This window comes from Vitis riparia, chromosome 4 (genome assembly GCF_004353265.1).
Source record: "Vitis riparia cultivar Riparia Gloire de Montpellier isolate 1030 chromosome 4, EGFV_Vit.rip_1.0, whole genome shotgun sequence".
NCBI lineage: Eukaryota > Viridiplantae > Streptophyta > Magnoliopsida > Vitales > Vitaceae > Vitis > Vitis riparia.
Genome location: NC_048434.1, coordinates 19,207,610 through 19,277,334, shown reverse-complemented (window position 1 = coordinate 19,277,334; position 69,725 = coordinate 19,207,610). Strand labels below are relative to the sequence as shown.

The 69,725-nt window shown below is 36.3% G+C and overlaps 9 protein-coding genes across 10 annotated transcripts in view; 2 read left to right on the top strand and 7 right to left on the bottom strand.

Annotated features, from left to right (window-relative positions):
- The window catches only part of LOC117912223 (salicylate carboxymethyltransferase-like), a 2,587-nt gene extending 1,106 nt beyond the window's left edge, over positions 1-1,481 (top strand). Inside the window, exons 3-4 of the mRNA XM_034826735.1 lie at positions 640-912; positions 1,000-1,481. Coding sequence (XP_034682626.1) covers positions 640-912; positions 1,000-1,338 — 612 coding nt within the window. The 3' untranslated portion in view covers positions 1,339-1,481. The remainder of the gene's footprint in view (positions 1-639; positions 913-999) is intronic.
- Positions 1,482-14,315: 12,834 nt separating this feature from the next.
- On the bottom strand, positions 14,316-15,514 carry LOC117913098. The gene has a single exon (XM_034828016.1). It carries the CDS (start codon positions 15,302-15,304, stop codon positions 14,546-14,548), a length of 759 nt encoding a protein of 252 aa, XP_034683907.1. The 5' UTR covers positions 15,305-15,514; the 3' UTR covers positions 14,316-14,545.
- Positions 15,515-20,064: 4,550 nt separating this feature from the next.
- LOC117913601 (lipid phosphate phosphatase epsilon 1, chloroplastic) lies at positions 20,065-24,134 on the top strand. Of its 2 annotated transcripts, none has more exons than XM_034828613.1 (4): positions 20,065-20,504; positions 21,524-21,629; positions 22,631-22,704; positions 23,765-24,134. In XM_034828613.1, the coding sequence occupies exons 1-4, from the start codon at positions 20,178-20,180 to the stop codon at positions 23,987-23,989; spliced, it is 732 nt and encodes a 243-aa protein (XP_034684504.1). In that variant the 5' UTR covers positions 20,065-20,177; the 3' UTR covers positions 23,990-24,134. The 2 variants fall into 2 exon arrangements, with proteins under 2 accessions (XP_034684504.1, XP_034684503.1); XM_034828612.1 differs by having other exon boundaries at positions 20,066-20,504; positions 21,404-21,629.
- Positions 24,085-27,623, bottom strand: LOC117913600 (putative pentatricopeptide repeat-containing protein At3g47840). The gene has a single exon (XM_034828611.1). It carries the CDS (start codon positions 27,523-27,525, stop codon positions 25,384-25,386), a length of 2,142 nt encoding a protein of 713 aa, XP_034684502.1. The 5' UTR covers positions 27,526-27,623; the 3' UTR covers positions 24,085-25,383.
- A 1,377-nt stretch (positions 27,624-29,000) lies between these two features.
- On the bottom strand, positions 29,001-32,075 carry LOC117912598 (mannan endo-1,4-beta-mannosidase 7). Its single transcript, XM_034827251.1, has 5 exons — positions 31,485-32,075; positions 31,191-31,385; positions 30,763-30,885; positions 30,089-30,291; positions 29,001-29,807 (listed from the first exon to the last, which is right to left on the bottom strand). The coding sequence occupies exons 1-5, from the start codon at positions 31,806-31,808 to the stop codon at positions 29,351-29,353; spliced, it is 1,302 nt and encodes a 433-aa protein (XP_034683142.1). The 5' UTR covers positions 31,809-32,075; the 3' UTR covers positions 29,001-29,350.
- Positions 32,076-32,916: 841 nt separating this feature from the next.
- On the bottom strand, positions 32,917-42,309 carry LOC117912597 (GTPase ERA-like, chloroplastic). The gene is made up of 9 exons (XM_034827250.1): positions 41,883-42,309; positions 41,433-41,578; positions 37,702-37,842; positions 37,517-37,630; positions 35,850-35,975; positions 35,127-35,225; positions 34,862-34,963; positions 33,671-33,751; positions 32,917-33,467 (listed from the first exon to the last, which is right to left on the bottom strand). The coding sequence occupies exons 1-9, from the start codon at positions 42,292-42,294 to the stop codon at positions 33,381-33,383; spliced, it is 1,308 nt and encodes a 435-aa protein (XP_034683141.1). The 5' UTR covers positions 42,295-42,309; the 3' UTR covers positions 32,917-33,380.
- A 2,393-nt stretch (positions 42,310-44,702) lies between these two features.
- LOC117912952 lies at positions 44,703-50,447 on the bottom strand. The gene is made up of 4 exons (XM_034827769.1): positions 50,225-50,447; positions 48,660-49,345; positions 47,735-48,169; positions 44,703-45,360 (listed from the first exon to the last, which is right to left on the bottom strand). Exons 2-4 carry the CDS (start codon positions 49,339-49,341, stop codon positions 45,182-45,184), a joined length of 1,296 nt encoding a protein of 431 aa, XP_034683660.1. The 5' UTR covers positions 49,342-49,345; positions 50,225-50,447; the 3' UTR covers positions 44,703-45,181.
- Positions 50,448-51,154: 707 nt separating this feature from the next.
- On the bottom strand, positions 51,155-51,782 carry LOC117913089. The gene has a single exon (XM_034828001.1). The coding sequence runs from the start codon at positions 51,655-51,657 to the stop codon at positions 51,310-51,312; it is 348 nt and encodes a 115-aa protein (XP_034683892.1). The 5' UTR covers positions 51,658-51,782; the 3' UTR covers positions 51,155-51,309.
- Positions 51,783-56,660: 4,878 nt separating this feature from the next.
- LOC117912481 (auxilin-like protein 1) lies at positions 56,661-69,515 on the bottom strand. Its single transcript, XM_034827073.1, has 8 exons — positions 68,980-69,515; positions 60,029-63,494; positions 59,875-59,950; positions 59,638-59,735; positions 59,477-59,542; positions 59,285-59,374; positions 58,136-58,312; positions 56,661-56,908 (listed from the first exon to the last, which is right to left on the bottom strand). Exons 1-8 carry the CDS (start codon positions 69,348-69,350, stop codon positions 56,873-56,875), a joined length of 4,380 nt encoding a protein of 1,459 aa, XP_034682964.1. The 5' UTR covers positions 69,351-69,515; the 3' UTR covers positions 56,661-56,872.
- Positions 69,516-69,725: the final 210 nt, after the last annotated feature.

The window sequence follows — 69,725 nt, the reverse complement described above, 5'->3', positions numbered from 1 at the left end:
AAATGTCTTGATAAGCAGAAAAAATATTTAAAAGAGAGAGAGAGAAGGGCATGAAACCATGCCTCTCTCAACTTTTCCTTATCAATGATAGCAGGCTGAACAAGGCCTTACTCAGCCCCAGATATATACATCTAGCTAAGCTCCCCCGGCCCGTTCCATGTCGGATGAGAATCGACAAGAGTTTGTAGTTTGTACTGGCCAAAATATTATAGGCTGCAAGGCAAAATTATGAAGAACGTTAACAGAAAATACGTTTTGGAGGCGAAATAGATTTAGAGTAGAGTGTGTAACATGACCCATATCATCAACTGAGATGTAGTCGTGACTTAATATTGTCTTCAAAAGTGCAACATCAGTTGAAACCCCCCATATGACCTGGGACTTATAGAGAAGAGTGTTGATATAAGTTTGATCCACTACTACCGTACTATAAAGGCGCTTTCCATGGAACTGTTCCAAAAATCTTCACAAGACAAAATGATCCAGAATCTACTCAACATCCCTTGGATTAATTGGATCATATGCCAAACATCACTGCATGTACCAAAAATCTTCACAAATCATGCATGTGGCAAACAGCTCCCAAAATTTCTTGAGTAGACAACTAACCAGAAATATGTCAACCATCATGTCATGCAGGTTCCTCCGGCTCTTTATGACGAGCAGGGCAGATCAATAAATAAAGGCAATATCTATATTTCAAAATCCAGCCCTCCAAGTGTGTCTGAATTATACTTGAGGCAATTTCAAGAGGACTTCGCACTCTTCCTCCGGTCACGATCTGAAGAGCTGATTGAGGGAGGAAGAATGGTGCTGATCCTATTGGGAAGGAGAGGTCCAGATCATGCTGATAGAGGCAACACGTTCTTCTGGGAGCTCCTCTCTCGATCCTTAGCCATTTTGGTTTCTTGGGTAAACTGCTGCTGAATTCTATATCATGTGTGTTATATAGCATTTATAGCATCTCCAGCAACGCTGACACATAATGGTTGTTTGTAGGGAGAAGTTGAGGAGGAAAAGCTCCACTCTTATGCAGTTAATTTTTATGCGCCAACGAAAGAAGAAATAGAAGAGGAAGTGAGAAGAGAGGGTTCTTTTGAATTGGATCGGGTGGAGATGTTTGAAATAGAAAAAGATGGTGCAGATGATATGAGCTATGGAACCCAAGTTGCAAGGACAGTTAGAGCTATCCAGGAATCAATGATTAGCCTCCACTTTGGAGAAGGAATTGCAGATAGTTTGTTTGAGAACTATGGAAGACTGGTGGATGAAGAAATGGCTAAGGAAGATATCAGGCCCATCACTTTTCTTCTGGTCCTTAGAAAAAGTATGATATGAATCATGAAAAGCAAACTTGGAAAAGATGATATGTATATATTAATGCTTTGCTCTTGCATTTAACTATATAGGGTGACACAAGTGAAAATGGTTTGTGTAGAAAGCAATAAAAGTTGTGAGCTTTGGGTTGGAGAAGACCAAAACGATGCGTTTGATTGGAAGAATGCCAGAAAAACAGCCACCACACATCCTAACTTTTAAGTCGAACAGAAACATAGCAACGGAAAATCTCCATGGGTTTTGTCCCTAATTTCTTTCACTTCATTCAAAATGATCCCCGTTTTTGTCACAGATGCAAGTAAAATGATTAATTCTAATTTTCAGACTTTGCTGTTGGAACATAAATTAATTATCGATGGCTGGTCATCAATTCTATAGATTAATAATTGAAGGCACTTGAACCTAAAAATGTTCAGGCCCACCCCAACCCATGCTGTCTGTCTGGACCAACGAGCAGCAATAGAACTCAACTAGAAGGTGTTAAAAGGCTGGACAGGCCGACTAGGTTCTCCGGCCACATAAGCTGGTATAGCTAACACGGCAACACAAGTTGAGGACAGTACTACAATCTTTAGCCCGTGCATGCCCTCACTCAGAAGACAGAACCAATCGTCATGCAAGGTGAACTACTAAAAACAAACATGCTTTTGAATATTGCTCAAGTTTGTGGAAATTAGATGGGCAGAGTGAAGAGAATTATAAACAACCAAGAGTTGGTAATTTTAATTGTTAGGTACAGAGTCAAAAAGGACATTCAAAAGGCGACTCATTCTCAAGAATAGGTATGGAAAGTCTATTAATGAGGTATACAGCAGTTTCATACAAGGACCAAAGTGATAAGGACAAGGATGCTTCTTTGAATCATACATGATTCAACAATACTTGGATGATGACGTTCAGCGAAACAAACAAATATGTTGTGGTGTATATGGGGGCCAAGTTAGATGTTGAATCCCATTATCTTGGAACATAGATTTTAAACTTTGATATTCTTTTTCACCATAAGAGTAAATAGTATTAATGCATGGAGGATCGAAAGAATTTTTTAAATGAATATTTTGCCAAAAATGATAAGCAAAAATGATGTAATAAGAAAATCAAATAAATGAACGATGAAGGGAGGGTCCCCCACACATCTATATAGACAAGGGAGAATTGTGTTTTTAGCTTGACTAGGCTTGATAATTAAGATAAGGTCCTCCTATCATTTATAATTAAACTCAAAACCCAATGAAAGAGTAGAAATTGAAAGGAAAAATATTGTCTTTAAAAAATTTATAAAATATCTTTAACTATTAAATGAAAAAACTAGATCACCCTACCTTTCTCATTCTCTCTTTTAACTCTTTTATCCTTTTCTCACTTATTTATTAGTAGGATCAAGTTGAATCATTTCCCAATTATTTTTCTCCATTAAATTAAATATGAAAGATAAATGATTACAAATTATTATTGCATTTTTTCAGTAAATAACTTTTAAATACCTAATCAAATTATTTTTTTCAAACTTACATAATATATAATAAATATTTTTTTAATACCTTGAAAACTTACATAATATATAATAAATATTATTCTTTATGTCAACCTTATATATTTCTCATATATTAAAAAATTTTAAACACCTTATAAATATTAGTATTATTTATTTGTTCTAACTTGCAAATTAGACATCATCAATTTTTTTTTCAAACTTATATAATATATATAATAAATGCTTTTTAAATACCTCATAAAATATTATTATTATTTTTTTTAACTTACAAATTAAACACATGGTGTTTATTATTTCGGAAATAATGTAAACACTCACATGCATACATACATATATATATATATATATATATATAGAGTAATGGGCATAATTAAAATCTTCAAAATATTCAAAATTTTTCCATTCCAAAATTACCTAATTGCTTCTCACACTAATCCTAAATATTTTTAAATAAAGATTTAAATATTGAAAAACATTAAAATAAATATTTTCTTATTAAAGCGATTTTTTTAAAGTAATAAGATAAAAATCAAGAAATCTTCAAAACTATAATTACAACAAATATTTTTAATTTAAAAACTAATTTCATAATTTAAATTAATGATTTAAAAAAATAAAAATGCTACGAAAATAATTTTTGTTTATTTTAATTCCATTTAAATATAATTTTTTAATCTCCATTGATAATAATGAAATTATGTTTATAAAGACAAAATAATAAAAAATATACATTCATTTAATTTACTTATAATGAACAATTCAAATAAGATTGATTTTAATTTTATTTCCTATGTATTAATTTTTGTAGGGAAGGTCTTAATGACATAGTTTGGCGGAAAAAAAAAAAAAAAAAAAAAACTATCAGTAATCGTCTTAATGTCAAACTCAAGTTGTTTAAAAATCATACAAAACCTATTAAGAGTCTTGTACACCATTGTATACTTGACACATTTCCATTGTATAGTTAGTGTAATATCTTTGTACAGTGGCCCAAATTTCATATCATTCCTAAGTTATGTGTCCATGTAGGTGTGTTAATCATGTTTTCAATGGTTTGGTTAAAAAAATGGTGGATGACTTAGGGTCAAAAAAATTTCCCCAAATATCATTATTGGGGAAAATATTGGAATTTTCATATAGGAGTTAAATAAAGTGCATGACATAAGTGTATGACCCTTGGGTGACAAGAAAAATAAATAAGTCGTTCAAAATCGATTGAAATCTTTCACAAATGGTAGTCTTATACACTTAGTACATTTTCCTTGTACAGTGGCACAAATTCCATATCTCTTGTAAGTTATGTGTCCACGTATGTGTATTTAATCATATTTCCAATGGTTTAGTTGAGAAAATGGTGGATGACTTAGGATCAAAAAAAATTCCCCAAATATCATTACTAAGGAAAGTATTGGAATTTCCATGTGTGCTTAATCATATTTCCAATGGTTTAGTTGAGAAAATGGTGGATGACTTAGAATAAAAAAAATTTCCTTAAATATCTGTGAAACCAAGGTTTGGTTAATCTTGATTTTGATGATAACAAAACAAGGTTTAAAACTAATGATTATATTTTAAGTGTGTTTAGGCAAGATGATTTCCAAAGTAGTAATCACAAAGACAAATCAAGTCAAGGAAAAATCATGAAGAAGAAGACTACCTCAAAAAGAAGTATTTTCCAAGACTCAAGCTTCATAAGATCTTTTTGTAAGGTTGTTGGTGCACTAGGATTTTCATGCATTACATTCTTTACTTATGCACCAAAATCATCCAAGAGTTATTTTGTTTTAAATATTTTAAAAATTGGATGATTTCATGTTTTCAACTAAAACCTTGTGTTAAAGGTTTTTCAAACTTGTTTTAAAAGGTTTTAAGTTGAAAAAGTTGGTTGTTGAGCCAAAAACGGCTCAACCGGTTGAACCGGTCGACCCCCAATTCAACCGGTCAAGGTCCGGGTTGACCCCCAGCTCAATCGGTCAAGGTCCGGGTCGACCCCCAGTTCAACCGGTCAAGGGTGCAAAAAACTTTCTCTTTCTTCCAGAACGGTTGTTCAACCGGTCAAGGTTGAACCTCAACCAGTCGTGGTCCAACAATCACCCACTAAGCATTAAATGCTAACGGCTAGTCAATCGGTCGACCCCCAACTTGACCAATCGAACCCCCAACGGCTAGTTTGGTTTTTTTCTTTTATAAAAAGGCTTCAATCTTCATTGTTTAAAAAAATTTAACTTTCTCAAACCTTTCTTAAATATATTTGAGCATTGGAAGAGTGTTTTTGAGTGCACCATTGTTCTAAAACTTGCATATCCTTAGTGCACCTTTCAATCCTAGTTTTCTTGTATCATTTGAGCTTAAAGTTTTTGTACTAGGATTTTGTGAGATCATTTATTTGTAAATCTTTGAGATGAAGTTTTTCTAAGTGTAGGATATCACTTGAGGGGTTGTTCAAGAGTGGGATATCTCTTGAGAAGTGTAAAGGGTGCTTGGAACCAAAAGTCCAAGATGGTGAATTGGAACCATAATCCAATTGTATTGCTTGAAGGCTTGGTTTGGAAGCCTTGAATTAGTGGAACCTCAAGTTTGGGATTGAAGTTAGAGGAGATTGGATGTAGGTCGGGTAGCACCGAACCACTATAAAATCTTGTGTTTGCATTCTTTCTTTCCTACTCTTTTAATTTATATGCAATTGTCTTTATATTATATACTTGCATATAATTGTCTCTTACATTCACATAGTTTAAATTTGCAAAAAGAGACAATCACCCTATTCACACCCCTCCCCCCCCCCCCTCCCTTCCTCCCTTTAGGGTGATTACCATAGGTTGAATTAACCTAATTTTTCTAATAATATTATTACTGGGGAAAGTATTGGAATTTTCATGTGTGAATTAAATTAAGTGCATAACATATGTGTTCAATTTGTGGATGATAAGAAAAATAAAGGAATTATTCAAAATCGGTTGAAATCTTTCATAAAGAGTAGTCTTGTATAGTACATTTCCTTTGTACAGTTAGTGTAATATCATTGTACAATAACACAATAAATGAATAAATGAAATTTAATTTTTTTTATTAATTTCATATAAAAAAAAATACTAAACAAGGTTTTCATTTTTTAATTAAACGTATTTTCAAAAAGAGACAATATAGAAAATAAAAATTATTTTTAAAAATAAAAACTAGAAAAATATTTTTAAACCAAACTCAAACATAATCTATATAATTTTTAACTACTTGTTTTCATCTAAAATAAGTAAATATACATTTCTACCCTTTTATATAAAAAAAAATTAATATTTACTATGTATTGATATACACTTTTAAAATTAGCTCATACGAAAACATTTTAATTGGGCATTTTAAATAAAAACTATCCATCCATCCTTTTTCTTTCTTTTTCTTTTTCTTTTTCTTATTTTAATAAATTTTCAGTTAATTCAAATCATTAAAAAAAAAATCATTAGTAAACAAATTTGCAACATTTCATATAACTTATTACTAAAAGTCATGTTCAAAAAATTATTAAAATAAGGAAGTAAGAAGATTTAAAAAAAAAACAAATAAACATTTTTATTTTATAACAGTAAAAAAAACTTTAAAATACTTTTTAGTATAAAAGAAAAGAAAATAGTAAATATATTTATTTTAAATAGTGTTTTAATCATTAAATTATTTACTTCTACAATGTAAAAGATAATTTTTATTTATTCAAATTAATATTTTTTAAAAAAGTATTTTCCAAAATAGTATTTGAATCATTAGTATAATTTTTGTTTATTTATAATTTAAAAATAGAAAATAATATTAATTTTTCAATTATTTATAAAAAGATTTAAAAAATAATAATGAAAAATCAAAAAATGGTTAAATAAAAGAGAATTTGCAAGTAGTGACATGTGAAGAGTATAAAGACAAAAATGAATTAAAGGGGTATTTTTATCCATTATTATCTCATATTCTTGTAATCAATTATGGGTAGTTGAAGGACCTTACCTTAATTATCAAATCCAAGTGGGTTCAAAACATAATTCTCTTGACAAGATTAAGAGGATAAAACTATACAAATTAGGCCTGAACTCGTGACTTTTATCAGACTCACATAAATCGTGAGACAATGATTGAGACAAACTAAGAAAACTAGAAGACTACTCTAAGAAATAACTTGACGAAGAATTTTGGATGACCAATGAATGAGTCTATCATGCTAGTTGCCAGGAGAAGCTTTGACACCCATGCAAACTCTTTTCATCCTTACTGTAGTACCATCTTGGTTAGGTCTTGTTTCATAGATGGAAAACACAAAACATGAGAGAGAGAGGAATGAAATGGGATTGAGAGAGTACTCTTTCCAACATGTGTGATATTCAAACTCCATCACCAATGATAATGTCATCAAGATATTTGCATAATTGACGAAGAGATAGGTTGTCAAGATCACATGCTACTCCGGGGTCCAAGAGCCAAATGATTGAGGATTTTTTGTGGTGATGGCTAGATTTGTAGTAGGTGTCAATGATGAAAAGGACACCTTCTAAATAGTGTAACATTGTCAATCAGTAGCAACAGTTGCAAGTTCTTTGAATTCAAGAACAATGTCATTTATCATGTGAGCGATGAGGTGTTGATTTGGAATCAGTGCTCCAAGCAGATCTAGTTCATCAACAGTGTTGTGAATGATAGCTAGGTAATATTATCAATTTTGCCAATCCCATGGTTCTAGAGGAGCAGGGGTTGGCGTAAAGCTTTACAAGACATGCCCAAGCATCAATAAACATTTTGCATGAGTGACGTCCTATAGGTAAACCTTTGTAAGTCAGAGAGTTGATGATGCTTAGAAGGAGTTTATCTTTTCTTGTCTAGAAGGTATAGTCTATATTTAGGACTCTCTTGCCATCAATTATCATTTTTGAGAATGAACAGAGCTTTGATCCGTGAATATAGCCAAGAAAATCATGCCACAAAAAGAAGTGCATCGCAAACTACATTTTCCATGAATAGTAGTTTGAGAGAGTAAGGTTGAGTGGAAGTTAGCTAATTATGTTTATAACAATGCAATTGTTTTAGCTTATTACTAGATTGATAGTAAGTTGGTTTCGTGATGGTGTTATTAAGCCTTCATTAATAAGCATGGTGAAAGGTAAGGCAGAGGATTTGACAAAAAATAAATAAAAATTGACCAAGGATGAGGACTCGTGAGTTATAAGTGCTTACCATATAAAGGTAAAGAAATGAGATTATTGAGCTTTCATTTAACTACGATAAAGAGTAGGGTTGAGGATTTGACAGGAAACAAACAAAAACCAATGATCAAAATTCATGTGAGCTAGAAGTGCTCTAATACCATATCGAGATAGAGAAATGAATGGTAAAAATTGTAATATTATGTTATCGTACACTCGAGCATTTTATAACATACAACATACTATACATGGAACACACAGATTGCTCCTAAATATTAGAGATGATGGTTGATTGCTTTTGATTTGTGGATGAGATCAAGGTTTGAAATGTGGCCGACATTTTGTATATGCTCACCTGATTTTTGCATAATTTTCCCTCTTTTTTGTCAATATTTTTATATATTTTATCATTTATTAGAAGTTTTTTTTAATGTTTTCATGTATTTTAATCAATTTTTGATATTTTATATTAAAATATCACTAATATTTCCTGATATATCTCAATATATCCGTAAAATCAAGCTACCAATATATAAACCGATATTTTCATCCTGGGGTGAGATTGAGTCTCTTCTAATAAATGTTATACTATATTATTATTTAGTTTGTCAAAATAATAAAATTTGGAATAGAAAACATATTTTATAATAATATTAATTATTTTTCAAATAAAATATACATTGCTTTCCTATGTTTAATGTTTAAAAGAGTACGAAATCTCTTATATTAAGCATCATTTGAAGATCTTTTATAATGTATTTCTCATTAAATAAATTTTATTGTTATTGTTTAATAACATTAATGTTTTATAAATAAACAATGTTACATTTTCAAACCAAAGATTAAATATTTTTAATTAAAACTTTTTGTTTCACAAAGTAACTAACATGAAAAATAAATTTAAAAAAATGGATGAAATAGAAAAGCTTATCATGGGATATGTAAATCTCGCCTTTCCCTAAAATATTTAAATCTCACATATAAATTATATGAGCAAAATAATAGATATGTTTTTCTACGTCTTGTCTTATTTCATGTTCAATCAAATATAAGATATGAAAAAAAAAAAGGTTAAATAACATATTTAATCTCATTATTAATCCAATCTATATATATATATTCTTAATTTTGTTAACTATTTTTAATTTTAATAATATATAAATTACAGATTTATGAGGCAGTCCCGATATCTCGATTGGACAAGTTTGAACCATTGGTTCAATAATAAATTTTCTCCTTTAATGGTATGATTCTCAAAACAATTGTTACAAATTCTATGTGCAACAAAAGAAACATAATGCCTTTTTTAGATACCACTTGCCGGCTATACCAAACCACACATAGGTTTTAGTTGGGTTGCAATCATGTTTTAAAATTTGCTCTGAAGTCATTGAAAGTTGGCTAGTCTTGGGTTCAAGGTTTCTAGACAAGGAACCTGGATCAAATTGAAGTCTGATCCTTAAAAAAGGGGAAAACCTTCTTGTTCTTTAATGTATCAATTTGAACTGGTGCACAGGATACAGTGCATGTAAAGGTAGGTACTAGGAAATTCTAAGAAAAATGTGTGGTTGTATGTGTTTGGGCATGGGCCAAATTTATTAACCAGACAATGGATCATACAAGAAGAAAGTCCAAAAAGAGATCCCATAGATCCAGGGAGCCCAGTTGGTAGTCCTTTGACCCCAACACCATGAGCACACAGCTTATTTAGCAGCTTCATGGGCCACACTACCATCCTGCACCCATCATTATCAAAACTTAAATATTAATTCTTGCATCCATAAAAATAAGCAAATCCTGCACATTTTGGGGAGCTTCCAAACGGTTGAAGGTGATGATGAAGCCCAACTGGAGAAGTTGAATGAATCACGCGAAGTAAAGATTTAATAAAAATTAAAATCAAAATCAATGCTTTTGACCTACTTGCTAAGATGACAAATGAAGGTGGCCTGTCTCATTTGTCATTGTTGTTGATGATCATAAATTTAGGGGGGTTGACTGCTGCCTTGCTTACCTAATCCTTGACAACACGATTAATATATAGATATCTGAAGATGTTGTAATCAAATATTTGTGCTTTGCATTATATTTTGATTAATTACTATAGCTGTACACCACGTGTACATACATCTAAAGACATGCTAAACTAGGTTAGGTGGGGGCAGTGGAAATTCGGACCAATTAAAGAAAGGGCTCTATGAAGTGGAAAAAAATAAGGTTGTGTGCCACCAAAATATCGGTAATTAGATCAGATATTGACATTATCAACAAAAAAATATATGTATCTTTTGTTCTTTTGGGCAGGCAGGTAAAAGGATGATTTCCTTTGCAGAAGATGATATATAAGATTAACTAAGAAAATTTGAGAGAACGCCACATATTTGACACTGATATGAGTATGTCAGTATTGAGCAAGGATTGAATTAGGCAGGTTGATTTGTTCAAGATGTCATGATGTTATTATAACTAATCTATTTGTCATTTGTGTTGATCTTGGTGAAGTAAATGCATCAGCCATTTTTATATATCAAGAAGCTTCTATTGTTTCTAAATACCTGGAAAGGAAAAAAACAAAGGCAGGCAAAGAAAAAGGAGCATGCACATGCACAGGAACCAACATGAAAGGCTTGCGAGCCAGTGGTGATAATAGCTAGGGGCCCCCATGAGTGGGGTGAAGCCAGGGCTTCGAAGTCACAAAAAAAAAGACAGATAAGTTTGTCAATCAGAGAAGCCAACTAAGCTAAAAAAAATAAGCTAGTCTACTGGGTGTGGAAGTCACTTTTGTAGGAACTAGGAAGGTTCCCTGCAACCTCCAAGACAAAACCACCTAAAGTTACCACCATCCCCTTATGAAGTCACTCTCCTTGAATCCTTCCATGTAATGTCCCATTGTGGAGTGAATGGGACAGACAGGGATACCTACTCTTGCAGTCTCTTGTCTTCCTATCTAGTAAATGATCAGTTTCATTATTCAACAATTTACATTCCACGTTGTCCATCAGCTCATACCTGTACTCCCATCAAACAAAATGACAACATTACAGCAATTCTTTGAACATATAGATGAGATATAATGGAGAACCTCCATTCTTCTCTGTTACCCTTTGCCCTCTTGTTCCCAGCTTGGGCCCCTTCAATTGGTCAATGTGTCATAGTTGGTTGTCAGAAACGTGCATGGTAGAGTACTGGTGGCACCATTTGTTTCTGGGTCCTGCACTTGCTTCCTTGTCATTCATAAGAAACACTGGGACTGCCATTCTGTTTGATGTTAAGCCATTTATGCTCCAACATATTCACATAATCTCTATATAGATGATCTGGGATTTTGTTGTCCCACACCCTCATTTATTGGCTCAGAAGAGCACGTGTCCATGGCTGTTGCAAGACAATGGAAGTTAGTGTGGTTCCGACTTAGAAGGATGAATTTATTAGTAAGATTTTTGGTTTGAAGTGTGAGGAAATGTGGGTAACCTGAAAGAGATGATCTGGAGAAGTTTGAATTCAGTATGAGTGATCTTTCAAAGTGAAGTTTTGGGAATTATACTTACTGGCTTCCAACATAGTGTGAAGGTTAGAAGTATCTTCCATGGATGGAAATTATTGGTGTAAGCTAGAAGATGAACTGGCAAAGATGGAAATCATTGACTTTATGTCAATGAGAGATTAATGAACTCTCAAAAGTGAAAGTTACTTGCAAAATTTTACAAGCTACAACAATATAGCCTCTCTTGATGGGAGTTTGGAAAGTCTCAATAAATTATTGGAAATGTCTGCAATTATTGCGACCATCCTGATTTCACAAAGTCCAGTTACTTTACTGGTTTTGAGAGTAATTTCTAGCTCACAATATTGGCAGAAAGCTTGTCAAGCTTGGCAAGCCTAGTAGGCATCCACAAAAGCCACATTTATTGACTGGTTTTTTTCCCTTTACCTAAAGAATTTATACCTATAAAAAATCCCTCCTGTAGTTTTCACCAAAAAGGTTGAAAGTCAGTTTGATCTCTTTTTGGGTTGTGATTGCTAAAGGTGAAAAAATTTAGGTTTTCTCAGAATAACATTGTTTCACATCTCCCCATTTCCCCCAATAGCTTCACCCAGAGCAGAGCCATTCGCCTTTCATTGTTGTAATGAGTGGACTACAGAGCATTACACGACAAAACATTGAATTTTTCCTATAGATTGTAGCATGTTCTCCTTGATATGTAAATTCAAATTCCCAAAAGGTCAAGAATATGTTTACTATTGGGAAATTGGGCATGATGCTCTTTTTTCTTCAGTTTTCTGATTACTGATGATGTTGAGTCAGACAGACTTAATGGAGGGAATAAATAACCTCCTTTACTGCTTCAACTGTCATGAAAACTGAATAAAGGGGTAAAACCAGGTACTTAAAACATATGTTCATGTGACCAAGGAGTCTCTTTCAGAGGGTCTTTTGATTCTTCAAGGGATGCTCATATGCATCCTAGACACTAACCCATCCCATTTTGCATAATGTATGGCTATAATTTATTGCTCTGTTTTTTATTTACATTTTCAGTTTGCAGAAATGACCTAAAGCTATAAGCCTGATCTGTGAGAACCAAAAAAGGTATCATCCCAGTTCATTAATGGTTAAAATACCTCAGTGGTCTGAATGAAGAAAGTACAAGACTACTCCCTTCTTATTCTATTCAAAATAAAATTCCAAAAGATTGTGGGAAAAAAGGGGACCTTGTAGCTATTTGAGCCATTCTTTATGAGCATTAGGGTTCTTTTGAACTGCAAATTTGAAGGTTCTAAAATCCTAGAGAACTGGAAAGAATAATGGCATTAGGTCTTGGAAAACCTCATCCAATTGAGGGGAATGGGACATCTACTTTCTTACCTGTTTTTGTTTTACTTTTCCCTTTTATAATATACCATTAAGCCGATTAAGAGAAACACAATAGATGGATGGATGTGATCCATTTCTGAAATGGAATTCTGTGGCAGTCGGTGTGTAATTAAATTATAAAGTTATTCTGGTCCTGATTCCAACCTGGAATCGTTAGAAAAGTATTTAAAAAAAAGAAAAAAAAAGGGGGGGGATTATGGATTATCTATCCAAGGTTCTCTTTTGGAAAAACTTCTCCAAGAACATTAAAATAGAAGCCCAATTATAAAATATGCATTACTTCATAGAAAAAGTATATTGATTGGCACCCACCACTAAACCCCAGCATTAGAGCATGCCTAATCCTTTCCATGAACCCATTCAAAGAGACTGAAGCACAAAGGGGACACAAAAGAATACCAAGGAAAAGAAAGACAAAGGGCCTTGACATGTCTCTTCAAACAAACATTATTGAGACCAAAAAGTGGTATCTGATTTTGGTAAATATCCCTTCTAGCATTCCATGAGATATCTAAATTGCTAATAAACACCACAATAGTAGTCCATAGTGGAGTTAATCATGACTTCCCCTGTTTTATATGAGAAAAAAAAAAGTTTAAAAGAGCAAGCAAATGCAGACGAGTCTTGATAAAAAGCAAAGGTCTTTTCTGGAGAGATTACCGGGATACTGAAAGCAAAGTGTACTGCAGAATGGAAGTAATTAATCATATAATATATTCTATGATTAGTGGTAATATCCACTAGAAAGCCATATGATTTCTTTGTGTGGGGACAGTCCTCAATGGTACCCTGGAAGCATCTCGGGTGTGACCGATTAGACTATCAATCATGCAATAAGGAACAATCCTGGAACCTTTTTAAGAACAGGTCTTCTTAATAATGACCAAATCTGTAACAGATTAAAGATAAGAAAGAGATGGAATGGAGGCCGAAAAGATGTAAACAACCCCAAATGATGGTTTAACAACCTATGATCATCAGTGTTCCACTTTGACTATAAAAAGTGTAATGAATTACTCATGAGCTTTATAAGAATGGAAGACTGTACATTGTTAGAAGGAAAAAAGAAATTGTTTCTCCAAGAAGATTCAAAGGGAAATCAAGGGAGGGGCCAAATGTCAAAGAAAATTGACATGATGGGAAAAAAAGCAAGCAAAAGAGTTTGGAACTTTGTGGGCTAAAAAGATTTTCTTAGTCCATGGATCAACCATATGTATTCAAGCCTATTCAGTTACATCATTCCTCCCTAAAGGCGTATGGAATACATATTCCTTGGGCTTTCCTTCAGCCACTGGAAAATAATAATAATCAAAATCCATACTTTAGAAATGAATTACGCAAAATCAAATAGGAGGAGAGATGGTAAGATTTGTTTCCTTATCTTTCTTTCTGAGCATGTCATTCTTTCATCAAATAGAGAACCAACTAATTCCACCGTCAGATTGATATCAATTATCATATCAACGATCGAGATTAATTTATCTTCATCTTCCCGCTTCACTTCAATTCAGAAGCTTAATTAACACACACAGATTTGAACCGAGATCAGTCACCTTTTTTCTCCTCCGTGAGAATTTAAGGGCTGTACATAGCATTAAAGAAGAGTAACTGAGAAAAAAAAGATTAAAAATAAAACGAAGCCATAAAATGGTAGAATTTTCAGTTCTGATCTTGTAAAACAATAGCTAAAGACTCCTGTCGACGAAATCTCAGCTCCTTCGCAATGAAAGCCTCTATCGCGCGCTGGAAATCCTCGTTACTCAACTCGTCCTCCGGATACCAAGTTGTTGCCGGATCCTGCCCGGAGATTACAATTTGTTGGCATTTCTCTGTATCCGATCGCTGCAGTATTCTGCGAGATTTCTCCGAACGGTCTCGATTCAACTTCTCCGACTGACTCCGACGATAAACTTTCACGTACGAATCCCTTTTTGAGTCCGTGACTGTTGGAACCACTTTTTCACATGTAGGACGCAGAGTGTTCTCTGCACATATCATCTGTTTGTCCTCATACACAACCACCTCTGGCTCCTGAGACAGAGAAAGATCTTCGGATCGGGAATTAGGACGATTATTTTCACTTTTCTTGACGAACTCTTCGTAGATATCAGTTTCGGCATTGTGAACGTGCAAGTTCCGGTCGGAGAATTGGCTGGATTTGAAGAGTAGAATGACGATGATTGCGTTACAGAATAAGAAAACGAAGAGATGGCTGGCGATAACTGTCGAGATTTTCCGGAAATACTCGCCGGAGATTTGGATGGCGAGTGGAAGGTGAGTGAAAATCCAGAAGAACAAGATCAGAACGAGGAAGAGTTCCGCGAAACGGAACAACTTCGTGACGTTTCGCAGGCGACGGTACTTTAACATGGCGTTGGCCTTCTCTGCTTTAACACTGTCGAAATCGAAACTATCCATTTAGAGAACGAGTATTGATTTCAAGGCATCGTTTACTAAACCCCGTACGAGAAAAGAAGAATTCTGAAGAGGGAGGATTTTCCAGCAAGTTGAAAAGGAAACAGGACGAGAAAATGGAAACGAAAATCAAACGAGAATATCTTGAAACAAAGCAAAAAGTATGCAGCCTACAGTTTAGACACATACAGAGAGACACAGCCCCAATAGAACTGAACCTTCTCCGGTGACAAATCCTGGCCTTTTATAGACAGAGAGAGTACAAAATTTTGGTTAATTAATCAGACAATTATCTTAAGAATGAATTGGACAATTTGTACCCACGCTCAACAAACATGGGTTAGTCATTTCAACTATGGTTAGTACAATGGGACCCTCAAAGCGGCGGAGGACACGTGGCTTTTTATTTTCATATTCCCCTATATTTTATGTTTGAATTTTCGAATTTCCCCTTTTCAGTTATTGTTTTGCGGGCACACTGGCTTTCCATTTCCGTCGTGGAAGGTTGCCGGAGTTATAACGTCTGGGGGAGTACGGAATGTCGTGGCTTTTCACGTGAGCTGTGGATTCCGTATATAACAACTACTACACTCTGGTCCGTTGGCCTCAGACACATAGCCCTCCTGGGTGTGCCTATTCAACCTCGCCATCACTGAATCTTTCCTGTTTTTCTCCACTTTCCTCTCTCCTCTCAGTCCAATTTCCAACCCACCTTCTGTTCTGTTCTTCTCGCTTTCACTTCTTTCCTTATTTACTCACGCCTCTAAAGCCAAGCTTTTATTAGAAAATTAAAATTAAAATTAAAATTCTAAATTGAATTTGACCCATGAAATTAAGCTTCTCCTAGGGTTTTAGCCTAAGGGATGCCCTTTTTGTCAGGGTAGGATAGCCCTACTTTAGGAATACTTCCATTTGTTCCTCGTGAAGTTTTGAGGTACTAATTATATTTGGGCAAGAATTTAGCACAACCCAAATGGACCCATGGCTGCCCATAAGGGTCAGAAGACAATCAACTAAAAGACAATACTATCCATTAAACGCTGCATGATCAAAGCCAACTTTTTCATATGGCCTACAAACAGAATGTAAGGGGTAGTAAAGAATTATCTGGGTAGGATACCATTACTCCTAGTAATGAACTCCTTTGATCTTACTCACCGGATGATCGCAGGAGTATGCATTGGGTCTTCAACAATCACATTCCCTGCCTTCTTATAAGAATCTTTAAACTCTGCTTGACTTAGGCTTCCTTATCTTTATTTTTGAGGTGGGTAGGTCCTTGACTAAGTTAAAAGGCCAAAGTCTTGGTCACCTTTTATATATATGCAAAAGATATTAGATATCACGGATTTTTATTTTTATTTTTCATATTTTCAATCATTTTTCATAATAATTTATAAAAAGATGATTTAAGAATAATTTATTTCAAGAAATAATATCCACAAAATTATTTTTCGTCCAAAATTAATTTTTTTTAATTGGAAAAGTGTTTATTCACTATCCTTACCCTTTTTTGTAGTTTGATTCCTACATGCAAAAAAGCAGGGTGAAAATATTTGGAAGATAGACATCCACATCATATGTGGAGTTTAATGATGGGGTTAGGCGCATCTGTGCAAAAGTTGTACAAGAAAACCACCCCAATCACGAATGTGGCTACCCTAGCCTAAGCATTTGAGGCAGCACCCTTCAAAGAAATTTTCATTCCTATATGCTGGAGTCGGGTATGACTATGAGAAGCTTTTATTTATTAGACTCAACCTATAAGGGGTATATTATTAGTACTTTTTGCCCCACCATGGCCCAATTTCTGCCAAGTTGTCACTGTGCATCAAAATTTTATGCTAATAGAAAACATTCATGATTCAAAGGCCTCCTCTGGTTTTCTGGATGGGTGGCTTGTCCCATTGAGAAGAGAAGGAAACAATACAAAATTGAATTGGCTTGAATCACTAGACAAAAACAGTTATAAGGCAACAACTTAGATGGCTTTGTTTGTAATGTCACACATGGTTTTCTTCTGTTCTACTTCAGTGCAGCCTATTTGAAGTAGAGAACAACCAAGGAGAAATCAGCCATGATAGCTCATGGGGTTCCAGAAATCATGGTAATAGCCAGGGGAAATGGAGGGTTTTCCATTTCTGGGCTGAGGAATCTAGGCATGAATTGGGGGGTTGGGCCAATTCAAGATCAAACAAAGCAGACACACCCACTAAATGTAACCTTCACAGTGAACTCTCCTCCTATTCTCCATACTTTCTTCTACACAAATGTTTAAAGCACAAGGAGGAGTGGAGGACCATCTTGCTGGAAACAACACTTTGATGGTTCTGTTTGGTGCATTATTGTCAAAAACCATAGTGGATGATGGAACATATCGGCTGCTACAATTCAAATCTTAATTAATGATTCACTCTAGTTGGCGAAAAACACAGTAATAATCGGGCCAAATATCGGTAGCAGAGGGTGGAAGGGGATGTGGAAATTTGGGGTAGTCAAGAAGTGAAGGATTGAAGTGCAGAGGAGTGTGTATGTCCGTCAGCCTCACTAATAATGAGGCGTCTCGTTCCGTAAGAAGAGACCCATTGATTTGAGTAGTAGGAGTAGGTGCCTGTGTGTGTCTGTACCTTGAGATGAGGAGTTTGACAGCATGATGGACACCACTAGGCGGTAGCTGCTGTCTCTTCATCCCAAATGCCCTCACTCTCTCCTTACTTCTCCTCTCCACACGTTGCAGACTGGGTCTTCAAATCGGACCCCCACGGCCCACCCCCACCCCCACCATTCACAAGTACCTTCTCCCAAGGCAACCTTATGATTGTAAATAAGGCATGCTCCTTTTTGTTACAGCCCATCTCACAGCCCCTAGACGCCTTGAATCTATTCCCTGCCAGATTTTTCTTACACGTTAAGATGGTTTTGAGTTTTCAGCAGAGATAGATCAAACTGTTAGGTTTTTTCTTTTTTTCTTTAAAATGTATAGTTTGATTTATATCATAAATCAATGGCGGGAAGGAAAAACGAAAAGGTAAAAGGAATGCACTAGTGGTGGAAAATTGCTTTTCCTGGAATCTTCAGTCAAAGAAAGTAGTGCAGTTGAAGCATTCAAGGTCGGACCCTGAAAATTAACATATTAATTTCCAAGGTGATTTGGATTGAAGGCGGACGCTTTGTGCGACTTTCTTGCCTGTAAAGTTAGAAGAATAAATGTAAAGGCAGTTGGAGGTGCTTAGCTTTGTCAAAAACTCCCGTGCTTCAAATTTCTTTCTCCTACAGTGGATTGATATGTGGTCTGAAACCAGTCCTACGCAAAAGATGATGCTGACCTCTTTGCTTCTTCCCTTTCTTTTTTCAATTGGCAGGTGCAAATTTTTGGGTATATTCTGCCTCAGACATTTCTAAATCCACAACGATTAATATAATGCACTCATTTCATTTTATGATATGCTCTTCGGTTGCTTAGAAGCTTTCCCTTATTTGTAAACGCCTGGTCCTTTAAAGTGGTGATGTAAGGGCCCATGTTCTTTGGTTTTTTCTTCCCCTTCCATTTCTTTGGTTTACTGAAAGAATCAGGCATAAATTCTCTGCCACTTTCTTTCTTTCTTTGCATCATTTACTATGTTTCCGTCATGGTTTTCTGCGAGGTCACCAAGTCCCCGTTTTATCACGTAACCAAAATTACAGAACAGGATTGTGTGTGTAGGGTGGACATTCCATAAATCAGCAGCCCAAACCCAAACAATTACCAGCAAGTTTGGTCCGCTATCACGTGGAATCGGGTTTAAGGATTTCTTAAATTGGATTGGGCTTGGGTGACCAAAGGCCCCACCCAACCCACTTAGCGTTTTGTTTGGTGTATTGCTTTATGGGCCAAAGCCAGGGAGATCCTTTCAAATTTCATCTCGGGTCTGTATGATAAAGACTTCCCACAAAAAGGGCGAGGCCTTGAACACCAAAAATGGGCCGGACAGGATCAGAAAGAACATGGTCTGGGAGATTCAAATTGTCACAACGCTTTGATGTTGATGGGTGTTTGGATACAGAACACACAGCCTTCAAGCCAAAGAAACCTAGTTGAATTTACCTTGAAGGTGTTAATAAGGAATCAACAAACATTCCCACACATACTACTGAAAAATTCACACAATCGATCAATGTATTGAAATTGAAATAGTTTTATCCTATCACGAACATAGGATTCATGGCAAGATCAAAACACAAACATCACCAGTCAAGCATGTGTACAGGTCTCATTGTTAGACTAAGGTTTAATCTCATTGTTATCTTCTCCTCTAAGTCAACAGGTGCGGGGAAGAAGGATGCACTGTGTTACGTATCCATATTGAAAATGATACCACCTTATTTTGGCTCACCAAGTCACCATCTATTATGGCTTCCAAGTTCCACCAGCCAACCCGCACACGTGCAACAGACTTTCGAACTTTTGTTTTGTTCAATGAACCGAGAGTTTCATACATGATAAGAAAAATAAAAACCCTCTACAAAATAATTTGAATTTTTTGGTTATCAAACGGTTGATTTTGTATTTTAATATCATTTATTTTTATTTTTTTTAATATTAGTGAAAACTTTTCGTATCTTGATCTTATTATTTGTACCTTATTCGGGTTGGGTACGATGTAGAAGGTAACGATGATGGAGATGCAAAATTGGGTAAGTAACAAAATTGGTAATTTGGTTTTTTCTCATTAAAAGACGGGGAAGAGTAGGGTTGATGACTCAACCGAAGAATAGGGTTGTGGAGCGGATGTCTTACTTGGACTTTTCGCAGCCAACCAACATGTGAGCCGAATTGTTTGAGGCTGTGTTAAAAACTGCAAAATGGCTCCTGTTTGTTTCCAGTTTGCTTCACACAATGTCAGGTGCGACCACTCTCTTGCATCGCTCCCCTTTTCCCTTCTCTCCCAAACCTCATAGGTCTCTCAAACCCATCTCTATTCCCGCATTTTCCACCTCAAATTTGGCTTTCTCTGGTGGATTTTCCTCCGAGAAATTTGTGTTCCGGAAAAACAGAGTCGGAGGTCCACTTACCATGACTGAGTTGGTTAGAACTTCTGCCTTCAGGGACGGTAATGACGATGAAGGTGCTACGATGATTGAAGAAGAGGCTTTCATCACTGGGTCATCAGAGTTTCCCGCGGATATTGTGGCTGGTGGGCTTGAAGCCACTCTCAATCGTCTGGTTAGTACAACCGCTATTCCTGTCAGCGTTTTGACCTTTTCTTCCCTTTTTGATTTTCTATGTTTGGTGAGGAATTGAAGATGTGAAACTTGTGTATAGAGTTATGGATTCTTGTTGATTTGGTCTGATTTTGTAGCAATCGCGTCTAATTATATATCTTCCAAATGATTTGTCTGAAAAAACTGTAACTTTATGTCTATGAATCCCTGTAATTTATTGGAAAAGTGTGGGATTTCCCTCCAGTTTGAAGAATACTTCTCAATTCACTAGGATTAAATTTGGGTTATGTGAACTTTGAGTTCTTCAATTTTCGCCCAAGGATACTGAAATAATTCTAGTGATGAATGACATTGTCTCTTGAAGTGCTTCCAGAAGCACCTCATGAGAAGTATTCTCCTACAAAAGCTATGGTTGTTTTCTTCCGCTTGTTCCTTCTCCTCTGGAAAACCTTTTCTATGAAAATGATGCAGAGGGTGGTTACAGGTTGGCATGCTTTTGATACATAAATCCCTTTTTTATTGTAATTCTGGTTCCTTTAAACTGGATTTATATTCCAGTGGATTTTGAATTGAAATTGAAATTGAATTCCTTGGAGCCCATATCCACTAAAACAATTCCATTTTCAAAGCAGAAATTTGGAATTTTGCATAGTTGGAATTCTGCACAATCAAATGCAGCTTCAGTATTTCTTGTGCACAGAATCTGCCCAATATGTTAATACTGTGTTTTTACATGTACTTTTAAGTGGGATGATTTGCTCATTTTCAAAGAATATCAAGTTTTGGAAGTATCCCTCTGTTGTCCATCATTATCTATATTGCAAGTAGCTATTTCATTTTGGCATGTGGATAGCATGTTTTCCATTATGATGCCAATGTGTTCACTGATTTGGTTCACAGAGCAAGTGGCTCGTTGCTGCTCTTTTTGGTATTGTCATTCTTTGGAGGCATGATGCGGAGTCCTTGTGGGCTGCTATGGGTTCTGTCTTAAATACTGTGCTCTCTGTTACACTAAAACAGATACTAAATCAGGAGCGACCCGTTTCTGCTTTAAGATCTGGTCCAGGGATGCCGTCTTCACATGCGCAATCCATCTTCTTCACTGTTGTGTTTACCATTCTATCTGGTAAAATCTCTTTCAACTCTATACTTTGAGACCTTTTAAGTGGGCAATGATGTAATATTTATGAAAATTTCTTCATGAACTAGACAATTTTAGGTTGATGGGTACTTGTTTTGGGCTACTTGCTTTATGATAACATGGTTGTTTAAATGCAAAACCAATTAAGTGATTATGTTTAATTCATTCCATGTTCCAGGATTTCTTGGAGAAAGAAACATTACACCTCAACATATTATAGTTCTGAATGGAGTTGAGCCTTTTTATTTTTGCATGGGGTTGGGTATGGGATTGGGAGAACATACTTGAGTTTACAAATCCAAGTTGGCTCATTTTGTGTCAGGAACCTTATGCCAAAATGTTTGAATAAGATGCTTACTGATTTTATTTTCTTAGTTTGCTTTCTGATTCCATTATCACAAGATGATTGTTTTGTAGCAAGGCACTTCTTGATATAATTAATACAAACAGGTCATCAAGCTTCGTGTGCCCATATCCTATATTTCCTATCTCCAAGTTTCAAATAAGTCAATATGCCTAGGACCAGTTGGAATACTGATTAATCCATCTGTACTTTCATAGCATGAGAACTAATTCTCTGCATGTTACATGTATAAGATCACTTTTTCTTAGAGTACTAATTAATCCGTTCGTACTTTCATAGCATGTGAAATAATTCTGTGCATGTTACATGTGTAGGATCACTTTTTTACTATAGAATGCTTTTTCATTTTTTTTGTTCTTTCCTCATTTTTTCTGTTGATGGATCCGTATGCTGTATGACTCGATTTTAGAAACTTTCAAAACCATGTAAAGCAAAACGGATTTTCTCTATCTCAATTGAACACCCATACACACCTTAAATTCATGTTATTCAATATTTTACTGCCCTGACATGTATATTTGTGTTAACATAGACTGGTAATTAGTTTTCTTGAAATACCAAATTTGCTAGCTATAGAATATTTCTAGATTCGTAATGGTTGCTCTGATGCATGCTGTGGCAGTGGTGGAATGGCTGGGGATAAATGGACTAACGTTGACAATCAGTGGGCTTGCCCTGGCACTTGGATCATATCTTGTAAGTATCATAAATTGTGCTTGGATTTCAAGTTTCCAAGTTCAGCATTCTTTTATGCTTTTAACTGACATACCATCTTTTAGTCTTGATATTCTTTAGACTTAGTTGTGGGTTCTTCACTGATTTAGTGCCTTAATTTCCAGTCTTATATAATCAGTTAACAACCCTGAAACAATTGAGCCAGTAAGTTAGGGCTGACATTTCATTCTGACATATTTGGATCCACTTTTAACTTACGAAAGACAGTTGAGAGGATGAATTTATGTACATAATTATTTAGAGCGAGTCCTAGTGTCAAAAGCTTTTTGCTTCAATCCACTCTGAGAATTTTATGTAGTGGAATCTATAAATTTAATAAGTATCATTTGAGATCTAATTTGATTCCATGGATTTCAATCATTTCTGAATTATTCATGAGTGCTATGCATTATACCACAATTACATGAATCATGAAATCTCAAACAATTTCTGAATTCCAATAATGGTAGAATTTGCTTCCTTTCTTTTCTAATCATGGGTAACTTTTCCTTAAATTAATAACTTGTTTTTCTTAATTTTTGTCCAGAGCTAGTCATTAGCATTAGGTTCTTCTTTACTTATAATTTTCAGAAAATAAAAAATGTGTACTGGAGGTGGGATTAGTAGAAAGTGTCATAAATGTAACAAAAGGTAGAAAGAAAGATTTCTTTCCCATATATGTAGGTACTCCAGGATATACGCCAAATTGTACTATGTGTTTAAGACTGCCAATGTGTAAATCAGTAACTCATTGTGAAACTTCTCACCCATATTTGCTTCTTGCAAAAAAACCAAAGATGAATAGTCTGCTGCAAGATTTCCAATGAGAAGATCAAAACTTTAAGTAATACTGATGCACTGAAAGAGATGAACTGTTGAGAAAATTTTGTGATTCAAAACCTTGCTAGTGTGTTGTAATTCCCACTTGGTTCAGACTCATGTTAAACTAAAAGGCCTTAAAACCGAGGCCAGATGTAAGAAACGTAGAAGAAAATTGACATGGAAAGGTTGCTGACATTGGATTTTGTCATCTGTTTTGCAGTCATGGCTACGAGTTTCACAACAATTTCACACAATTAGCCAAGTGCTCGTGGGTTCTGCAGTGGGTTCCGTTTTCTGCATTTTATGGCTTTGGTCATGGGAAGCTTTTGTTCTGAACGCATATACCTCCTATTTGTGGGTTCGAGTTCTTGTTATTGTTGGAGCCGTGGGATTTTGTCTGGGATTTGTTTTACATGTGATTAAGCATTGGCTTCTAGAGGAATGATGATCCAAAATATGTTAAAAAGATTGTAAGCTGACATGTGATTCTTTTGTTCTATAGACCACAGAATCCCAATGTCTATAAGAGATGGACAAAAATTTTATGGCATGAAATGGAATAATCATGGAAAATCTTCATTTTTTGTAAATTTATTTATTTATTTTAAATTTGCCACGGATACGATACATGGTGGAAGCAGAAATGGGACTCCAGGCAACAACAGGAAATGGGAATCGTCGACTGGATGGTGATTTTTTGACGGCTTGCAGATCCCATCAATACTGATTTGGAGCACTTTGAGCACCAAGGTCAAGAGGGCAAGCTCTCTCCTAGGCAGACCACACTATTTCCATGCAGGTTCTTCTCATCTTCCAGCATATGAACTTAATCTCCCATGGACTTCCAGTGGTAATCCGGTAATCACCAGACCATGATGCCTCCTTAAAAGGATAAGAAAAAAAATGTCAAACAAATTACATTTGAATTTATAACAGTAGAGCTCCCTAACTTCTATTTTTCCATAGCTGAATGGATTTAGATATAAAAATACAAAAGCAAAAAAGAGGATAACATAACTTTTATTTAATCCATTTCCTCGTGCCACCTTTCAGCAGGGCTTATATTCCAATAATTTGAAAAGAAAACCCCACCGGATTTGAGTATAGGAAGCCCCATTTTCTTGGAGTGCTCTCCAAAATTAGCAGCAGGAAGAACTTGTCGACCTGGTTGGGTTGGCACCTCACTGCAGAAGGCCCTTGCCTCCTCAGAACCCTGAATGGATATGTTTCTTCCTGAAAGTCGTCACCACTGCCACTGCAGCGCAGCAAGTTCCTGGCTAGTAGGTTTATTCACTTAGTAGACTCCTCTGTGTAAACATCTTGGGTCCAGTATAAAACTACAACTCAAAATAAAGGAACCTAGATTCTCCGCAGTTGAACTGCTGAACCATTGTTCTGATATTCACAGATCCCGAATCACATAAAGCCTACAAAATGGAACTCGCCCATATGATGGAACACAGCATTTTCCTCTTTGGTATAAGTGTCCTGTTTGAATCAATGGCACCCTCTAATCAGTTTTCCATTCATAGAAGTTAATTGCAGAAAGCCAAATTTGTAAATTCTTGCATACGAACACCAACTCCTGAGACTTCATATATCAGTGCCGACTTCAATGAATCGCTTTGCCAGATCTCGTCACTAAAGATGACATCTGAACATTTTCTGAGACAATTCCATAACTCATTTGTATTCTTGTCCATAATCATGTATAAAGAATTAATTTGATCCAGAAACCAACATCTTACAGTTGTTTGCAGGCTGTAGTTCTCCAGGCAAGTACTATACCAACAAAGAGACTCGATGCACAACAGGATAATAAACCAACTAAACCATCTTCTAATATTCAAGATCATATGGAAGGAAGCCTGTTTCTTGGACACAATCAGCCAACTCTGTCCTTGAAGCTAGTAAATCCAACATGTTATATATGTCTTCACCCTGTGGATGAGATCGATCACCAGCAACAAATGCAAAGACCAGATCCTTAACCTTAATCCAAGACCATCCAGGCTCCTTTATCACCCCCTTTGATTTCATTAGCTTCCTAATATCTGCTGCTTCCCGCCACTTTCCTTTTGAAGCATAAATATTAGCCAAGGTAATATGGGTTCCTGCACAGTTGGGTTCCAACTGAAGAATCCTTTCTGCAGTTCGCCTTCCACGTTCAACATCACCGTGGACCCTACATGCTCTCAGCAAAGTTGACCAAACAACATCATCACGGTGAAATGGCATAGCTTCAATCATATGCTCTGCATCACTTAATCTTCCAGCTCGGCAGAGTAGATCGATCATGCAGCCATAGTGTTCTTTTGAAGGACTAATCTGGTACTTCTTACTCATTGCATTAAAGTAGTGAAAACCGAGATCAACAAGTCCAGCATGACTACAGGCACTAAGAACACCAATAAAGGTCACTGAGTCTGGCCTCAAACCAACTCTGGGGATCTTTTCAAACAAATCAATTACTTCACAGCTGTACCCATGTTCAGCATATCCATTAATCATGGCTGTCCAAGACACAATATCATCATTTTCAGCTGCATCAAAGATCCTTGACGCTTCTTCTATACTCCCACATTTACAATACATATTGATTAAAGCACTCAATACCATAGCTGTATGTTCTAAACCGATGGACAGCACATAAGCATGGAGTTGCTTTCCATGCTCAAGAATTGCCATATTCCCACATGCACTCAGCACACTAGCAAGAGCAAACTCAGTGGGTTTTGGCCCTTCCATTCTCATCCATGATAGAAGCTCAAAAGCTTCACTGACATGGCCTCCTTGTGAATACCCTGCAATTATGGTGCTCCATGAAACAATGTCTCTTCTAGTCATCTCATGGAATATCACTGAAGATGAAGTTAACTGCCCACATTTTGCATACATGGTCATGATTGAATTTTCCACTGATAAAGAAGCAGCGAGACCTAGATGTAAGATGAGTGCATGCAGTTGTTCTCCCCATTCAATTCTTGCAAGATTGGCACAACCAGAGATAACAGCTGCAAAAGTGTATTCATTAGGACTTACATCTGATTCTCTCATTCGTATGAATGCTTGAACTGCACACTCTTCTTGGCCCATTTGGACAAGTGTTGTTATAATCGTTGTCCACGAAACCACATCTCTCATACTCATTTTTTCAAACAAGGTCAAACCATACTCTAATTTCCCACATTTGTTGTACATAGTAGCAAGAGTATTAGCCACAAAGGAGCTGACATCAAAGCCTTTCTTCATTGCCTGAGCATGAATTTCCCTCCCATAATTCAAAGCACCCGAATCTGCACAAGCCTTCAATGCAATAGCAAACGTGTATGAATCATACTCCACACGGGATCTCCACATTTCCGAAAAGTATACCAGCGCCTCCTTATTATAACCAGCACGAACAAGCCCAGTTATAATAGCAGTCCATGAAACAACATTTCTCATTGGCATCTCATGGAAAACTCTACGACCTTCAAAAATTTTTCCATTTTTTGTATACATATCCAGAAGTGCACTTCCTACAAAAACCGAGTTCACCAAACCCGTTTTTACGGCATACCCATGTAGCAGTTCCCCATAATTGACGTCGGAATTGAGTCCACAGGCCTTGTGTGCAAGACTAAGAATGAAGGGGTCAATTCGGAGCCCAGACTCAACCCGCATGTTTTTGAACAAAAGCAATGCTTCAGAGGAATCATTGGCATTTACATATCCAGAAATGAGAGTGGTCCATGAGATTTCATCTTTTTGACTCATTTTATCAAACATTCGGCGAGCATTGCCCAAGTGACCAGTTTTGACCAGTTCCTTCAATTGCTTGTTGCTTTCGGGCAAATCTGTTTGGCTAATGAAATGGATATTTTGGGATAAGTTGTCGTTACTTCTCTCCAATACCTGAAGGTCGATGCATTCCGTAGAAGCAACTGCCGGTGCTGTGAAGAGTCTCCTCCCAAGAGCTCTAATCGATAAAGCGGCCATGCAAAGCCACCCGCCGCTGGACAGTGGACACCCCCAAATGTTTGTTCAAAGTTGGACATGCCTAAGCTAAGTTGAAGGCCCAAGATGCTTCCATGAACCGAGGGACTTGGCCCACGTTGCCCAATTTGGGCTTAAGCCCAAGATGCTTTTATCAACATGCGTATCTAGTCCATCTGCTGGCCAATCCTAGCATGCTACGTCATGGCACAGAGAGACTATCTGGTTATTTACGCTGAAATCGCATGCCGATTGGAGTAGGGTTATTTTGTATAATATCATTCATTTTTATCCGATATGGAGTCATTTGGTATCCCAAATATGTTTATGGAGTTATTTTGTATACCAGAAATGTTTACACCTCATCCCGTTGGTGCACGGGTAACAATTCTTGTATCTGGCTGGTCTCCTCTATATAAATGACGGATGCCCCTACAACAAGGAGTGTCTAGATGGTTTTTTAGACACACGCCCCTCATGCTAGACGGATGCGAGCATCCCACACATCCCATCCCATTATAATTTGGTTTTATTTATTTGTTAGTTCAAATTCGAAATTTGGCGGATACTGATTCGATGCCTTCATGCTTTTCTTAGTTTTATAACACTACTCATTATTAACTAGGCGGCAATCAGCAGGTAAAGGTAGCAAGAACCAAGAAGGGTTCGGAGCTTTTAAGACACTAGTAAGGAGATAACTTAGAAAGAAGGCCCTTTGCCGAGAGTTTTTAGTAAACAAATGCCTTTCAACCAGTCCATTGCACATTATATCCACACATACCGAGAGACAAAAGACCATTGTGTTATACGTCTATCTTCATCTTTCAATTTAATTTTGTTAACCAAACTTTTATAAACTTTATATGGAAATAATTATTTTAAAAAACAATTTTGCATGCATAAAACAAAATAAATATAAATACTAAAATAATAATCATATTCTTACCTTAATCCATAATACCAATAACATTTTTGAAGTGAGATTGAGTCAACTTGTGAATTGTATTGTCAAAGTCTTCAACTCATTATTGTCATATAGTGTATAAGTCACTTGCGTAATGTATGTTGTTAAAAATAAAACAATAAAAGGACATAAGAATAAGAGTGTGACTTGGGACCTTAATTTTAAAAGTTGCACATCTCTTAATCTTCTTATCAAAGACCATATGAGAGTTATACTCATTATTTACAACCATTATGTACAAATTAATGGATAATGGTGGGTTATAAACTTGAATACATCTATATAATTGCATAGGTTATACTTTTCCATTTTCCTTCATTACTCATAAACATAATGTATAAATTAAATTTCATAATAATGGAGTTAACTACATTCATATAAATTAAATTTTCTAACTCCCCATTTATAATTGAGTCTTCCATACATTAGACTTTTGGATGCTCAATCATTTGATTTACCTACTTATCAATTGATACCCTTAAATAATATTTACATTATATATGGTTACACATTATAGGAAAAAAGCTAACAAATCTCATTTATGAAATATAGAGCAACACAGATGGTAGGCATTAATTTCATCAGCAGCCACCAGCCACCCGCCACCAGCCAAGGACTAGTATGAAGGGCAAAAACTGAGTTGTGGCTTTTCACATTCTCTCTTCTTCACTAACATACTTCTCCTTAAACAACACACTTCACAAAGTATATATCTAGAAAAATTACATACTCTATCAATCTTATGCAGCTGCTCCCCTGGACGAACATCATTCATCACAAAGAGAACCCACCTCCCAAAACCTGTCGTAACTAACATTTTGCAAAGTTTTGCACACTCCAATTTCGTATAAGAACTGCATCTGCTCAGTTTCCAATACGTTTGCTCCTGTTTTTAGCCAACCATTCAGCTCGTCTACTGGCCCTCGCACTCTTCCACTTCGTCATATTTCTCATTCTTGCAAATATTTTCCGAATTTGATCGATCTTGCGTGACTGCTGAACTATGACATTTGCAGTTGAAGGGCTCTCGCTTAGAACTATGTCATACCCATCCCGGAAGGAGTCCATGCCTTCTGTTAGAAGTTGCCAGAAGAGGCCACCAGCAGCTGCACCTCCACGTCTAGCTGATGAGTATATCTGGTTGTACACAGCGTTGAACAGCTGGTCCCTCTGGTAGGTGCTGAAACCAGGATCTTTCCATGATTTTCCAAACTCTGTGAGGAGTACTGGCTTTCGGAGAATGTTTTGGGCATCTCGGATGTGGGCACCCAGCCAATTGTTCAGGAAAGAAAGTTGAGATTGTTCATTCGAGCCTGAGAGCCTGCTCACACAACAACAGGAACCAAAATCCAAATCAGGGAACTGACACAAATCTCTTATAGAAAATTGCAGCTTGATCAGTAGTAAATTTCATGAAAGCTTAAAAAAATTTTAACCCACCACATCAATAAGCCTGTTTTTAGCTGCATACAGACGAAATATGGATGATCAAGAACCTATCTTATGCTTGTTTATTTTCTTGGACTGACCAACAAATGAAATCTAAATATCATGTATCTTCATGAAACTTGCTATATTCTTTATTTTTAGATTGATAGTTACCATTGATCAGGATATGAATGAACTGTAGCAAAGTCAATTCCATGGATCCGATTATTTGCAATGAAGTCTGTTCCTATATTATATCCAGGATTGAGTCTCGTCCTCCAAGGTGTTGTTTGTCCATAGAAGCCTTCTAAACCAGCTTCCAGCAAGTGATTCCTGTCTATTGACTTCACAAAAGAAGCCATCTCCATTATCCAAGCCTGTCCCACAACCACCAGTAAACTGAATTTAACATAATTCCAAGCAAAAGCAAGCAAATTGAACATGAGTGAGAATTTCTCCCGACAAGTAGTTTTCAGAAGCCATCAACTACTTGAAATCTATAGTATTCATTTGAGTGGATGACCCTCATGTGACTGGGGCTGGTTGGTAGGTGGAATTATGTAAACCACTCAATGGCTGGCCGAGTACCAATTGAGTTGGCCCCTCTGTTTGTCCTATGACATACTGCAGTCTCTAATTATAGTAGTGGGCATGTAGAGGTTTAAATCAAAAGGCAAAATTTGATGCCAGGAAACTTAGAGGGCAGATGGAAGATTAAATCAAACTACCAACCAAAAGGAATTTGGAGAAGAAATTAAATTGGACAATGAAGAAGGTAGTGTGTAGTCAAAAGTTAAGACCTAAAATTGTAAGAATAAAAGAAACAGAGAGAAAGTTATCAAAACAACCTGAATGGTCCTTCCTGATGGATCTGATGTGCATCTAGGCTCATTCATAAGCTCCCAGGCCATAATAGTTGGATCATTCTTGTAAATAACTCCAGTAAAGCTGTTGTATCTGTTAAGCAGAGTCTACAAGAAGATACAGATAACTCAGAATAGACATCATAATTCCACATCCCACTTCAAACCCACCCTGGAAAAAATAAACAAGCTTCTCACACAAAGGAAAAGCTAAGAGATTAGTCACTATGAAACACTACACCTACTGTGGAAAGGACATAAGATAAAATGAAATCATGGTTTCAAAAAGGAAAAGAACATCCATATTATGCGTCAACTAAGCAATTTCTTTAATTCCGGGTTTGTTTTAAATTGATGGATGTAAGAAGGAAAGGCAGTTGAAGTGTGAGAGAGAAGACCCACAAATTACTTACTTTAACATGGCTCTTGTAGTATCCTTTAACAACAGGGTTTCTAAAGAAATCATCTTCAGATGAGAGGTGCTGTCCTCGACTTCTAGCCCAGTTCACATACTGTTTTTTACCACCAAAGCTTTCATAGTTATTCACCAAGCTCAGTATAAGCTTGATTCCGTACCTTCTGGCCTCAGCAACAACGAAATCTAATCCCTTCAAAAGCGAGAACAAAAATAAAATCGACAACATGGAGACTTGAGAATCAGAAGGAGAGATGATAATAAAAAGGATGAGTATGAAAGAGAGTTAGACCTTGAACATTTGCTGATTGTAAAAGCCAGGAGAGTACTGAAGAGGCCTGTACCCACCATCACTGAAAGCCCAGGTTCTTGCCACAGTGAGGCCATGGCTTGAAGCTTCACGGAAAGCAGCTGAGACTTTGGCACGCTGAGATGGGTCAGAAGCCAAATACATCAGCCAGTAGGCATTGAAGCCATTTGCATAGTAAGGGCTACCATTCATCACAAAATGCACTCCTCTTGTTCTGATGAATCCATCTCCCGCTTCAACTTGGACCTGAAAACCTTGCTGTTGGATCAAAAGAAGTAAACAGAGAACCCAACCCAGATGCCTCATCTCTCTCACTCAGTGTCAATGCTGAAAAGAATGAAGGGGTTGTTTTAAAGCAGAAGGACTCTGTTTTAGAAAAAGAGAGAGGTCAAAAGCACGGTTGAATATGAAACCCTTCTTTTCATGATAGTGAAAATGGCGCATTCTAATTCACTTTAGGACTGGATTGTTTTCCCCTCTCAGGATAAATCAAAAGGGTGTCTGTCATGTTTAAGTCATTTCCCCTTCAACATCTGCTTTTAATCATATGCCACTCTTTTTTTCTTTCACGGTCTCTTTTTCTACTGGTAATTTAGGTCCATAGGGTACAATCTTTCACTTTTATTCTTTTTTTTTTTAAAAAAAAAAAAAAAAGAGATTGGGCGTGGGCACCCTTATTATTCTTGGCAGGCTCTGAAAATCCATGGTAGGTTGATTCGTTTGATTACAAGCCGTAGCAGGCCTTTGTGTTATGGTTTTGAAGGTTAAAACAGCTGGGCGTATTACAATCATGGAATCCCCACTCTCCAGCGTGATGGATAAAAACAAAAGTGAAGAATTTGGGAATTTGAACTCTAGCAAGGGTCTTGCCTGCGTCGGACGCACCACGCGCCCTAATCATGTATGTTGGGTAGTGGCACCCATGTGAGGAGGATCCTCAGATGTCCGGTACTGCCCCTACCCGGGTCCCACCATATTTAAAGATGGTTGTGGTGGAGCGCAATATGGCCCACCCCCACGGTCCCCTTTAAAAATGTGGGGCCTTTCAGATATCTACTTTTCCGTGATTTGTTATCCCAGTTAAGATGAAGGCGCTGCCTTGCCTCTCCCTGTTTGATGGTGTTGATTATTTACGAGTCTATGACCATGCCGATGGCGACATGGGCTCTCCACGCCATGTTCAGTGGTGTAAAGACTGAATGGTCGGCATCCAATTTACTTTCAACTCTTTTACCCGGTAAGTGATATGCTTATTGGCGCGATTTGCGGATCCACTTCTTTTTTACCCGTGGAAATGGGGCGTTCCTCCACTACAGGCCAAGCTTCAACCAATCCCATATTGATAGCCTACGATGACCGATTGAGTGCCCTTGCCTGCCCTACTCACCTAACGATCGAACGTGCGCACATCGGACACCCTAAAGTTTACTGCCCACTTAGTTTGACAAATGTCTTCAATTTTAATACAAAATTACACGCTCTAAGTCTACCAAAAATTCATATTACAGGAACTGTTCCCATGATAGAAAACCTCAAATCATATTCAAGGAGGACTACAGCCCCCTAGTTTCTGTGGACATCAAGAAATACCCTTGACAAAGCATATTGCTTCAAATCCAGCTCTGGGACCTTTGGGTCCATGTTTAGCAGTACAGTCATGAAGAACACCGGAAAGGGCCTTGCCGTCGTAATCACTTCCCTTGCCATGAGAGAGACGGTCCAGTTGAAGATTGCAACAGCACCAGACTCCAGCCATAAAGAATGTTGATTAGAGGCTCCAAATGATCAAAGTAAATAACACATGGTCATGATTTTAGCACAGCACTACCATCTCCACTCACATTAAGAAATGCAATAATTAGCTGATGATATTTGACCTTATAGCGCTTGAATTTGGCCTCCATAACCGTAGTACTTAAGAAGCCCTTCATCTTGCCGCCAGTTCTCTTTTACTTTCACTTCCACCTGTTCAAACAGTTAGTTGCCCCAACGTCAATGTTTTTCAATAACAATCCTGAGTGATAGCTGAAGTTTTTCTGCATTACGGCACCAGTCTATTTACTGATGACGGTGCAGTGAGATACTATATATGTGGAAAAATTGTTTGTGAGAAATTATAGCATAAATTGATATAGTAGCTATTGCAGTGTGAAGAAGGAAGCCAGCACCTCAAGAAACACCTTCTTTTGCAAGAAATCTTCAATGTCAAGCCGAGCTGCTGTTGCAAGTAGTTTCAGAGCCTTCCCTTCCTGCAGCAATTCTGATTACATGAGAACTCATGAACAATTCTGATGGTTAATGTTTGTCTATGCGCATGCACTCACCAAATAAACTGAAAGCAACAATGATCAAACTTTAAATTTCGACAAAATGTTAACATTTTTAGATAGTTGTTCTATTTTGAGAGATTTTGGAGTTGCAAAACATTCCAAAATTTTATTTAAGATTTCAATTTTCTGTATAAATTAACATTTTCAGCATCTCCCCTCTATTTCCAAGGAGATCAATATTTGATGCTTCAGTCCAAATACAGTGTTTAACAAACAAAATCTCTAGTAGAGGAGAGAAACTAACATGGACCAAACCTCTAGCAGCCAGTACATCACATATCAGCAAATAAGACAAATTTTTATAAGAGGCAGGTGGCCAATCATTAGTGGAAGAGATGTGACAAAACTAAAAAAGAAAGAGAAAGAAAGGAAACAAAAGAAATGCTGAAGCTCAAAAATATAAGCTAAGTACAAATGATGAGTTCTTCATATTTTAAAAGTTCTTACACAGCATGGCAAACCCTTAATGGTAAGTTTTTAAAATTCTACACCCAGTTAATTGATTTTAAAATGATGTACCAGAAATTGAAATTTCTAAAACATGCAACCACACAAAATAATATTGACGAGATATTTAGAACATATGATGAGCAGAATAACATGTAAATGGGCTGATCACATTCCACACTCGGGTTAATTACAGCTTGCCGGATAGCTTGCAAGGAACTAAAATGTGACATGAATAGCCACTTTTGTGATTGATATCTTTGCAACCCATGTGATTTTGTTTTGGGCCCCTGGTTTAGCTGCAGAAGCTTGCCTGAAGCAGACTGGAACATATTTCAAATCCACCAGACTAGGCAATATTGACCTCATTCCTAGGAACAGAATCCTAGACTTTGTTTGGGCCACCACACTGGGCCATGAGAACTCCCTCTCTCATGGTATACTGCCTCCTCCCTCTTGAGCAATTCTACTTCCTATTCACACCAAACAACCTGTCTATCCCACCATTGTCTGGAGGGTCCCACAAGCAATCATGCATCAAACATATTGTCAAGAAAAACCTACCAAAACAAGTCTACTTACCTTTCCAATGAGGATGATTTTCTGTGAGTTCTTCTCGACAACAATCTCGACTTGAATAAAATCTTTAGCAGCTGGTCTAGTTTTGTAACTCACTACATTGACCTGCAGGATTCAAAAATCAAGGGATGACACTCCTCCATTAGATGTTACTTTCTAGGAAATCAAAAGGCACAATAAGCAACCAAGGAATAAAATACAACCAAAAAATGGAAAGGATAACCATGTCTCACAAATCACAAGAAGGTAGAGATAATCAAGCATGTACCTGACATGCATAAGGAACTTCATTACGATATTGCATGAAGATCTTTTCTCTAACAATCTCACCTACAAAGAATCTTTCCGGGTGTTCACTAACAATGTCCTAAGGAAACAAGTGAAACAACAGTGTGATTGTTAGTTATACGCAACAAGCAATAGTTTTCAGACATGAAACCATTAAAAAAAAATATGTTTCTTTGTTCTTATTTTGAGATATAATTTGAGGCAATCTGGATTCATGTAAGAAATAAAGTCTTACACCATTATCAATCTGATGAAAACCTCCTCTAATATGTAAACTTGGCAATGGCACAAAAGAATGGAATTAATACTTTGTATTTCTTAAAGGTCTAGCAATAATTTCATATAAAGCTAGACTACAGCAAAGAGAACTAAAGACACGCCTAGAGTCAAAGGGATAAGTTTAATATGTCGTGTACTTGCTTCTTCTGGGTGCAAAGCATGGTCAAACCAACACAAGAACATTTTAACTTGACTACGATTTAAACTTCTCTTTCTGCAGGTGATTTCAGAAAGCAATATCTGCTTGCATATCATGGATTCAAAGCATTCAAGATGCTGGTTGCTTTATATAGATGACTTCAAATAGTTGGGATAAGGTTAAAATAATAAGGATGCAACCAAAAATTATCAATGCCCATTCTTGAAGGGAAAGGGATGCACAAACACACACACATAAAGAAGCAAAAATCTTGAATTAATATACCTTTGGATAATAAGCTGGCCCAAGAGGAAGTTTTGACAATATCCAATCCTTGACATCATCTACTCCTTGACCATACTTGGCACTCACTGGTATGACCTCATCAACATCTGTGAATTTCTCATACCACTGAAAGGAAAATGATACTCATTCAGAATAAACAGTTCAAAGTAAGAATTTTAGCACACCTTGATTAAGAAGCATAGTAATGATCTAATAACATATGCGTGAGTACAGAAAATGGACCAAAGAAGTTTGACATCATCCACATCTACCTCCTTAGAGGAGATTAGATAAATCAAAGGACAAAAACAAGAAAATAAGAAATCAAAATAGAACAAGACAGCAATCATAAAAGGTTCTCTATATAAAATCATGGGTAAAACCCAATAAACCTATGAATCCATTTTGAACCATTTTCGCACTTCACTTCTTGATCAAACTCTCCCAAATGGGCAACTCCTAATATTTTCCTCCTTATTTCCTCATCAATGGTAGTGGTGAGGTCCACAAAACCACCATGCTAAATAGAAAAGCCTTGATTTTATTTGTAGGCTTATTTTTCTCGTCCCTATCTTCAATAGCCCATAACCTTGATGCCCAATTCCCCAAACCCATTACTCACTCTGAGAAAGAGATTAAAAGGTGACAAGAGTAAGGGAAGAGGGGCTATTTAGCCCTTCGTTTCACCAACAAAGAAGTCATCCTTGAAGATTTCCCATTCATTCCCTGCTGAGCCACTTCTATTCACCATTTGAAGTACTACCTCCGCCTTCCCTTTGAACAAACGCTCATTTGATCTTGATCCTTGTGGATCAAAAACCAGACTATACTGGATCTGCATGAACCCCCAAAACCTGCTTGCTTAGAGAATCAAACTGTTCCTGTCTGCTTTTTCATTTTTTATTTTAGGGCTTATAGAAATTGTTTTTTAAGAAAAGAGCAGTGTGTGTCCAGTTAAGATATGTGGGGAAGAAGCTCCAAGCAGATCTCAGAATGACTTTCCTTTGTATTTGTATTCCCCGAACTGTGGTCAAGCTAAATATAAAATCTTTGTTTTGACTAGAGAGAACTGGGGAAAGAGGGTAAATTAAAGAGGAAATGAGATTTTTTTTATTTTTCATTTTTTGATAGGTTAAAGAGGAAATGAAAATAAGAGGGCATAAAACACAACTTGAGGACAGTAGTGAAAAATGGTAAATCAGGAGAAAAGAATTGGGTCTGCAGGAAAAGCAAGAATCACTTTGTTTGTCTCTGTTTACATCTTCATCAAATGTTATCCTGATAAAAACCAAGCAACAGTACAAAGGAAGATCAAACTACCAACAACTCTGTCTTCCTCTATAGCTAATAATAAATAACTAGGTCAAACTTAGTAGAAAAGAAGAGCATATTGGCCTTTTTCAGAACAAAAAATAGTGTAAGAGTGAAACTAAATTTAAAAGGAAAAAAATGAAAATAAAAAATCAGCAGTTTCAATTGCTGAGCATTTACAACTGTTCATGATGGGGTTTGTGCAAGCATCAGGTAAATCATAGATAGAGACATATTTGCAAGTCTCAGGAGAGGTAATAGTAATTTGCCCTTTATTTTCTATACTACATAATTAGCCACATCAACAAATTACATGTCTTTCTTAAAAGTAATAATATCAATTAACAGGTTCTGACCTCGAGTTTCTTTGCAATTTCACCAGGTTTGATCAGATCTTTCTTATTCAAAACCAGCAAAGTGGGTAGTTTATCTTTGAGGTTTCCCACACCTTCTTCCAACACTTCATCAATCTAGGGAAAAGAAAATAAATTTAGCAGAAGTAAGAAAGCCCGAAAAATGTTTCCCAAACAAAGAACCATACCTTTTGGGGTTCCTTACATGCATCAACAAGAACCACTACACAGTCCGCATTAATGGTAGCACTGCGGACATTCTTCATCATCATGGAGTCCAACTTGTGCATTTTCTTCTCAATAACACCAGGTGTGTCATAAAGTATCATCTACAAGCAAAACATAAGTTCATGCGTTTTTAAGAGCTTAATAGCATATTACTTTTATATGTGAGTGTGAAGGCATGAGCTTGTGTATGTTTATGTATTTATGGAACCATGTTGGTTCTTCACTCAATGATATTTTTTAAAAAATTTAATAAATAGTGACTTATGGTCCTATAAAAAATAGAATGAAGAAAAAAGCAACGACAAAAACAAAAAACAGCTATTACACTGATACAAGGTAAGTGAGAACAAGGCCAAATTAAGTAGTTCAAAAGAACCACACACACACAAAACAGAAAAAATAAAATGAATAAAATAAATAAATAAAATAAAATAAAAAATAACTGAATAAAATGTTCCACGTAAAAAGAAACCAAATTTTGCAACAACTGACAGTACACAAAGTTTTGGAAATTAACTCTATTTGACAAATGGCACTCACACATATCCCTAGGATAAAAAATGTTAACATGATCTCATAGAAAACCAACTCATGAATTACAATGGGGATTACAGGAATTAAATAATAGTATGTCAGATTATATTGTACTCTTCCAAAAATTTGAAAAGAAAAACATTATGAAAATTGGTTTTGAGGAGAAGAAACAAAGAGGAAAAAGTGCATTAATTTTACTTTTTTGATTATATGCATGAGTCACTAGTTGTCCTTTATAAAGAACAGTTAAGTGAAATCAAATTAATGGTATTCCTAAATCAAAAGGGTAATATGACTCTCCTTCCTAGATCCAATTCTCAGATACAAAAAATTATTTTGATTCTATGTTTGTGTTTATAGTAGGTGAAAATTGAAGATCTTAATCATGGAACTACCTAGAGGTGGGTGAATAGGTAGTTTCTTCTCTAATTAGCCTAAAGGCTACAAATTTTTATCTTTTAAGAATTCTTCAATTAATTAAACAGTTAATCAATATATCAAGAATTTCAAACCCATAATAAGAGACACAATTTACATGGAAACCACCCATAAAGTCTCCTAGAGACTTTGCATATATAAAAATCATGGGATTAAAGATTGCAAAGCTATAATCCACTAATTTTGAAATATTAGGTACACAGATTTACCTAATGATTACTATTCCCTAAGACTTATACCCTAATACCTACACCTAACCTCATGTCTATGACATACCACCACCGAGCTTCTTAGTGGACTTCCCAACGCCTTGAGAGGATGCAATTCTCTCTCATGAATCCAAGAATGAAAGAAAACACCTTTGAAAGTTTCAAGAAACGGAAAATCTACTGACTTTTAGGCTATTTGCACATCAAGGAGAAAATGAAAATTATACGAGAAATATATATAGGAGAAACCCAAGTAGACTTGGCCTAATTCCGAAATCGTAATTTTCCAAAATGTGTTTGCCAATATGGGGAAAAAAATAGAAACATTGCAAACTGTGAAACCTGGGCATCCAGGCTTCAAACACTCAAGCTTTGGTTAAGTGGGTTTGTGCGCTTCCAACACTTGAGCACCTATAGGCAATGCATGAGCACCTCTGGGCAGTGCCTGAGCATTTTAAGCGCTTGAGAACCTAATTAGAATGCTTAAGCACTCAATTTAAAATCCCATTTTCATCTAAATAAAAAAACATTCAGTTTCTTAATTCCCTAAAGTCCACTTTATGTCGCATGTAAAAATCATTACCCTTTTAATAACTCTCCATACTGACCTGTATTATCATTGGCTGATTCTCCAACAACCTTGAATCTTCAACTAAGTGTAAATCACAAGAAAATATAAAGTCCTACACCAAGATGAACGGAACGGAATTGCCAACGGAGTATAATCACTAATGTAGTAACAATAAGTTTTTTGTTGGAAGAGATTATTCACTTCAATGGTGAATCCTATCAACTTGTGGGGAACATGGAAAAATGAGAGATGGGGGGATTCAAGAGTTTAACAATAGACTTGGAAGGGGCCTCACAAGTGGAGGTACTTTGAGAACCTAAGAGGAACCCTAGGGCTCAAAAGTTATGAGTGGCATAACATATTCCAATGTGGCCCATTCAGCCTTTATACAAGGGTCCTGGGAGAAGCTGGCTAACAAGCCCAAAGCCAATGGTGAGCCTAACCTTGAACAAAGCCTAGAACTATGGTGCTTAGACTTGGACTTGGACTTGGACTTGGACTTGGTTATCAGGTGCAGGTACATATCTATGAGTTAGATTCTTTTAACTCAAAAATCTAGGATATGAGGAACCAACTAAAAATGATCCAAAAATTAGATATAGATAGCAGGATATGACATAAAAATGGAAAAAGGAAAAACCAATTAGAAATCAATTAAAAGTAAAGATATCTTTGATAAGAACTTCCTATATTTTTCCTTCTATTTTTATCTTTTCTTCCTTATCTCTACATATACATGAATTTCCTCTTTTTTCAATGTAACAACCTACTAAGGAAGTTGAAAATAAAAATAATAATAAATTAATCAAAATCAAACAACCATATCCAAAACAAAATAGGAGTATAGACCAAGGATGCCACACTCACATCCATGTTGTGTCATGTCGACAAGGGTACGCTAAGTAAAATTGGAGAGTGCCAGTATTATAGGCCTATAAAAGGATGCTGAGCCAAATATGGCTTTTGCAGCAACCAGTGTCAAGGGTGACCTCAAAGAGGTTCTTAAGTCTATAAGTGAGGGAACATGGTGGATTGGGAAAGTAAGCTTATAGGTGAATTGACCAAGGTGTCAGCCAGGCATTCCCATCAATACCTAGGGAATGGCTAGGGTATTAGCTAGCCATCCCCCTCAGTGAATGATGCACTTCTGGTGACACCTACTAAGGATAGTGATGAATACCCCATCCTTCCCAACTTGGTTGAGACAAGCTTCTTGCCTCAATCAACCTTCAGCTCCAACCATCAAATCAAGACTTTCAAACCATCTTATGTACTCAATGGTGGGAAGCATCAAGCTTACTTCATGCTCACTAAACCCTATCCCCACTTGGGCAAACATCAAGCATTTGAATGTTGAGCCATACAAGCTACTCCATAGAATCCATAGGAGAAGAGTTGGCAGTTCAGCACCAATGGGAAGTACTAGGAGGGAACTGCTCTCCAGACAATATTAGTTAGACAACTAAACTACACTTTTCAAATGAATAAAAGGCAAGCAAGCAGATTTGTTCAGTATGGTTTTATGAAAATAGTATATCTATATGCAAAAAAAAAAAAAAAAAAAAACAGGAGCTTAAAAAAATCAGCTACTGCCAACCACCATAAAATTAGTTTTGGAGGTTCCTGGCACATAAGATGGACTACCCCTGACCAATACCCATTTATTGTCTGGGTAGATGGATCTGTGACTAATATAACTTATAAGCATCTGACTTCAGAAAGGACTTCATAGGGGGGCAATTGAATGTCAAAAAGATTATAGGAACATCTCGTTAACCCAATCTAGGAGCAGAATCCTGCTAGGGATTCAGCTATGTACCTGTGTCTAGATTTTTTGCTTTCAGCATTGTTGCATAACAGTTAAGTGAAAGTCAAATGAAAATATAAAGAGGCAACTAACATCAAGCATGATAATCTATTATATACAAAATGTTCAAACCTGATACTCTGGACCAGAACATATACCAAGGATTCGATGCCTTGTGGTTTGAGGTTTATCAGTAACAATTGACAACTTTTGGCCTATCATTTGGTTTGCAAGGGTACTCTTTCCAACATTGGGCTTGCCAAGCACAGCCACATATCCTGCATTTGACTTATAAAATTCAGAACTACTAAGAGGAGATAGCCCTAAGGTTTCTCAGACAACATAGAAAAGTAAAAAGCATGAATCATGGATAATAATCTGGGGAAGGCTAATTTCTGTCTGTGAATAAAGCTACATTCTCTATCATTCAAAACAATTAGACAGCTTCTATTCATGCACGAAACAATAGATTGGAAATGCTGCATTTGCTTTTCTTTTTCTTGGGTTTTCTCAACAATCAAAGAGAGGGCAAATAATTTTACAGAAAAAAGGAAAAGGAAGAAGAAAGAAAAGAGTATGTACCACTGCGATGGTTAGGGTTGGAGGCAAAGTCAAGTTCCTCCAACTCATAGTCATCGAGGAGGGCCATGTTCCTATCAGGCTTCTCGCTCAAAGATAGGAAAGTTGAGGCTGATGACTCCTCGTCCTCGGAGGAGCTCATCGTACTCGCCGCTGCTGGGTTGTCGATAACATCAAATTCTTCTTCGACTCGTTCAGTGGCATTAACCCGTCGAATGATGGAGAGGTTAGTTCGAGGAGAGACGAGCTCTCGACTTCTGCTCCTAGCTCGAAATTGGAAGGAACAACCATGGAGAAAAGATTTCTTATCTAGAGTGGTGAACTGAAAGCGATGGAGATAATGACTTCTCCATGTTTCTCTATAAAGAGATATGGATGTATGCAGACCCACAACCTCCATTTGAGGCAGCGCCATTTCTCAGCACCTCACCTCTTCATATCCTTTCAATCAAAAATTGCATTTCCACATCAAATCCCCTGTTAAACGACGTCGTATTCGAGTGTTTTTTTTTATTTTATTTTTATTGACAAAGTAATGATTTTAAAAATAAAAAATAAAAAATATTACACAAGTTTTTTTATTTTTCTTTTTCTTTGTTATTAACTGCAGCTAGCATTGATTATTTTTAGAAAGAGGCATAGAGGGAAAGAATTGCTTAAGTTATTTGCATTTTTTGAATAATTGAGGATTATTCTTGGTTTTGTGATGTGGTTGTTGTGCTCATAGGTTGTGGATTTATTTTAGTTCTATTTTTAGTTTTGATTTTTTTTTTTTTTTTTTTTTGGGTTTTTGGTGAAAAGTATGAATATGATGATTTGTCAAGATTTATGTGCATTCTTGAAGTGAAAAAGAAGAATGTGAAGTTTAATCGTGGATGGATTTTTATCGTATCAAAATAAAATTTATAACTTAATGCGATGGTAACTCTTACTCAATCAAAAATGGTTTTTAGTAAAAGTTATGATAGTATAATGATTTTAAATGTCATCCACTATGATTGATTATTTTTTGTAATTAAGGTTTGAATGAAAAAAATAGATTAATATGATCAAATGAAATTGGATTGATAATTTATGATGAAAAATCAAAATAACAATGATTTCAATTGAAAAGAATAATAAAATGTAAAATAAGAGAAAATTAATAAGGAAAAAAAACAATCTCTATGGTAAATAGGTGTTGAGACTTATTTTTCATTAAATTGAATTGAAAATCTAAACCAAATTTTGATTTAATTTTAGGTCTAGATCTAATTTCTCTTCAAATTAAGTGATTTAATCCAAAAGATCGACTTAAACTATATATTCAATTCATCTTAAGTCATTTTCCAATTATTCATACAATGTAACTATTCAATTTTACTAAATTTAGTTTTAAAAATTTAATAAATTTACCTAGTTTGCACTGTAATAGTTATTCAATATAAGACATGTTTAGAGATTTGGTCTCATAAGACATATTTGACTACAAAGAAAGTGAAGGAAAATAGAAAATTTTATTAAGAGAGTTTTTAGAAAAATCAAAAGTGTCAAAAACTTTTTTTTTTTTTAAATAAAAAATAAAGTTTCAATTTATAAATCAAGGTAAAGTGGACACGTAATAACTTCTCATTGGTTTCTTAAAACTTTTTGGTTTAAAAAATCTGAAGTTTGGCATCAAAATCACTATTTCACGTGAGGATTATCATTTTTTAGCGTAAGCAACAACACTGGGTAGCTTTCTCGATTGTTTTACAGCTTCATGGGAAAATTTATCCACTTTTTTTACAACAAATTCCTCTTTCCGATGGCAATATGTGCAAAATTTACCATTGTGATCTCAGCATCCTTGCAAAAGATTATGAAATGAAATTTGCTATTACATAACCTTGGATTATAGCAAGAACCTAATGCTTCCAAGAAAAATAATCCGCATCATCCACGTTCACAATCAAAGAGTTTGAGCAATTAGAGATCACTTTTTTGTTGTAGATAGAGGAGTAGGGGGTGTCTGGGAAGAGATTTTTTCCATGTCTAAGCTTTGAAGTTTTGATACGAATCAAAGTTTTAGCCGTAAAAGAAGTAAGAAAACATACAAATATATATATATATATATATATTCCAAAAACTATTTTTGATAAAGAAACTATTAAACTTAAATGATGTTTATTTTTTAAAACGTAAATACTAAATCAATTAACTTTTTAGATTAAAGAAAAAAATTATATATTTTACTTTCTTCTATTCAATAAAAAAACATTGACGAATAAGTTAAAAGTTAAAGAAAAGAATTAAAAAACAATTTACTGAAATCTGAAACCAATTACATTTGACATTAAATAAGGAAAAACAAACAAACATCACCTAGTTTTGAACTTAGAAAATCATTTTCCATTCTAAAAAACAAAAAATCATTTTTTAGAACATCTCCCTTACAAGCACTAGATTTTCTTTCAATTCCTTTCTCCCCAGCACTCTCCATGACTTCCAGATGAGAATGGATCAGCTTGATCGGTCATACAAACTCTACCAATGTAATTAAAAAAGCGTCAAATTTGTTTTTAGAATAATTTTTTGATTTAAAAAAATATTTTCAATAAAAATTTATGAGATAAAAAATAAAAAACCATTTTCTAGAACATTTGTGCAATAGATTTTCTTTGTTCCCTTCCATCTCTCTCTCTCTCTCTCTCTCCCGGTCTCCCCAGCATTCACCATTATCAAAACAGGCCAAAAGCCGCATAAGCACCGGCTTGCAACAACTTTGAAACTAAATGGGCAACATTTGGATTAAACCTATATACTAAGGTTGATACAAGAATAATAAATTCAAGGCTGAGCTCATTACCGCACTTAATATAATTTAATTTTTTAAAGGAAGATGTTTCAACAGTACCACAGAAATGGTAAAATGAATGGAACCTGTAGCCTGTTTGTATGGTACAGAAGATCATAAACACCGACCAAATCGAGGAGTTCATATGCCTGTAAACCAAACAACAGGATAAAAAACCAAAGAATTTCCCCCATGGCCTGGAGACTAACCTAAGCCAACACAACACTTGTTAAGTCTTGGAAAATCTAGAGAACAAGATTTTCAGATTCTGACTCATCCAATTTTTGTTTCACCCCTCTCTATCAGTTTGTCAGCGAAAGGCACACCCTGAAGTATGTATTTTGGTGGGACTACATATCCTCTATTAGCAGAAAAAGCAACTGACAAAACAAAGTGATTGTTATTCACAAGGTGGCATTATGCGACTTTTATTCTCTCTATCTCCTATGATATTGCGTCATAGTAACCAGTTAACCAGGAAAACTCATTACTTGGTTTCATGATCATGTTCAGAAGCCTCAAAGTGGTCTTCGCCAGATGATCCTTGTCCAGTTGGGAGATAAGACCATGCTAGGGCTGCAGTTCCAACTGTAATGACAGCAGCAATTGAACCCCAAACCCATCTCTGCCTTCTCTTCCTTCTTTGCCGCTCTCGTCGTGCCAACTCTGAGGAAAACAAGGCATGGCAAATATTAGGGCACAGATGACAAGTAGCAGAAATACTGGGGCCAAAATGGAACTTGGTAAGAAGAGCATTCATACAGGTGGGGACACAAACATATTCTTCATTAGTGTGTTTGTATGTGCATTTACTTCTAGCTCATGCAGCTGAATGCATGCATACTCTCTGTCTACCTGTACAAGGGTTTACTATTACCTTCCTTTTTTTCTTCTTTCCTAATGTTTTGCTGGTGGGTAAAGACTTCAGATATGTAACTTTAAGTGTTAGAATAGGTTAAGTCATAACTGGTGAAAGGAAGTTGAACCACAGCATTCCGAATCTAGATCACATAGGGACTCAAACTCAGACCTCAAGAAATGCCAATAAGCTTTCCAGCAAAGCGGCTGACATCTATGTTACATGCTTACACCATACTTTCTGGAAAATGATAGTAACGTAATTTTCCAGACTACCCAAGCAATATGTTGGTTCCTGCCATTGCCCTTGAGGCCTGGCTCAAGTGGCAAGAGGGTTGGCTGGGGATAGGGAGATTTCCAAAGGGACAAGAAAGTAAAGAAGATGTTTGTTCCTCTATTTAAATTTAATTTTAAAAACAGGAGAGAAATCTAGGGAGAGGACTTGCAAGAAAGATATCCCAAACACACTGTTTATTTAAAAAATAAAAAATCTGTAAAGAAGCAATGAAACAATGAAAAGAAGTTTCAAGCACTATAACAAATATCCATTTCTATAAATCTTAAGGATAGATAAATAGGTTTTTTTTTTTTTTTTTTTGGTTTTTATTTATTTATTTATTTATTCTATTCATGCTTGCACGTAAAGATAGATAGATAGAAGCAATGAAGATGCTTGAAACTTTTTTGAAGTTATCTAGCACTATGACAAGTATCCACAGCCATAAATTTTAGAGTAATGGAACCTAATGACCTAAGATGCAATCGCACATTAATTAGTAAACCAATCCAGGTATCATGTATATCTTTGTGATGTTTTTAACACAAGTCCAAGAGGGAGGCAACAGAGAGTTAGGAACAACGAACATGCTTGAAACAATTTTGAAGTTATCTGGCCCTGAAGCAGGTGTCTATTGCTACTCTCAAATAAGCACACTAACATATGGAAGAGAGAGTTCAGATGCAAGCCTGAGACACAAGTACAGTGAAAAGTGGGAGAGAGGTATTACAGACATGCTTGAAACTATTTTGAAGCTATCTGGCACTGAAACAGGTATCCAGTGTTATACTCACCAATTAGTGCACTGACATATAGAAGGGAGAATGAGGCCGCAATCACATATATCTTCAATAGATGGTTAACATCAACAGGATACCTATGTGAACTAACACGTGGAACAACAAGATGAGTAAAAAGAATCATCAAACTATACCTTCCTTATTTTATGAACTCGCAACCAGTAGGCATGTAACAACTAGAACTAAAGAATTATGGACTACTTGTTCTAAGTTTAAGATAACTAGATGGACAAAATCCTTTTTTTCGTAGCACCAGTTTTGTGTGATAAATTTTACCACTTCAAAATAACTATCTTCAAGATTATAACCAACCCAAGTACAATGACTAAATTCTCATACAGAATTGATATGTATGCACAGCAGAAACTTCCTTTCATTTAAGGCTCAACCTTAAAAACAAAAGGAAAAAAGAAAGAAAGAAAGAAAAATCATGCAATGCATTTTGATTATTATTTTATTTTTCTTATTTATGTATTACATTCCTGGGTTTAACTCTCTAGAATAATAGAATTCGAGTAATTCTCTCCATATGATTTTCTCACCATGCCAAACCTCCAACTGTTCCTACATGCCCAAGCAAGACTGTCCAATAGAAGGCCCATTCACTAATTCAAAAGGAAGTAACAGGATCAATTAGCATGACTAAAAAGAGTCATGTTGTTGCCAGACAATGAAGCTTTTCTTCAGCGTAAGAACATATGATACTATTCTTATTAAACAAGTTCAAAGAGTGTGAAGACAAGCAATAGCATAGTAATTTATTCACGACTTAAGCGTATTAGAATTAGACACACTAGCACATATAATGGGTCCTACTCTAAAACACCAGGATGAGAAAAAATAACACACACATATCATGACTTAAGCATATTAGACACACTAGCACATATCATGTGTCCCTACTCTAAATGACCAGGATGAAGGGCAAAAATAATGAATGCACACACACAGAGGCATATAACTAAACACAAATTATACTGAACAGAAATTAATAAAGCATGCCTCAAAAATTTCAGAAAGTTTAAACACATGGTTTGAGGTAAATAAGAGAAATAAAAATTTGATAATAATTAAAAAAAAAAAAAAGTCAGTGCAGAAATCTTACCTAAACCTTCTTGGTTCCTCTGAGACATCTCCCGGTTCACAGCATCATAATAATGCAATCGGTCCCATAACCGAGCAATCTCAAAGTTCTTTGAATCTATTTGAGCTTCCATCTCCATCTCCACCTGAGCTTTCGCAATCCCCCTCCCAATGGAATCTGATACAAAACGAGCAATAGAAACTTGTTGGCTCAATTCTTGTGCAATATCAACATCCGGTTGCCCATCCTCACCCACAACAGCAAGATCAGCAGGGAGTGTCAACCCCACAAGAGATAACTGTTGGCTAATTGTCTGCCACACGTTTCGCATATTTTTCAGTGCTTCTTCTGCTTGTTTCCGCTTCTCAATCTCCATCAATAAACCCAATCTTATTTCACGCATTTCATCTTCAATCTCACAAAGCGAAGGTTGTTGTGCACCCTCAGAAGATAGTTCTAAAGCATGTTAAAAATTTAAGTCAGTCTGCATATATTGCAAGACATGGAAATATAATTTCAATGTCCCTAATACTGCATAACTAATAAACCAACATATAGACATATCAACACATCATTAATCATAAAAATTGAAAAATCAGTTTTCAAGGATAATATATCATGAGGGCTAACTTGAAAAATGGAAAAAAAAATGTAGAAAACTCTATTGACTATCATCATACTGGCATCATGAACAAAAATAAATCAATGGTGGAGACTTGAGTATTCCTATATCCAATCATGATGCAAACAACTTCTCCTTCGCACGTGACAAGTAAAAAAGGTCTGGAAAATGAAATATGTATATATATATGTATATACAGAAACAATGCCAACTGCCATTCCAAGCCTCCAAGTATTTTCCACTACATAAGCCTAACCATGGCATGCTAATAGCAAACAAAATGATAAAAAACCGCATAACAAAGAAAGAAGAAAAGGCAAGTACCTTCCCAAGCATCATAAAACTCTCCCATTGGAGTAGTAAGCTTCAAAGAATGTTCAGCACCATTAAAATCCTCTCCTTCAGTGTTGCTTGTAAAACTCATTGATTCCTGAGGATCAAAGAAATCGTCACCATCACCATCTCCATCTCCATCTCTTTCTGAATTCACTGCAACAGAGGGACCATTTTCTGTGGCAAAAACATTTTTTGAATTACTGCTTTCAGGTTTCTCATTATGGAAGCCATTCACAGGCTCCTCCACAATAGGATCAGCAACAGTGAAAGTAACAGGACCATTGTTTGCTGACTCAACAACCACAGGTTCTATGTCTTTTGCATTTCCATTGACACCTTCTCCATCAGCAATTTTTTGGCCGGATGGAACGTCATACTGAGAGAAGCTCTTGATAAGACGTGGCCCTCGCCTCTTGTGATTGATGATGTACGGCGATGGAGGGAATGACGATGGAGAATCAGGAAGCGGGGTGGCCTCTGGAGTGGCATAGAGGGCTGGGGATATCTGAGACCAGAGGGGTTTGTTTTCTGTAGTCACTGTGGACGTGCTATTTCTCCTTTCCAACTTCGAATCAGGAACAGGCTTCAAATCAGAAGCTGACTTCATGACTGTTTTTGAAGCCCCAGGTTCCAACAACCTATCTAACGCAATTGCTGTAAAGGTTGGCATGGCTCTGCAACATCAAAGATTTGCACACTCTTAGAAAATCTGAATCACCAAAACCTAAACCATTTTTTGTTTAACGATCTCAACAAAGGATTTGCGCACTTTTCAGTAAATGTGTAAAAATCACTAAACCCTAAATCTCTGTTTGTTTCAAAGGGCGAAATTTCCATTATAATCTGATCAAAGGATTTGCACACTTCTAGAGAACGTGTGAAAACCACGAAAACCAAAATTTCTGTTTGATTCAAAGGAAAAAATTCACATAAAATGAGCTCCAGAAAGTATTTTAAATAATAATAATAATATCCATAACCTCGAAAATACGTCGAATTATAATCAACAGAGCACCTATACTTTTTACTCAAGAAAGTCTGTAATTGGAAGTTCTATTAACATTCCCCAACAACAAAACAGAGAGCCACAAGAACAGAGAGGTAACCGCAAAAACAAGAGTATCCAATCCACCGAAACCCCAATGGCCAGACATTAAAAAAAACCTTCTACAGACTCCAAAATCTAGAAACCAAAGATGAAACACATCTCATATTCCGACAAAGTCGAAACCAAACATGAAAACCTCCTGCCACCAAACTAAACCCTAACCCTAATGCTCGTTCGGCTCCGAGAAAACGGGAAGGAAAAAACAAAAGAAAAACAAAGTTCAGAACCCCACGTTCCTTGGTGTTCCCGTATCACCGGAGAACAAGCCAAACAGTCGTACAAAGCTAAGTTGAGGAAAAACGTTTGTTTTCCGTGGCCTCAGGCTGGGAAAAACGCAAACCCTCTGATTCTCACATACCAAGGACAGGGCTAAGATATAAAAAAATACTAAAAATGACAGAGAATTAAAGATTAAACAAGAAACGAACAGGCCAGAAGAGATTACCCGGGAAAAAGAGGAGAAGTTCCAAAAACCCTAATGGGAAGAATAAGAGACTTGGAGGAGAAGCATAATGATATTTGATCTGCGGACTGTTCCCTGGCCTTCAAAAAAGGAAGGAGCCCAGGCAACGACCGCCTCTCTGCTTCTCACCCCCACGAATTTCAAACGCTATTTGCTATTCTTAGAGCTTTTAGACCAATAGCGCCACCTCCGTATCATTTTGGGCACTCACATCGTTCCCATATGAAAAGTCCATATTATTCTCCCGACTCTCTCGAAGAAATGGTCTCAATGAGGGGTGATCTGGGCTTTTCGCGGAGTTGGCGTTTGGGCTGAAATGCTGCCCTTGCTTTAAAAAACGGGGGTGTCGCGATCATTATGAAGTTGCAATTTAGGTTTAAGGAACGACGTCGTTTTGCCCATTAGATTGAATGCTTCAATGTTGGGTATTTGACTTGAACACACACGCTTCTGACGAGTACTTCATAACAGGAGAGGTGGCAGCTGGTGTCCTCAACGACCTGTTAATTTCTTTTTCATTCTTTTAAATTTCGTGGCGTGAGCCCCAAGAAAAAGTTTTCCTGAGTATCTAAAATCATAATATTTTTCCATAAATACATGATAACATTATATGCGTAATTAAATTTTATTTGAAAGGGAATTATGAGATGAAGCATTGTGGTGCAAGTCTCCAAACTCAGTAGGAGAGTGGGGGACAACATCAAGGAAGGTGACCATCGCAGGAAGCTTCGTCCCCCACCCCCGGCTGTGTGAGATTAATCAAAATCAAACATCATTTTCCCCACGCATAATGCATGGCATTTCTAAAGTTGGCGTCTAATTCATCCTCTGCTTTATCGTGAAACATCATCTAAAACCCTAAAAGGAGATGATTGTAATCAATTGCTCATGAAAGCGTAAACAAAAAGACAATCACAAATCAACAAGCTTACCCTCGGATCAATTATTTAGAAATTGATGCTAGTATTCATTAAATTTGTCAAATACAAGGCAATTCCAGCGACACTGTGCATTTATGATTTATGCCTCACCGGCTCACCCCAATGCCCAACCTTTTGTTGAAAGGGTTACTTGAAATGTATTACAGGCGTGTTTGAATTCGTGTCCCAAACCCCTCCCTCCCTCACGTACTCTATGTACCGAGAGAATTCTGGCTTGGCTGTCGTCTTCCCCTTTCTTCGCCCATAGAAGAGGCCAAACAGAGGGTGACTCTTGCTGGCCTTCTTTGTTTGCTTCGACGGGGGGTTGGGTTGGGAGGTGGACTCCGGGGCTAATTTTTTGGATGAACCGAACACTCCAGCTGGCAGGCTTTTGACCCTCTTCAGCTGCGCCTCCTCTGCGCCCATGAGAGGCTGCTCCTTGCCTAACTGGTCATACCCGCGGTGGCTTCTCCGTGTACTTAGAGCTCTAATCATGGCTTGCCCGGAAAAACCAGCAGCAGGATTGCCTGAACTTGCATACAAGAGAGATTTATGGAAGAGGGTAGGTGTGGGTTCCGGATGGGAAGAACTGTTGTGATGAGTATGTTGTTTTTGAAGGCGTTCAATTCAAAACAGACTTAAGATATGGTTGGGCTTTCTTTGACTTTTCAATTCAGACCCAACCACCACGAAGACTTTATTTCACGGTGGCAGCCCTTTGATGCCCCATGGAGCCACCTTAGGCGGCAAGGTCATTAATTCGAACTCCCTCCCTCCTTAGTCCTTGCCATTTAAAAAACAGAGGCACACACCTCACACCTCACCCGATTGGACCCAACCACTTTGTTTTCGTCACAAGAAGAGTGTAGTAGGTTACTAGGAGGTAATTTGATATGCATTATGAAATGGACATTTCCATGTTTGGCCAATTCAACGCATATGACAGTGGCATAAATCCTATAAAAAGGAAACATGACTTGTTTTTCATTTAAATAGAGAAAATATATATTTTGATATTAAAATATATTTATTAAAATAAATAAAAAAATGGTAAGTTGGGTAATTGAAAAGGTAATATGAATATTAAATATAGTCTTTTAGACCTCTTCAAATATTATTTTTAATTAAAAAATAATATTTTAAAAGGTAAAGACAATCAAATACGACATTTTCAAATCTCAATAATGATTAGTTTTAAGTAAGGGACGATATTTTTAATGAATTAGAAAACTATAACATGGAGTCCTTATAAATAGAACTCATTCCAAAATTTTAAAAATAAGAGAATTCAAGAATAATATATTAAAATGTTAAGCTTGTTAAATTTGGTCTTTTCAAATCTCTACAAATTTGAATTAAAGGATAATATTTCTAAAGAATTAGAAAACTATCTACATACTATGTTTTCAATCCTTATAAATAGAGTTTATTCCAAAATTTTGAAGAGAAGAGAGTTCAAAAGATGAACAAGAGAACAAGACTTGAAGAGAGGTGACACCGTAAACCAATAAACCAAAGGTACCATAGTCTTGCTCCTAGGAAATGAACAAGACACTAATCATCAAATAAAAAAAATTGGAAATAAAGTTTCCACTATTTTCAAGTATGTTGCCTTCACACCAGATAATTTATTTATTTTCTAAAATATTTTTTATTTCAATTATATTTTTTTTTTAAACTTCATATGATCTTTATAATATATAAAATATTTGTAATAATTTCTACTATAAAAATTATCTTTATTTTTTTAATTATGTGGAAGCTTTTATTGGTGGGGACCATACATATACAAAAATTCTCCGACATGCAACCACCTATGACTATTACCCATCTATGACTACTACCCCTAGTAGTTCTAGTCATTCTAATTCTTCAAATCCTTTCACCATCGGTATGATTAAGAAAATTTTGTTTAACTTTACATATAATAAATATGTTTACATATATATAGAATAAATGAATTGTGTTTCTTATAATCTCATTATTGCTTTTAACAAGTTCCTCCTCTAGCAAAAAGAAGACATGTGGCCCAACATGTAATTTAGATTTACTCGACATGAAACAGGGGAAAAAGAAATCTACAAGATTCAATAACAAAAGGCAAGTTGTTTATGATTGGAAAAAGGGAAAGACTTTCAAGCTATACAGGGACATTGGTACGATTTCAATACAATGTACCCATCCAAGTTCAAGATTAGAAATCATGTTAGTTGCGATGTGAAAGAAAGGATTTGGGCTTTAGTTTTGGTATATGTCAATTACTATTCATTTAAATTCTAATGTTATTGTTTAAAAATGATAAGTTTTATTTTTACATGACATTTTAATAAAATACAAAAAAATATATATAAATTAGATTAAGCATGCAAGAGAGCTATATTCTTAGATCTTGTGGAAATTTGTTCAAAAGTTATAGAAATAAAATGGAGGCCAAATATTGTGACTTTCATGATATAGATAATGAAAGATTGTGTCATCGACCTCTACACTTATCGGACAATGAGTGGAGGTGGCTCATCCACTTTTGGGGCACACCTGAGGCAAAGGTAAACATATGATTATTTTTTGATAATGTATGTTATGATATACATTTTACCATAAGATAATATTTATGAATTATATTTAACCTACTAGTAGAAGACAATCAATAGCTAGGTACTTTTGCAACACAACTTGAAAATGCTCAAGAGCTTTTAATAACTACAAAACAAAAGTTTACAACTATAGTTGAAGAACTCTTACATGTGAAAGAAACATTTGAAGAGTCATTGATAGAAATTCAAAGGAAGACATGAGAAGAAGTGAAAGAAGAGTTTGAAGGAAAAATAATGAAAACGCAAACACAATTTTAAAAAACAAATAATGTAGATGATGAAACAATTTCAATCAAGACAGTGGAATTTTGGAGATTATGCTACATCTTTAAATGATAACTTCTCCGATTGTATTTTTTCTTTCTATGACTATTATGTGATGTTTGGTTGGTTGACTTGCTGCATTATGTGAGAATGTGAAACTAAATTTGAATCTATTTTGTTGTTTTTTTAGTCATATTATGTTTTGGTTATTTGATGATATATATAGAAATTGAATTTTGAAACTATTTTAGTTGCTTAATTGAATATAAAAGCCTAAAATAAGTTTGTACAAGTTTATAATAGGTTTGGAAAGTATGAATATATAAAGGCATAATTGTCTAAATATGATAAATTTAGTCATGACCATTATAAATTGTAACCATAAGTTAACTTTTAATCACAGTCAAGTAATGAATCATGACCATATTTTAGTATTTTTGGACGACTATTTATGATAAATTTTAGTCGTAGTCATTAAAACCATAACCATAAGTAAATATTTAGTCACAATCTAGTAAATGACCGTGACCATAAGTTATAATTTAGTCACAATTCAATAAGTGATAATGACCATAATTTAGTATTTTGGTCACCTTTTTTATATTGATCATGACTATAAGTATATAAATTGTCACGTTTTCTTACTTTGATCAAGATTATAAGTCCCAATTAGTCACATGTTTATGGAACCATGACCAAATCTAGTAGAAAGTAACAAAGTTTCTTTTACTTATTGTCATAGCTTTTTTTACACCTATCACAAAAAATATAACCATATAGTCTCAATCACTTAGCAAACCATGACCAATACTGTTGCTTGCACCTACTATCATGACCCTCAGTTACGGTTTCATAAGATCATAACCGTTGGATTTGGTTATGGATTTATGATATTTGATCGTGGTTGTTGGTCATGACCTAAAGGCCTATTTCTTATAGCATCTTCATTTCAAATAGAAAATTCAGGAATAATGTGTTTATTATAGTGGTTAAAATGCAAAGCCTTTTGGTTAAGCATTTAGTAAACCATAAACCATAACCATAAGTCCATGGCTACTCCCATGGACTTCGAATCCAAGGACCCTGAGGTTCGTCCCGCTTCCATCCTCACACCCATATTCTTTCAAGTTTCATCGCATGCTAACATGATTCCAGAACGAAGTGATTAAGCCCACAATAAACGGGGTGTTGAGCATCATAAAGTCATGCGCTAAAGCGGGAAGCGTCCGGAGACTTGTGTTCACGTCGTCCGCCAGAACTGTGAATGTTGAGGAGCAGCGGCGTCCTGAGTACGACGAAAGCTGCTGGAGCAATTTGGATAAAAAAAAAATGGGTGCAAGGGAGGAGCAGTGCCCGGATGGGTTAGATTTCCATTTTCATTATTCATATGCTGATTAGCATCTGGGGAATGGGAACTAATTAAATGCTGTTGATCGTACAGATGTACTTTATGTGAACAACACTGTCAGAGAAGGCTGCAAGGGAGGCATCCATGGAGAAAAACTTAGAATTCGTGAGTATTATACCAACTCTCGTTGTTGGTCCATTACGCCAACCTTGCCACCCAGCCTCATCACTGCACTGTCCCCACTCACTGGTATCCATCTTCCTAATCACCATCTTCTTCTTCTTCAGTCTTAATTTCCTCATCCATCCATTGTAATTTGTGCCTTGTTTCTTTTATACATATTTTGCATGCATGCAGGAAATGAAGCTCACTACTCAATAGTCAATAGTGAAGCAATGCCGATACATACATTTAGATGATCTCTTCAATGCTCATATTTACTTGTATGAGCATCCGAAAGCGAAGGGACGCTACATTTGCTCTTCTCCTGCCAATACATTCAAATTATTCGAAATTGTAAGGCTACAAAGTCTGTATTTACTATTTAGACTGAATAATGGTATGTTCAACACAATGAACAGGTTCAAGGACATTGACAGGAACTTGAAGGCTGTCTCTTTCTCATCTAAGAAGTTTACGGACTTGGGGTTCCAATTCAAGTACAGCTTGGGGATATGTACAAAGGAGCCATTGAAACTTTCCAGTGAGAAAGAGAAACATGCCAATGGAGAGAACTAGATGAAGAAACAGATCATTTGTCTACCTTTCTATCTATCGTCTGAAATAGTTGTATGGTGTGAAAGTTGCTATGTTCCTTGGTCTAATTATTTTCAATGGGAAACGGTTTTCTAGAGCGCTACTCAATAATTCACCAAACCTCTGATTTTAAATTACTCCCGTGGGACCAGAGAAAACAGCATGACCCCAATGATGATCTGATTATGGTTGGTTTGACCCTGGATTTACCTAATTGGAAGTGGGGGAGAGCCCATTCAGAATTGACATAAATGCCATATGATACAGACCCAACAACCCCGGGCCAGGCTTGACTCGTATATTTGTAAAAATTTAGCATACGTGGGTTCTGCACATTCTTCCAATCAGCCACATTCCTTTGTAAGGGTCAACTGTCCGAATCTACCAGACAACGCAATAATACTTCATCCTCTTTCTTTCTCAGTCTTCTTCTAGAAGAAATGGCATTTAGTTTCATGTTTGGTGGCTTGCGGAAGACCTCATTCCAAGAATTTATTAGGAAAACGAAACACTACTCCCCTGTAAGACATGGCATGGAAGTAAACGCCTTGGGTTCCAAATTTTGAACGGGGAATAGCCCTTTTCTTTTACTAATATTTGTTTCAAACCCGCATGAAGCTTAAGCTTACATTCAGAAATTATAGAGCTGACTGAGAGTAACTGGACATTTACTTTCTACCAGTATAAAGTTACAAATGTGCAGTATAACTGTGATGTCCAAGCTTCACCATACATGCAAAAGCCTGGGTCACCGCTCTTCTGAGTTGAATTTGTTCCAAGCTTCCTGAGGATAACAAATACAATTAAAGATTTAAAAAAAAAAATGATAGGGTTACAGAAACAAAAAGGCTACAATTATTGAACAAAGGTTTGCTACTCTGCACTTGTGGGGGCTAAATATGCTAGAAATTTGGTGATGGGAATTGCATTTTCAGATAACAGAATTGGGAGTTCTTATCTTTTCCTAAAATGGCAAACCATTATTTTCTAAATTGATGACACTGCAAAGCCAAAATTTCCTCTGATTACACAAACATCTTTAGATTTAAGACAAGAAATACTTTAGCACTAGGGAAGTGGTCTGATATGACTATGAGTACAAGTAGGGTTGTCTAATTTAGGGGCATTTGATAAACCAACTTCATCACTTAATATGACTTAATGACTTAATTTAAGTAATTAAGCATATTAATGATTTGATAAAATAACTTTAAAGCATAAATCAAAATAAATCACTTTTTCTAATTTCAAAATAGCTGCATGCCCTCATTGCAAAAACTCCCAATTTCTCCTCAACTTGTTAATACAACCATTATCTTTTCATCCCTTGTTTGTCTTTCATAGGCTCATTACTTAGTTTACTAAGGGTAAGTATGTCAATTTAATAGTTTCAAAAAAATTTAAATTCAGTTCTAATTCTACCAAATAAAGTAAAAATTAAGTAATAAGTTTTAAGTCAACAAATTCAGTAAAATCCAACCTAAGTCATTAAGTATTAAAGACAAAATACAAAATACAAAGAAGTCATTTTTAATCAGATTAAGTTTTACCAAACACAATCTTAGTAGTCTCATAGGATGTTGGAATGTCCTAATGATTAAACTAAACCAAAAAGTTGAATAATGATAAAGATTCAAAAAGACCCAATTATGTGATTTAAAACCAAAACTGCACTCCTGCACAGCATACTTTTCATAACATACTCCTACCACAGCATATGGCCTCTTCTTTTTCTAATTTAATTACTGATTCTTACCTTGATTAGAAAGCCATAATAATAAGATTAGAAAGCCATATCAAACTCAAGACTAAAATTTCATACTTGTAAAATTAATAGAAAGAATTTTATTTAGACATTTGAAATTAGAAGCCATTATGAATTTCCATATAACATATTAGTTATCATGCTCAGTTTAGAGGCCTATAGGCATGGAAACAGTTTTAAGTGTAAGTATTAGACATTTAATCAGAAATCAATTTTGGGAAAGAAAATGGCAGACTGGTGACACACCTTTAGAAGATCAAAAACCTTTTCACATATGTACTTCTGTTGAATGCTTGCACCCCTTTGTTGTAATTTGTCAGGATGAACACAAAGAGTGGCTTTTCTATAAGCTTTCTTTACAGCAACAGCAGTTATAACATCCGTTAATGGAATTGGTTGCCAACCACTATCAGGTCCTAGGATCTGCCAATAAAGAAAACCAAGTTTAAAAATGTCAATAGTATTTTGGAGTTTAACGAAAATTGAAGACAGAAGAATCAGATATTCATTCATTTGTTGTTTGCTCAATAAAACATTTTTTTCTTTTCATTGGTGTTTGCTCAATAAAACATTAACATTTAACAACCAAGCAATGGCAAGGATCATACCCATTATAAAATATGTTGATCATTTACATGAATCTCAAAAACAAGACAATCAGAGAGAAAGAAACACGATAAATAATTGACAGCATATTCTTTGCAGAATGTTTAGGAATGAATACCCCAATTTAGCAGAAGTAAAAACAATTCAATCAAGAAGAAAAAAATATTGGGTTTCAGCAGCCAAATCCTTGCTCCAAGGCAGCTTATTGCAGGTGCTATTAAGCTTGAAGAGGAGCACTACCTCAGTTTTCCAACACCTTCATTATAAACAGCTAATTCTGTAAATTTTTATTGGATGCCTACCTATCTGAAATTATATTCCAGGGAGCTATAAACATGGAAAAAAGTTCACAATCTATATTGTAGAGAACAAATTTGAGGACTCTGATTGGTTGTAACCAATAACAGTTCAAATTTTCATTTTTGACACCTCAAATTTTAGGACACCTGTCGGATTGATTCTTGGCTAAGAATCATGCTCAATCGTACCAACATCCAAGTAAATGAACATGATTCTAAAAACAGGCAGGCAGCGACCACGGGACAAACAGATAATCAGGAATGAAAAATTCAATACATCTCAATTCCACAAGACATGCCCAACTGAAAGAATGCATTTTCACAGCCCATCCTTCACAATGACACATCAACCACACAAGACAGCAAGCCATCCATTATTCACAATAAATAATAGAAACTTTGAAAGTGCGTCATATTTTATCCAAGTAGAGGTCATATCAACAAACACCACAATAGTTCGCAATGCATTAAACATCATGGTTACACTTACATATTGCAATGTTGAAAGCAATGCACGCAGGTTCCCTTCTTTTCCACTTGACCATCTCTTGACATCAGCATCCAAAGTTTCTGCTAACCTCTGTAAGCAAAATTATCCAAGATAATCAAGCATAGGAAAAAGAAACAAAAAATACAAACTCAGTTAATAGATCCGGAAATTTCGCCTATATATTTTATTTACATTTCTCTCTGCTTGCTCTCTTTGAGCAAGAAGATCACGTTTATTCTTCTCTGCAAGAGCTTTAGCCTGAAATAGTTCAAAAAAATAAAAAACAAAAACCTTTGTCATTTTGTGAAGGGTAAACAGAAAATTCCCATTTTAAAAAATAAAATAAAATATACCGCGCGGTCAGCTGTCCTCCGATATCTTTCTAATCTAGCTTTGCATCTTTGGGCTGATTCGCCTTCAACTCCTTCAGATTTTTCAGTGTTATAGGAAGCTTCATATGGAAAAGACATTGTTTAGAAGCAATCATCAAAAATTTACATTAAAAAAAGTCAGATGTTAAAAGAAAATGGATAGAAAGAAAAGATGTTAAAATCCACAGAAAACTATCAATGGGCTTCCCAATCACATACCACCATAAACTGAGGAATATGGATATCTTGAACCACTAGAAGACCCTGTGCTTTGAGACTGCAGATCCTGCAGATCCTGCCATTACCATCCATTTACCATGCTGTTGAAGAAAGAGTAATTCATAGAAAAGACAGAAATTAAGAATGCACTTACAGAGGATGAAGAGCTCTGTCGCAATCCACTATTTCTTGAAGAAGCAGAAAATTTATCGGAAACAGATCTTTCCATTCGTTCTCTTGCATCAGAGACAGCTTTCTCAGCCATTGCTTTTTCAAAAGCACGCTCTCGAGCCTCTGCTGTTGCTCTCTCTACTGCAGCACGTTCTGCCCTGAGCCTGGCTTCTATAGAAGTCTTATCAGATAATGTCTTCTCTCTAGCCTCCGCACATGCCTTCTCTAACCTTTCTCGGGCTTCTGTTAGTGCTCTTTGTCGTGCTTCAGCAGTCGCTTTCTCAACAGCAGCTCTTTCAGCCCTCTCACGGGCTTCAACATATGCCTTGTCACGAGCTTCACGGGTTGCTCTGTCAACAGCCATCCTATCCTTTTCTCTTTCTCTTTCCCTCTCCCTTTCCTCTTCCAATTTTCTAAGCCGGTCCTTTTCCAGCTCTCTTTCTCTCTTCATCCGTTCTTCCCTTTCTCTCTCTTCTAGTGTTGGAGTATTGTTAATATTCTTTTCCTTTTTTTCTGTGCTTTGCCCATTGCTAACCTGCTGAGCTGTTTTCTGGATGTTCCCTTTCCCTTCCAATGTAGCTGGCTGAGCTGCTTCCACTTTCTTTCCATTTTCAACCCACTCTTTCAACACTTGACTTGATCTGAATTTATCCTTGCTATCCTCTGGCTCAAAGGAAACCGAAGTCTGCTTCATACTCTTCTCTCCCTCTCCCCATTCAGAAGTGAAATTCTTTTTCAGATCTTCAGGATTGGAGGCCATCTGGGCAGCTCTCAAATTTTTCTCCAAGTGTGCTTGTCCAATGCCAATGCCAGCTTCAAGCGATTTTTTCACATTCTCATCCAAAAGAACTGACCCCGTGGAATTGTCCATTCTGATCTTATTCTTTTCTTCCTCTGCATCACCATCAGCCATGCCTGATGCTTCAAATATTTCTTCAACCAGTACATTTTCCATTTCAACTGCTTTGAAATCCTTATGAATACCTTGTGATTCAGCAGCAATCTTTAATTTCTCCTCCTGTCCAAGGGCCTCTTGATTTGCTTCCAAACTGTTCACTTCATATTTGTGGGCTACTTGAGCAGCCTGAATGTTTTTGTTCTCACGCAGCTTACATGCCTCATCAGTTGCTGTGAAATGATTCTCCTCCATTTGCGCACAAGTTCCTTGACAAGATTTTAGTTTCTTTTCATTTTCATTGACAATTTGATCATGAGCTTTCTTTAGCCCCTTCAGTTCTTCCACATCACCAGAATCTCCAGGCCTCTTCTCGCTTTCTTCCAACTTTGTGGCCTCTTTTAATCTTTTGTCAGTTTCTTCCCACTCTGGCATCTCTTCCAATCTCTTCTCACTCTCCTTTCTTTCATGGGTCTTGTTCAATCTTTTCTTATCTTCAGCTTGTCTATGAACATCCTTTCGCCTTTTCTCGATCTCTTCTCTTTCACGAGCATCTTTTAGCTTCTTCTCAATCTCTTCTCTTTCACAAGCTTCTTTCAGTCTCTTCTCATGAGCTTTTTGTTTCTTCTCATTTTCCTCATGCTCAAGTGCTTCTTTTAACCTCTTATCATTTTCTTCTCTTTCACAAGCCTCCTTCTGTTTCTTCAGAATTTGTTCCTGTTTGAGAGCCTCTTTTAATCTCTTCTCATTTTCCTCCTGCTCAATAGCCTGTTTTAGTCTCTTCTCATTTTCTTCTCTTTCACAAGCCTCTTTCTGCTTCTTCTCATTCTCTTCCCAGTCAAGAGCCACTTTCAATCTCCTCTCATTTTCTTCTCTTTCACGAGCCTCTTTCTTTTTCTTCTCATTTTCTTGCCATTTAAGAGCCTCTAGTCTTTTTTCATTTTCAGCTTTTAGTTTTTTCTCAGTTTCTTCCTGCTCCAAAGCCTCTTTTAGTCTCTTTTCACTTTTTTCATTTTCGCGAGCCTTCTTGAGTTTTCTCTCATTCCCTGTTCTTTCCTTAGCCTCTTTCAGTTTCCTTTCATTCTCCTGCTTCATAGCTTCCTTAACTTCCACCTCATTTTGTTTCTGTTGTATCTCTATCAAGATATCATGTTCTTCCCATTCATCAGCTACATTTAGTTTGTGCTCAGCTTCTTCATGCTCCAGGCCCACTCTCCATGTTTTCTCATTCTCTTTCCACCCATAGAACACATGGGCCACTTCAACTTTCTCATGTTCTTCATGCCCACATGCCTCTTTAGCTGATCTCTGCTCATTTTCCTCCCATCCATGAGCCTCTTGGGCTGCATTTATTCTCTTATCACTTTCTTCTTGCTGCTCAAATGATTCAATGGCTGCCCTTTTCTCCTTCTGCCTACTTTCAATGACCTTCTTATTTTTCACCAAAACTTTTTCATTGTTTGCCTGCTCCTTTCTAAATTTATCTCCTCTTACAAGTTCATAAAACTCTGTTGCTTCTTTCCATTTTCCAGTTCCTTCAGTTTTATAAGACTCTTGAGATGACCAAGATTCCTTCCCATGCCTTCCCTCTGCAGATTTTATAGCCACATTTAAAAATGCTTCCCCTTCTCGAGAATCTGGAAGCACCTGGGTTGTCTTCATTTCTTTTTGGCTTGCTTCTCTGACAAAATCTTTCGGAGTTTCACACGATCCCTGCACTTTCTCATCTTTCAAACTGTTGGATATGCTACTCAACTTTCCCTCCTTATGTTTTGTATCATTTCTGGAACCCAGCTTTGTTCGGCTCTGAAGACCCTCTTTCCTCCTCTCCATTATTTCTTTTGCATTTTTGAGTTTTGCTTGTGCTTTCTCCATTGCTTCTTTCATAGCCGCAGCAGAGGCTGCAGCAGATGAACTGGCATCTACCTCCACATCAAAGAAAGGCGGAGAACTTCCTGGTGAACTGCCACCTGCAGTGCCTTCGAAAGCATAATTCTTATTAGCTTTAAGTTGTGAAGCTGATCTACTGGAATCTCCTTTTTTGACATCTACTATAGGTGGTGGTCTCAAGGGTGGTGGCACGGGAGAGGGCTGAGTTCTAAGGCTGATTTCAGATACAGTTATAAACGTCTCACTAGAGTGAGAACCATTTTCACCATATCCTACTTGAGGTTCAATTTCAAATGTATGCATGCCATCATTGCTATTTTGTGGGTAGGACATGGTTTTCCAGAGATGCTTTTCTTCGATTTTTCCCCCACCAAAACTCCTACTGAGACTGATATCACCAGTTACCCACAGGGGTGGATTCTCATAATTTGTCTTTTGCAAAGGAGTTCCATCAACCACAACAGTATATCCAGGAACTGCATCTAGTTGTGTAACATGAGCCCCATTTGACATATCTCCTTTGCTTCTTTGATTAGCTTTATGAAAAGAAATGTTGAAGTCCTTACCATCATCAAATGATTGGTGAGCATCTCCATATGACATGGATTCATTTTTCCCAGAATAATCTGACTCTTCTGACAGAGATCCAGTTTCAGCTGGAGTCCTATACATAAGGAAACAACATAAGTGCATTGTATGATCAAATTCCAGCTTCAATGCATTGAAACCAATTATGACTTCCATTTGTTTCTGTTTATATAAAGAAAGACACGACTAAACAGATACAAAAATAGAAGTAAGATCAACAGTATGCATGGGCCAATAGCATCAAATTGCAATAGGAGCATCAAAAGCACATCATGTTCATGAATTCTTTTCAAATTCCAGGCACAAAAAAATTTCACATAAATAACTTTATAGGTAACCAGAGTTAAATGTACATGCTTTTCAGATGTATAAGAGGTGAATGGATGAAGATCTAAACCCAGTTATATTTTATCTCATGAAAAAATTTACCATCTAAGCCAGCAGGCATCTTCAGTATGGATTTATATCATTTGGAACATTTTTTTTTTTTTTTTTATAGATAAGAAGGTAAATATATTAAAAAGGGCCACCAAAAGAGCGACCCACGGTATAAATAACATTTACACCAAACGCCAAGTGGCAATACCAAAAGCCAAAGCTACAAGACAATAATGGCTAAAACAACACCACCCTCAACAAGAACACATCAAATTGAAAAAACTAAAAAGAGTTGAAGGAGGCATCATTTATAAACATCATAGTGACCGACCACATAAAACAAACAAAAGAATTATTTAGTCTTTGGAGGGAAAGTTCATCCCCATCAAAGGAAATTCTATTCCTTGCCTTCCAAACTATCCAAAAGATACATAAGTGACCTACTCTCCAAACCTTCCTACACTTTTTGCCCACAAAAGAACCATGTCAACCTAGGAGTGTCTCTCTTATCGACGAGGGAAGCACTCAAGACACTCCAAAAAGGGCAAAAACCAACTCCCATAAGACCCTTGTCTTCACAAGGTGGATAAGAAGATGGTTTGTGGATTTTTCCTCAGTATGGACGGGAAGGAGCTACACAAAGGTGCAATCCCACACTACTTATCCTTTCAAAACTTGACCCTCTGCCCATTGCCTGCCAAGAAGGAGATCCTACCATTCATAAGATCCCAATCCTTCCTTATAATTTTCCAAAAACCAACACCATACCCCTTTATAACCTCCCAAGAACACCATCCCCTCATTCCCCATGCTTCCACTGATAACTTGATTCCAAAGTGCCCCCTTTTTCATTCACAAAACACCAATTCCATTCACAAAGTAAAGCCTTATTGAGTGTAGAGATACGTGCCACACCCAATCCCCCTTTTCTTTTGTCTAAGCAAAATAGTCTCTCATCTTTCTAGATGTCGTTTCCGCTCAAGAGCCCCACCACCCTACAAAAAGTCCCTCTGAATCTGTTATAACCTCAATCTAACTAACCGTGGGATGTCTAGCAAAAACATAAAGTATATAAGCAAACTAGACAAAGTGCTTCGAATCAAGGTAATTCTCTCTCCTTTGAAGATGTATTATCTCTTCCACATGGCCAACTTTTTATGAAAACTCACTTTCACTCCATCCCAAGTTGCTACAAATTTAAATGAGGAACCCAATGGAATACCCGAATAAGAAGAAGGGACATTACCCTCCTTACAACCAAAATCTGGAGCCAGATCATCTATATCATCCACCCCTCCCACATTTTATAGTCTATTGGTTAATACCTTGGTCAACCACTTATATAAACCACTCACCAAGCTAATTGGCTTCAAATCCCTCAAATCTTCAACTCCCCTTTTTTTTGGAATTAAAACTAAGAAGGTTGCATTCAAGCTCTTAACAAAATTGTCGTACTTGTGAAACTCCTTAAAAACACTTATCACTTCATCCTTCACAAAATCCCACAAAAATTGCCAAAAGGTCATTGAAAAACCATCTAGACCTTGTGCTTCATTTCCACTAAAACCCAAAAAACTCCACCCCTGAGAAAGGCTCCTCCAACCCTGCAGCCTCCTAAGCCTCTAACCTCTCAAACAACACTACATCAATACTGGGCCTCCAATCCTCAGAGTCAAAAAGCAAGGTTTGAAAGGCTTGGACCACCCTTTCCTTGATGTCAATCTCCTCAGTGAGCCAAGAACCATTTATCTTAATTCTAGTCAAAGAGTTTCTTCTTCTATGGGCGTTAACCATCTTATGAAAAACCTTAGGGTCTATTTGGAAACTGTTTTTTTAGAACAGTTTTCTATTCTCTAGAACAAAAAACATAGAAAAGACGTTTGGCAACCAAAAACTGTTTTCTGTTTTCTGTTCCTAAAAACATAAAACAAGGTACTTTCAAATAACATCTTTTAATTGTTTTCTATTGTTTTCACTTGTTTTTTTAGGATTGTTTTAAGAAATAATCATACAAACATGTAGAATGATTAAAAATAAAACACTAGATATAAAAATTATTTTCAAAAAATATTTAAAAATATTAAAAACAAGTTAAAAACATTTTAAGTTTTCAAACATACTTTTGTTTTTCAGAATTGTTTTCAAAAACAGTTACCAAATAGGCCCCTAGTGTTTTATGTCCCTCTCCTTCAACTACACTTCCTTTGATTTCTGCCTCCAAGAAATTTCTTCTAGCAAGACCTACTTTTTAAATTCCTCTCTAGCTTCTAACTTCTCCAAAGATAGGGTGTTGGACCTATTCTTTGAATCCCAAAAGGCCATTTGATTTAGGGCCAAGGCCTTTGGGACTTCAATCTTGCCAAACAGTTATCTATTCCAATCTTTCAGATTTGACTTCAAGACTTCCAATTTTGTAGCCAAAATGAAGCTTGAGGACTCGCTAAAACTATACCTCTCGCACCAACTCTTCAGCAAGTCCTTGAAACCCTCCTCCTTCAACCACATAATCTCGAATCTAAAAGGAGTCAAGCCTCTCCTTATCCCTTCCCCATCTAGAAGAACAGGAGCGTGACCAGACAGTAGTCTAGGAAGAGCATACTGCACAGCTCCCACTGAAATGACATTTCCAATCCTCAAACATGATGAAATGATCAAGTTTCGACTTGGACTGATTATTCGAGCACTGCTCCCAGCACAAGGGCCCTCCCTGCAAGGATAAATCTTTCAACCCTAAATCCTCAATTACCTTAGAGAACCTCCTCATGGCAGAGGATAGTCTACCCTCTCTATTGCATAAAACATTAAAAAGGTCAACCTCAAAACTACATCTCATATAGATTAAAGTGGTTTTTATATCCATTAACCTTGAGCAATATTTGTACATATAAACTCCCAAAAAAATCCAACTTCTAACAATAGTCACCTCATTTCATCCTAATGACAAGATTCAAGATTATCTGCTGTTTTTTACATTTTTCTTTTCTTCAATTTTTCAAAAAACCTCTAACAATTGCCAAGTCACAATGGAATTAGTATTTCACAATTTAATTCCAAATCATAATTTTTTCAAAATAAACTTTGTTCTCCATTATACTAGTTTATTCAAAAACTCTTATTCTTGGACGAGCTACACAACTTGGTAGATGCCAAGAAACCTCTACTTCAACCAAAATGATGGTCTTTTATTAAATGCCCTTTTGGAGGCATCCTGTGATTTCAAACTCTTCCTCAAACTCCGAAGTAATACAGAGACATTTCAACTGTAAGAATCTTTGTTATAAATGACCCTTCAACACAAAATAGTTAATTTTCAAAACCTGTCATTTTTGAAACAGTATATGAGACAACCAAACTGCTGGTACGTGTTTTTTGTTTGGAATGTTAGAAATGACACCTTATGGATAGTGATAAACAAAGTCTCAATTCCTCTCACAAGGATAAGAAAGCAATCCCCCCACAGAAGCCAACAAGCAGACATTTTCTCCGAGGCTGTCAGAAAGTAACTGTTGTAGTGATGTAATCTATATCAGTGTGACATTTTCTATGGTAAGCTTGAGAATCTAATTGCTCTAGGTTCAAAGTCTTTTTTGGCAGTTTATGAACAAATTTAGTAAGTTGACTTTTAGGTTTATTGATTCTATCTTAAGGGGTTTTGAGATTTGGAGGATATTAAGGAAATTTTTAGCTGTATGGTGGAGAATCGTGCAATAATTTCCATGGTAGCTTGAGAAGGAACATGTTCCTGGACATTGGTAAATGAAAAACTAGAGAGTTGTAAAGATTGGGGTTTGGATACAGGGTAATGACCAAAAAATTTAACCTAGTACTAAATCAACTCTCATGACATTAACCTCTCCAATAGATGAAGATTAAATCTCTACCTAATCTGACCCTTAAACAAAATTCTAACCATATCCAACCAAAAATATCAACTCCCAATTTAAAGCCTTGCTGAGCCTGAATTGGACTATGTGCCTATCACTACTATTTGGTGATATTTAATAAAGTTGACAACTTAGTAGCCACGAATGTTATAAAAACCAATCCAGTTGCTCAGACCATGTGGAAGACGGGGTCTTTGGGTAAATCATGAATGAGCTGCAATTTTTCATGGATTCCACTGGTATATTGGAAATCTACTAGTTAATGAATATCACTGTGATTTCCCTTCATAAAACTCAGCCTCCATCTAATTTGATAGCTCCTCTCTTTGTCTTGATATCCAAACCATTCTTCCAAGCCACATAAAAGAAAAGCCTAAAGCATGACATTTGTACTCACCAGATTACTTATCACAGTCCTTTGTCATGGTCTTAGATCCCTATTTTACCATGCTTTATGGGCACATCCATCCCCCAAAGTTGCCATATCCACTCACTCTGCAACACTTTTTCTCTCTCTTTTCTACGATAATATATACAAAATGCATATAAAAAAAATCCCTAATGCTTGAAACTGATCCCAGCAGATCCTTTCTAATAAACAAGACCGCAAAAATACAAGGACCCACTTTTGCTGCGCCAACTTATATTTCTTTTACAATATTTCATAATGATGGGAACTAAAACTTTACTAAATGCCAAGTCCCATAGAAGGAACTCCTTTTTTGCCTATTGGACCCAAAAACAAACCCAGCTTAAAATGTCTTCTGTTGCTATTATTTCACATGGTTGGCCAATCTAGTGGGTACAAGCTAAGGATGTTGCTCTACCAGTTTCTCTTAAAACCCAAACGCAAATTTACAAAGAATCACGGAGAATGCACAAAGCTAGTAAACGTCATTCTCCAAGAAAATCGGTTTCAGAGGAGTCGCTGGTATACCCCCAATTTAAAATACATGAAAACTAAACAACAAAAATTAAACATTCTCCTCACATTTTACTAGTGCTCCGTTCGGTTGCTGAGGAAATGCAGAAATGCAGAAAAGGAAAATTAAAATACTATTAATATCAAATTCATTTTTCAAGATTGGAGAAAGTAGAAACCTCCACTCCACTAAGCCAAAGACAGCTGACTAGCTAGCTAGCTGAGTTGATGAAAGTTTTTTAAGTTTCGAAAACCCAAATGTAAAAGAACATAAAACAGAATATTCAAATTTTGCTTTTCTTTTTCTTCAGTTTTCTCAGCAACCAAACGGGCACTAAAAGAGCCAAAACCCCCGACAGAGCAAAAGATCAACATACCAAGCTTCCTCGGACGAATCATCCCCGTCCTTAGACTGCCCAAGCAACTCGTCATACGAAACGGCAAAATCTAGACCCCGGAAACCGCCAAAAATATCCGAGTAATCGACCTCCTGAACATCAAAGAAAACATCGGCCTCGTCAACAGCGGGAAGATCCAAAACCGGGATAGAGGAAGCGCGTGAGGCATGAAAGCTGCCGAAAATCTCAGTGTAGTCCTCCACACGAGGCGAGATGGTCGGGACCCCGAACTTGGGTGGACCGCCGAAAACGTCATCGTAGGCAGACCTGTCGTTGAAGCCATTGCCATTGCAGATTTTCTTAGAAAGAGCTGAGGATGTTTGGTTTCTGGAATGGGAGAATTTTTCCATGAAAATGGAAGAGCTTATCTCTCCCCTTCTAGGGTTTTGTTGCTGCACCCCGTATTTCTTCTCTCTTGGTTTCTCTGCTTCTTTTTTCTCCTCTGAGTCTTCTCTCTCTCTCTGCAGAGACCCGCTGCAGAGTCAGAAAGCCAACACCGAAGAGAGAGAAGAAAGAAAGAGGGGGAGAGAACTGGAAATTTCAAAATCAACAGACAGCCGAATACGTTTTACCCTCCTTTTTTGCAATAATTACGAATAAGGCTTTTAACTTATTGTTCACAATCCCCATTCTCCTTCATTACTGGTCCGTTAAATGCGAATCGTGACCGCTCCTGTAATCATTCTCCCTCCAGCCAGCCTCCTCCTCCTTATCCTTTTTTTTCT

What these genes read in the sequence shown, in the direction of transcription:
- LOC117913601 (XM_034828612.1), top strand. Translation starts at nt 20,178, where the DNA reads ATGTCAGGTGCGACCACTCTCTTGCATCGCTCCCCTTTTCCCTTCTCT. An exon ending in TGTGTTTACCATTCTATCTG is followed by an intron (nt 21,630 to 22,630) that starts GTAAAATCTCTT and finishes ATGCTGTGGCAG; the next exon opens with TGGTGGAATGGCTGGGGATA. An exon ending in TGGCACTTGGATCATATCTT is followed by an intron (nt 22,705 to 23,764) that starts GTAAGTATCATA and finishes TCTGTTTTGCAG; the next exon opens with TCATGGCTACGAGTTTCACA.
- LOC117913098 (XM_034828016.1), bottom strand. Translation starts at nt 15,304, where the DNA reads ATGGATAGTTTCGATTTCGACAGTGTTAAAGCAGAGAAGGCCAACGCC.
- LOC117912952 (XM_034827769.1), bottom strand. Translation starts at nt 49,341, where the DNA reads ATGCCAACCTTTACAGCAATTGCGTTAGATAGGTTGTTGGAACCTGGG. An exon ending in GTTTTATGATGCTTGGGAAG is followed by an intron (nt 48,170 to 48,659) that starts GTACTTGCCTTT and finishes AACATGCTTTAG; the next exon opens with AACTATCTTCTGAGGGTGCA. An exon ending in GAGGAACCAAGAAGGTTTAG is followed by an intron (nt 45,361 to 47,734) that starts GTAAGATTTCTG and finishes TGTTTTCCTCAG; the next exon opens with AGTTGGCACGACGAGAGCGG.
- LOC117913089 (XM_034828001.1), bottom strand. Translation starts at nt 51,657, where the DNA reads ATGATTAGAGCTCTAAGTACACGGAGAAGCCACCGCGGGTATGACCAG.
- LOC117912597 (XM_034827250.1), bottom strand. Translation starts at nt 42,294, where the DNA reads ATGGCGCTGCCTCAAATGGAGGTTGTGGGTCTGCATACATCCATATCT. An exon ending in CAACCCTAACCATCGCAGTG is followed by an intron (nt 41,579 to 41,882) that starts GTACATACTCTT and finishes AGTCAAATGCAG; the next exon opens with GATATGTGGCTGTGCTTGGC. An exon ending in GGCCAGCTTATTATCCAAAG is followed by an intron (nt 35,226 to 35,849) that starts GTATATTAATTC and finishes TTGTTTCCTTAG; the next exon opens with GACATTGTTAGTGAACACCC.
- LOC117913600 (XM_034828611.1), bottom strand. Translation starts at nt 27,525, where the DNA reads ATGGCCGCTTTATCGATTAGAGCTCTTGGGAGGAGACTCTTCACAGCA.
- LOC117912481 (XM_034827073.1), bottom strand. Translation starts at nt 69,350, where the DNA reads ATGGAAAAATTCTCCCATTCCAGAAACCAAACATCCTCAGCTCTTTCT. An exon ending in GACAGAGCTCTTCATCCTCT is followed by an intron (nt 59,951 to 60,028) that starts GTAAGTGCATTC and finishes TGGTAATGGCAG; the next exon opens with GATCTGCAGGATCTGCAGTC. An exon ending in ATATTCCTCAGTTTATGGTG is followed by an intron (nt 59,736 to 59,874) that starts GTATGTGATTGG and finishes TTCCATATGAAG; the next exon opens with CTTCCTATAACACTGAAAAA.
- LOC117912598 (XM_034827251.1), bottom strand. Translation starts at nt 31,808, where the DNA reads ATGAGGCATCTGGGTTGGGTTCTCTGTTTACTTCTTTTGATCCAACAG. An exon ending in CATCAGGAAGGACCATTCAG is followed by an intron (nt 30,292 to 30,762) that starts GTTGTTTTGATA and finishes GTTGTGGGACAG; the next exon opens with GCTTGGATAATGGAGATGGC. An exon ending in CATTCATATCCTGATCAATG is followed by an intron (nt 29,808 to 30,088) that starts GTAACTATCAAT and finishes TTGTGTGAGCAG; the next exon opens with GCTCTCAGGCTCGAATGAAC.